At 43.0% G+C, this 72,089-nt stretch overlaps 2 protein-coding genes across 3 annotated transcripts in view; both read right to left on the bottom strand.

The window, feature by feature from the left end:
* The window catches only part of IRF4 (interferon regulatory factor 4), a 13,403-nt gene extending 5,491 nt beyond the window's left edge, over positions 1-7,912 (bottom strand). Inside the window, exons 1-7 of one of the 2 annotated variants that reach the window (XM_030445588.1) lie at positions 7,849-7,912; positions 6,004-6,305; positions 5,323-5,509; positions 4,482-4,570; positions 3,791-3,932; positions 2,050-2,157; positions 555-908 (exon numbers count right to left, since the gene is read on the bottom strand). In XM_030445588.1, coding sequence (XP_030301448.1) covers positions 555-908; positions 2,050-2,157; positions 3,791-3,932; positions 4,482-4,570; positions 5,323-5,509; positions 6,004-6,207 — 1,084 coding nt within the window. In that variant the 5' untranslated portion in view covers positions 6,208-6,305; positions 7,849-7,912. The remainder of the gene's footprint in view (positions 1-554; positions 909-2,049; positions 2,158-3,790; positions 3,933-4,481; positions 4,571-5,322; positions 5,510-6,003; positions 6,306-7,848) is intronic. The other variant, XM_030445589.1, reaches the window with a different exon arrangement.
* A 20,101-nt stretch (positions 7,913-28,013) lies between these two features.
* On the bottom strand, positions 28,014-70,802 carry DUSP22 (dual specificity phosphatase 22). The gene is made up of 7 exons (XM_030444892.1): positions 70,539-70,802; positions 64,128-64,161; positions 56,003-56,085; positions 41,514-41,563; positions 36,095-36,169; positions 34,551-34,722; positions 28,014-31,744 (listed from the first exon to the last, which is right to left on the bottom strand). The coding sequence occupies exons 1-7, from the start codon at positions 70,557-70,559 to the stop codon at positions 31,559-31,561; spliced, it is 621 nt and encodes a 206-aa protein (XP_030300752.1). The 5' UTR covers positions 70,560-70,802; the 3' UTR covers positions 28,014-31,558.
* Between the last annotated feature and the right edge of the window lie 1,287 nt (positions 70,803-72,089).

Here is a 72,089-nt window from a genome sequence, read left to right as displayed (position 1 = left end):
TAATGCACCTCCTGGCTTAGAGCAACCTGTAAACTCCTTACAAAATCCTTTTTGACCCCCAAATATCTTTTAAATACTGGAACAGAATTGCTACTGAAGGCTTGCTATTGAAATCCATGCTAATATTGGTATACTCTGAGCAAGATCTCAGGCTTGTTCTGGGTCAGGCAGACCAGAGACCTTCCCAGGACTTACACCAGCAGACTCAAGATCAGGATCTGCTTTCCTCTGTCACCTAATACATGGAAAACCTGTTTTGTTAGATTCATCCTTACACTTCTTAAAGAGATGTGGGGCTTGGGGTGCCGGCAGCCAAGCATCGGTTCACTCTTGCTGGCTTGTACAGGGGCACTGAATGTGCACAGAGAGCAGAATTTGACAGGGTTATTCAGGAGTCAACTACACCTTGACTGCACTTGCCCAGAGGAAGAAGTGAAAAATAATTCTTACTGCAACTTGTAAGGTAGCACGAAAAGAGTGCTTCCTTTAAGCGGATGTGGAGCGTGACTGGGTGACATCTCTGGAAACAGTATCAAAGCCATAGTGGGAATTACCTGCTAAAAACTGCTGAGTATCAAAGAGCTTGCACGTTTGGTCCCTCTCCAGCTTGTTGGGTCTGCCACTACAGTGTGCCAGAGGCCCATCCCAGTAGATCCTGCTCTGGCAAAGTCTCTTGGCATAGAGCCCATCAGGTGCCATCCGCAGTATTACTCCTCGTTCCAGGTGGCTCAGTAGTTTTTCTATGTTCTTCCTCTGGCCATTATCCTCTGGATAAGGGAAGATAACTTGCTCCAGGCTGCTGACCTCGTAACTTTGGCCGTGGGATATTGTACAGCCTTCAGGACTAGAAGTTGTCACCTCCTTTACCAGTATTTCACGGTAATATAAGCAGATATGGAGACGACAATCTACAAGCAGGAAAACAAAAACCAAAACAAAACAAAAAGCCAAATCATGTGATGCATTAATATAGGTGTTTTATGTTTCAAAGCTGTACTCAGGCCAAGAGGAAACTTTGTATGAGATTTTTGAGCCTGGTGGTCACTCATCACCCAGAAGATAGGCCCTCATTAGCAAAAAGCATCTAAAAATAAATAGTAAAACTTTTGGGGAAAGGTAGCATTAATGGTCTCTCATTAGGTTGGAAATAAGGTCCCCAAACTTCACGTTTCCATTTAAAAGGAAAAGTCTGCACACAAAAACTTGCTATCACATTTTCCAAGTTCATGTCAGAATTAAACCCACTGGCTCAGTACATGTCCTCAAATTTAATCAGGAAGTGGCTGTGTTTGTCCCCAGATTCGTCTAAAAGAGGCTTCTGCACAGGAGACCTGCAAAGTTGCACTCAGATGCCTGAAGAGAAGGGACTGCTGGCTCCAGCTCCAACAGGGCTGTATCTGAAACCCTCAGCTTTAATTTCCAATGGCCATTCAGTCAACTTGGCTGAACCTTAAGAATTCACATAGCACTGAATATATATAGATCTATATATATAAATATAAGCATGTGTAAATAACATGTTTACATGTATGTACACAAACACACACACACATATATAACTACAGACTGATTCAAGAGAACAACTCCACTCAAGAAACATGCCCAGCACCACACTAGGGATTTATCCCTTCTTTCTGTGAAAAGCACATTTCCACACCTTTTCCCAGACTTATTCAGAAGTATCACCCAGCATTTGGAAGTTTGCAAACCTGGCTGAAACAACTTTCCTTTTCTTTCCCAAATGCCTTTTTTTCACCAGGAAAAATGAAGCATAGCAAAGCCAGACAGTATAAGCAGGAGCACAGCAAGGTATCCACGTAACACCAGCTTTTGTGGGGGCTCCTCACAAAAGAAACACTTGAGTGAAATCACTAACAACCCAAAAAATTTTCAACCCCCCCCAGGGAAGGCCTGATTTGGCAGCTCACTGAAGCAACCCAGCATTAAAAAAGCACTTTCATTAACTTTAACCACCCCCATCCCTTGAAGCTGGGGGAGAAGTCAGAAGTGGGAGTCTCCTGTCAAAACCCGAGGGGTTACAGACCTTACCTGACAGGGCGAGGGCTTCACCAGACCTTATGCTTGGCTCAATCGGGATACCAGGAGCCTGGGACTCAGGAGGGGCACATGCATAAAAGGTTCCTGTCACCTGACAACCTGTTTTCATAAATAAAAGTTAGTGACAGCTGCCTAAATCCTAAAAGAAGAAAAGTTCAGGCAGAGATCACAGCAATGAAAGATTTTCTGGGCCCCACCAGAAACTCTCTTCCCCCCTTCTTCCTAAAGAAGTCTTATTTTCAATTTTTTTCCAGGCATGCCAGCTCTCCCAGTCTCTGCCAACGTTACTTGGACTGTATTTTTATTTGGGTCTTCATAAAATTCTCCCTTAGCATTTCAATACTCCCCCTAGTACTTTTTATTTACCTACTGTGTTTGATTATGGAAATAAATTATGTTTTAACCTAAATTATAGTGCTGCTAAAAGTTGACTGCATAAAAGAATCCACCTCATGTAAGGAATTTTACTACAGGTATAACAACAAAGCTGGAATTAACGCTGTTTAAAACCCAGGTAAAGAAAATTGTGCAGTAGAAGATTATTAGGGTTTTATTACCAGGACTACTGTTCCAAGAGATGGCCATCAGTAAACGGATTATAACAGGGGCAATTGACATTTTCCTGTTTCCTAACGTCAGTGAAAGTCTCTGGGGGGGTGATGCAAGTGACTTGCAGACACGCACATGCCACCTTCCCCAAAGGCAGAACCCACCACAACCAGCAGCTGGAGTGATACAGATACAAAACACCCCTATCTCTTGGAGAAGTCTTGCTACCTTGATTTTTCACTAGCAAACAGATCAATTAAAAGCAAAGGATTCTGCCTAGTAATTCCAATACACCACCAGCAGAAGTTGCAGAGTTCAGAGCATTTTTTAGCAGGCCCAAAGAGACAGAAGTTTGTCTGCACCAAAACCTTTAGCAAACTGTCCTCTGAAAACGCAGCATCTTCTCTAAAATGCTTTTTCTTGTTTCTCATCTTTTCCTGCCCTTCTGATTCAGCTGCTTATCCTCACAAAGCAAAAGCTCCATCCTCAGGTGAGTTACCCTGCAAGGTCTACAGCACACAATCGTTCTCTTTATCCCCCTCAGGCTACAGCACTGCCAATTTTCACAATTCAGGGTTCTTCCTAAGGATGCAGAGCCATAATTGTATGAGACTCTGGTACTGTGAGACCTTTGGGGAAGGGAATGCCTCTTTATTCCCTTTCTTCTGTACCAGCCCCAAGAGAGATTCAATCCATGACATCTTGTCCCACTGCCACAGCACTAAAATCTAGTATTAATTTCAGCTTTCCTCTCAGGGAAATGCCATTCTAATCCACAAGGCTTGAGGGAAAACCTCACTGATGTGTGCCTCCAAAGGTCCAAAATCAGAAAGCAAAGCTAAAGAATACATGTTTCCTGCTGAGGGATTTTTTCTGGGGGGAAGGGGTTGGCTGCCTTCTTAATTGCTCAGGGTTTTCGAGACAGCTGAGAACTTTTAGGGGCTGACTTGTATCAACTTAGAGGACTGCATAGCCCAAACACCACACGCATAGTGTCAGCAAAAGCAAGAGCCAGGACAAAGGCTCTTACTGTGTGGCCTCAGGGCTCTCTATGGAGGCAGCCCAGCACTCCTCTCTGGCCACTTCTTTTACTTCCAGTGAAAGCCCCAAATAAGAAACCTGAAATCTGCGGTCCCCCTAGGTGACTAACCTCAGCAAGAAACCCTAAATGGATGCATCTTACCATTTTCACAGCCAGGCCCCTGCCAGTGATGACTGCGAGCTGCAAAGGGGACACTGGCACACTGGTACGGGATGTCGGGATGCGGCTGTTCCGGAGCAAACTCCCTCCAGTTCCGTTCATGAGGCACCATGTAGTTTGGTACCTATTTGATTTAACAAAATAGTCTTTCACTAGGCAGCCGACAAAACTAATTCTAGATGTTGCGTCAGCTTTCACATTTCAGTTCCTTGATTTTCACTGCCAAAGCCCATGGAGGTCTAAGCATTGCCCAGACTACATGAATGGCACATCAGCACCACCACCAATGAGGCTTTCAAATGAATTTCTCACCACTGGGTGTTAATAATGAGAAGGGTGGAATAACAAAAGACAGTCAAAGCTTTGCTGGGAAGTGTCTGCTGGGAAGAGCTAGGCTTCAGTGGGTGTTTATATTCTGGTGCTCACATCAACAGAACAGCAGCTCACTAATATCTAGCGCTCAACAGCACAGAGCTGTTACTCAAGGAAAAACAACACCAAGAGAAATCAACTGTGGCCTAATATGACATTAGAAAAGTTTCCTCTTGATTTATCAGTTTTCATAATGAAGTTTCTTGAAAAGAGAGACACATCAGCAAAGACAGGCATAGCACATAGCACAGAAACAATGCTGCTCAATGCATCAAGCAAAATGTATTAACTACTGTCATACCTGGGATGGTAGTGAATTGTAAGGAGACGTTAGTGCAAAGTGATGGTTCACCACTAATGGTTGTTCCTCCATACTGATCTGTTTTGCACCTGTGTTCACCAAAGGGATGATAATAAATGCTGTCAAGCACATCCTAAGGAAATTCGAAATTGGCACATCGAAGACAAATCTGTACAACCTGCCTTTGAACAAGCATAGGACTAAAAGGCTCTCTAGTGCCAGTTTGGGACAGTATTCTCAGCCCTCCCTGAAGGCAACTCCAGGAGGCAGCCCATCCTGCTGGGCTCCCCAGTGCCCCAGGCAAAAGCACAACCCAGCTGTACCCACTGTGCCATGACCCACTCCCTGGACCCAGACAACCCTTTACCTGCTGTAAGCCCTGCCTTATTCCCAGCTGTTCCCACCTCAGCAGTTACCTTCTGTCTAGCTCAAAACATTTCTGTTCTTTCCTGTATTCAAAACATAGATCCAGTGAGAATTTTTTTTTCATTTAGTTTTGTTTTGCTTTGTTTTATTTTTTGCCTCTTCCTCTAGCCACTTGCTTGGCTCTCACTACATTGGCAAGAAGGAGGCTCCAGCTAGAAGAGCAATTCCTCCAGAGATGTACAGGGTGCCTGACTGTATCTTCTGCAAGGTCTCCCTTTCAATGCTGTGACTCAAACACCAGCAGTCCTCCCATAGGAGCAGCCTCTAAAGTCAGTGGAACAAGCTGCACTTGAGCCCTGTGTTTTTACTCCTTAAAAGACTGCATGGCCATTACAGAAAAGCACACTTCAGTCCTCATATGGTTACAATGAGACATATTCACACCCAGTTACATGGGGAATTTGAGAAGCTTTACCTTTTTTAGCACCTTCTGGCACTATTCTGTACACTTTATAGGGATCTGAGATGTCCAGCTGGCTTCTCTCCACCAGTTCTTCAAAGTCATTGCTCTTGTTCAGAGCACACCTTAATCTTGTCTTCCAGGTAGGGGGATCTGGTTTATCAATGCCCTCTCTGAACTTTCCTTTAAAAAGAGCCCAGGCCTGGAAACATTTCAGATAATCAAAAGAACAAAACAAAAAAAAAAGAAAAAAGAAAAAAGAAAAAAAGAATCAGCTACAAGGGATGAGTCCACAATGCTTGAAACAGCACATGTGCTATTTGTACTTCTATGTGAGTTCACTTCCTACAGTTTTAGGTTGAGAAAAAAGCAGCATAGTAAGGTAGGAAAAAAAGACACAAGGGAGAAAATTATCCAAGACAAATGTGGAAATAGATTGTACTGCAGTCTCACAGGCATTCAGCTTCACACAGAGAGGTGAGGAAGGGCAGGCAGTCTCATCCCACAAACACAGGGGACACTGTGGCACAACCAGGGCCACCAGGCAAGCAGCTGGTGGCCATGAGCACCCATCAGAGCCAGCCTGCAGAGGCAGGTGGCAAGTATGGAATGATGAGGGGCCACCACCGCAGAGCCTCCAGACACCCGTCTTGCTCCAAGAGTGTCCCACGTCCCAGACCCCAGGCTGAGTCCTACCTTGAAGAGGGCAGCATCCTCCTCACGGTTGTAGTCCTGCTTGCCAGCATGCTTCCAGGGGATACGGAAGATGCTCTTCTCATCATTCTCCCACACCAGCCCCGGGTACTTGCCACTGTCTATCTGGTCGATCAGCCACTGCCGGAGTTTCCCGTTGCCGCAGCTCACTGAGCTCATCCCGCACTCGCCCGACTCCAAGTTCATGCCACTCGCCTCGGGGGTCAGGTGGGGGATTTTTAGGGGTGCTTCACCAAGCCCACCTCTCCACACACACGTGCAACCACCAGCTCTCTGGGGGAGGGCTGCGGAAGAAGGAGGGAGGGACAGGAGAGGGAGGAGAGGAAAACCTGTAGGTCAGGCGTTGGATGAAGTCCCCACGTAGAGCCCCACCAGCAGTCCCCGGTGACACATGCATCACACGAAACGGCAGCTACGGGGTGCAGGGGGGCCCTGGGGAGCCTGGGAAACACGGTACAGAGCCTCAGGAAACCAGGCACAGCCCCCCACAGCCCTCCCCAGGCACCACTTGTGCTGCAGACTTCGACAGACTTCCCCCTTGTCCTGACTCTGTTTTGCATGAGCATACATGGGTTGGTGACTTTTTCGTTGCGACTTAAGGTACAAACCCTGTCCTTCTCAGAGTTCAACCCCATTTTCACTTTTTAACCAAAAAAAACAAAGGAAAAAATTGCATAAAAATGTCTCTGCATTTGACAGCGGGCATATGCAATGTTAGACACATGCACAAAATTTAGAGGGCTTCACACATACTGGTGATCTATAGAGTATCTCACTATAACACCAAAACAGTCTTCACAAGCTCACTTAAGCAAGATGTGCTTGAACACGAGGTCCTACGCAAACCTCCAACTGCTCCCAACATGCATATATATATATATATATATATATTAACATTCGGATCTATACATTCCAAAAATGTAAAAGTGGAAAGACACCAACCTACAAAGCCTGACAGGAGGGACATGGGAGCTTGCAGCCAGACCCACAGAGCCCTGGCTACACACAGAGGTGCAGCTTTGAAGTGATGGGTACCAGCTGCAAAGGTCCCTACATGAGGGCACTGACACCAGTTACGGGCAGCTGGCACCAGGTTTGCCTCCCTGGGCTGAAAAAGTGCTTGAATGCCCCAAAGTTCAGTTTGGTGATTTGTTTGGTTGTTTCCCCCCCTCACACCACCACTAGATCCAATTAAAAAGTGATTCCTCACCCACAGCTTTACCCTCTAGACACAGGGAGACCTTCAGAGATCCTTGTCAGACAGGTGCACATTACTGGGGGTAGATAGGCACCCCCTACACACCCCTCCTCGGGCTACAGCATCCTCCCCGCATACCAAACCCGTTCCCTCAGCTTCTCAGCCGGGGCCGCGGGTGTCCCCCTGGACGGTGCAAAGACCCCCAGATTGTCCTTTCCCCTCCTTAGTCAGAGCATGAAGTGAATCCCATCCCCACCCCTTCCCGCGACCCTCCCCAGGGCAGCGAAACCGGACGGTGCGCGCTTTCACCACGGGAACAGTTAATGCGGCGAGTGTAATTTTTTTCGTTCTAAATTAAGGGAGGGAAAATTAAACCATTAAAAAAATAAATAATAAAAAAAAAAAGCCAAACGGCTCACTCAAGTGCCGGCAGCACCAGGAAAAGCTCAGACGGGAGGAAACCGAGGTGCCCGCACTGCCCACCTCAGACTCCCCCCCCTGCCCGTCGGGTCCCGCCGCGGGGCAGCTCTGCCCGGGTGGGCGAGCGGAGCACTGTAGCGGCCGGCGGGCTAGGGGGATGCTTGGTGGGGCTGGAAGAGGGCTGGGAGGGCTCTGCTGCCGCCGCTTACCTCTGTCACGGCGCTGAGAGCGGGCTGACACCGCCGGCTGCCGGGGATGCCGCTAAGACGGGGCACACTGCCACTGGGCCGACAGCACCGGAAAGTTTCTTTATATGATGGAGGGCGTCCTGTCCGGGCGGGGGGGGAGAGGCGGGTCCCGGCCCGGAGGTGGAGCCGGCGGAGGGGAGCAGGGACTTTGCGAGCTGGAAAACATCTGAGGCAGTGACACATCCCCATTGCTGGTAAACACGCCCCGCGGGGCGCAGGGGGGGGTGGGAGGGTGTGCAGCCCGGCGCCCTCTCTGCGTTCGCGGTGGGTTGTGTTTTTTTTTTTTAAATCTATGCAGACACATAATACAGAAATAGGATGGGGAAACTCCTACCTATGATAGCCAGGCGGCTTTTACTGTAAAAGATCCAGCTAGCTACACCCACTAGAAACGTGTTAGACGGCGCCGGCCGGGCCCCCGGGCGGCTCGGGGAGATAGCGGGGGCATCCGCCCACCCACCCACCCACGCCGCGCCCGCGGCCAGTACCCCCTGCCCGCACCCCCCTGCGACCCAACACGGTTTTGTCCGGGCATCCGAGCTGGGATCGCGAAGAGGAATGAGAAACTATTCCTCCGAGGCGAGGGCGAGACGGAGGTTTTGGGGCTCGGGCTGTTCCCCGGCGAGGCTGCTCCGTACTTTGCAGCCCATAAGGTGTGAAATGGGGGACGAGGTGAGGAGGCAGCAGCAGCGCAGGGCCCCGCAGACAGCTAGCCCCGACGGGGCGGCAGCAGCCGGAGCCGGGGTTACCCGGCAGCTCCGGACCAGGGGCGGCTCCCGCCCCGCTGGGCGCAGGGAATGATTCCCCGGGAAGGAAGCGCTTTAAACACCGGGCACCGGAGCCGGGGCTGGGTGGTGGGACCTCATGCGCTCGCCTGTTTGAGGAGCCCCCTGCACTAAAGTGGTAAGAGCAGTAGGGATGAAGGAGCGAGGTCTGGGCTTGCACGAAAGACTTTCTTACCGCCTTTCGGGTTTCAAAGACGTGTTTCATGCCACGACGCTTTCTTGTTGTTCTGTTTCAACGTCTCCAGCACACATCCACATCCTTTCTGCTGTAACGTATCAGATAAAAAACAAAAAAAAAGCCAAAAAACAGCCATCGCGCCCTGTGCTGGCAGGCAGCGGGTGCGCTGGGTACACGCAGAGTTTAGGGTATTAACTGCAAATCTTGACCGCCATCTTCTGAAATTTATATGTAATTATCGCCACGTTTTGAAGGAGAATGGTGAAGTGCAGGCATTTTTAGATGGCAGGTTTATAACACACCATTCATCCTCTAAAAAAAGAATTGGCAGCACCCATCTGAAATCTTTTCAGTCATGAATTGAAGCACCACCTTCAGAATGTTAAAATGCATCTTTGAGATTGAAGGTGACTGCCACCATAAATCAAGACAAGCAACCACAGCTTTACCAAGAGACATCTGAAAGGCTTTCAAAAAATCCAGTTTTGATTCCAAGGGGCAAGAGCATGTACCACTCAGGGGACCAACTGTGACTTCATTAAGTGTATAAAAAAAAATCTAAATGTCTCACTGTAAAATGAACACTTCTAATGTCTTCTCTCTTTCGCAGCTTTTAAGACAACTTCTGGGGCTCTGGAAAGCATGCAGATTGATCTGCATTGTAGCAAACCCTTCAGGGGGAAAAAATCTAATCTTTCTCATGCTGGAGAATATTTGGAAAAAAATAGTTGTCCTTGTTCAAAGAAGTTCATGTGTAGCTAGAGAGGTAAGTTATGCATTCAGAAATCTTTAAAAGAAGACCAAATCAATCATAAAAAACCCAGACAGTACGTATGTGGGAAGTTATTTGGCCGGGTAGCTGGTTGCTGTCTTTGTGCCGTAAAAACTCTATTAGAAAACTATCTCCTAAATTTTAGAGGGAATGCTTAAAGCCAGAACCCTACATGCACATTGGTTCTTTGCAAATAAGTCTTCTCATGACAAAGACATGGTAATCTCAGTAGCTTTGTAAACTGTGTTACTCATGGTTTCTGGATGTCAGGCAAAGATGGCAAAAAAAATTCAGGACCACCGTTTTGGTCTGTAAAGTAGAAAACTGATCAATTACACAGCTGCAGTGTCTGCATTTCATGCTGCAGCAGAGTGTAGATAAACTTTTGTTGGGTGTTTTTTTGCATATGTGAAGAGACGATTCCTCCCTAACCCACCTTGCTGGTGATCTGAACACTTAAAGCATCTCAAGCCTGTGAGAGAAAAAAAATCTTTTCTCTAAGTCATTTCCATTGTGAGAGCCTGACCCTTCAAACCTTACCCACAAGCCCCACCTGCCTTCATGGAAGTTTTCTGTGTCAGTGACCAAATCGAAGTCCTCTTGTAAAAATGCTCTTGCTGCTGTTTAACCACGGCAGTCACTGCTGGGCCCCCTGGTTTTCACACTCTGAAGGTCACACTGACTAAAGGCATGCCAGGAAAAGTGACTGTTTCTTCTCAACAGTTGCTTGCAAGCCCTCAGCGCCTAGAAAGCTGGCTTCTGCTTTCACCAGACCCTTCTCAAGTCCCAGCTGACTCACCTGGGAATTGCACCCAAGGCAGAAAATCAGAGGGAGGTGCCAGGCCAGACCAGTTGCTGGGGGCTCTCTGAAATGGGTCTCCACAGGAAGGTGCAATGCTGAGACAAAGGGCACGTACATTAAACCCTCTTGCACCCAGGAGTCTTCTTTCCTTCAAGAAGAGTGCCCTTTTTCTCCTGGATGCAGAGGCTTTCCAGTCTTCCTAAAATCCACTGGGTGAGCCCTGTCTCTAAGTCAGAGAGACCTGCCAGAAACATGCTAGAGGCAATATATCTGGCAGCAGAAGCCCTCTGAGAATTGCTGATTGTTCAGGGGCTCTCCCCACGCTGGAGACAGCGAAATCCCCTCAGGCACACATGCAGGGGGAGTTCCTCCTCCTCCGTGCAGAGGAAGAAGGGGACCAAGGGGCTCCCAACTCCCTTGCACTGCTCCCACCTAAGGGTGGGAGGGATGCCCTGGTTGCACTGGCCGTGGCTCTGGTGGGAACATGGTTGTGAGAGCAGGTTGTGGTGGACAGTAAAGATCTGGACCCCCATGCACTTGCTGCAGGCCAGAGCTGACCCGCTGGTGAGCAGGAGTGATGCAGCCAAGCAAGCTCCTTCAGCTCTCCTCTGGGTGAAGGTCCTGACCAGGGTTTTTAGGAATCCAGGAAAACTCGTGCTGAAGCCCTTGACATCAGCAAATGCACTTCCAGAAGTGAACTAAGCCCCTAAAAGTGGTTTTGAAAAGCCCACTGTTGCCACCCCCAAAATCCCTAGTTGTGAATGCCTGAGAGGTGATGCCCTCCGCTGGGCAGCAGCACAGCTCAGACCTCAAGAAGTAACACCAATAAAGCCTTGCAACCCCATGCTTCAGCCAACAGCTCTGGGGCACAGATCTGAGTTCACAAGTCACTTTTGCTGCAGAAACACCTTTGTGGGTGGCATCAATTGCACTATGGAAATAGGGGGAAGGTTCCCAATTACTTTGATTTACTCCAGCAAAGCACCTGCTCTACAGGCAATCTAGCACCTGTCACAACAGACCATTTTCAGCAACCTCTGTTGTGGTAATTTTGGGTGTCATGAGTGCTCCCTTCTCATTTTGGGAGGGTATTTGCTGTTCCTGCATTTAAAATAGCGACCCCAGAAACAGTATTAGTCTATCATGTACCTTCCATATTACTAATTGCACAGTCATTTTAAACTGCTGTAAATAAAGCAAACCAGTGAGTATGGCTGTGTCTTTTAAGCAGAAAAGTCTTAAGGTCCAGTTGTGGTTGTTTGGGTGGATTTGGTGAACATTTTGTTTTCTTTTCATGTACTTCCCCTCTACTTTGTAGCCAAGAATATTTCAAACCACCTTTTGTAAGGCTGTTTTCATGCTTCTGTACATCAGAATGTGCCTGGTATTAAAACAGACTTTCACCACGTGGCCTAACACATGCAATATCCTGCAGCTTTCCTTTCAAGAGAAAAAAAGGACATGTGCATCCAACCAATATGGCACATAAGCAGCAAGGAGCCCTTCCTTGGTGCTCAGTCACCAGCCCAGGAGGTTAGAAACCCTTGGTTGACATCTTCATCCCTGCAAACCAACAGCAAAATTTTTATGGTCTTACCACTCCATGGGGCCTCCTGGTTGAGCAGCAGGCTTCTTGAGCAGCTACAATTTGGCTGATGGTGGTTTTTTTATAAAACAGGCACTGGAGGGCTGTGTTGCTGTAACTGGGGGGAAAATTACTTCAGCAGTGTAAGCATTGCTGCCCCACCCACACCTGCCAGGTGTGCCCCTGCTGCCCCATCAGCCACCTGAAGGGTAAGGTCGTGCTCTCAAAGGTCATACTGCCAGAAGTGAAAGCTCCACAGAAAGCAATGCCTTTTGCTGGATGCTGGAGAATGTGTTGATGATAACCTAACCAATATATTTGCATCTAATGGCACATCTAAGCATTCATTTGCTTTTTCTGGAAATCAGAAGTATTTCCATGCTCTCTTCCCCCCTCCTCCCCCTTCTTTTCCTTTCCATATGTTTCATGTTTCAGGGAATCTGGTCATTCTTGGATCATGATTAACCCCCTTCACCCTGATAACATTTCTATTTTCCCTCGGGCCATGCTGAATTGCTGAGCTAGGATCTAGAGAGGTACAACCAAACAGCCCTTTCCTGACATGGTTGTGATGATTTCCAGTCCTTCCCACGCTGGCTGGAGAAGGAGATACAAGCAGAGTGTATCTAATGGACAGATTTGTGAAATGAGGAATACCTCATGTCCAGGTTTATGGACTATTTTCTTCAGTATGCTGAATATGTGTGAAAAGCCGTATGACTTGGAAATAACCATTCAAAGATTGTGTATCTTTGAGGAGGAAAGCTGCTGGAGGGCATCTGACACATATTTGTTTCTACTGCAGGTATAAGAGGTAATTACTAAATACCACTGCCATCCAGTGAAAATGCCAAGTGCCCTGAGAGAATGCAGGTAAGGAATGAATGAGTGGTAAAGAAGGGATTTTCCTATGGGAAGCTAGAGGCATAAAGAGGAGTGCTGAAGGACGTGATTTGGGTGCTGCTCCAGTGCCCAAACTGCTTGTTGTAGGCCATCTGGAACCACAGAGCATGAACATTTCTAGGCTAAAACTAATGGGAGAAATGGGCTTTACACTTGAGGTGCTCTAGATGCTTAATTTTGTAAGGGAGAAAACCCCTGGATTTTGTGTGTCTGCACACACTCATTGTGCGGGATGCTGGTAACAGTTCCAGTTTTGCTAAAAAGTCTTTTAAAAGCTCTCTCTGCACTCCTTGAAAAACTATAAGGCAACTCTGGATCAACAGAAGCTCAAGCAAGACAAGGTGAAATTTCATGAAACTTCAGAACAACTCTGCTGTACTGTTTTTGCTGGACACAAGAACTTGATGATTCCATTAAGCTGAGAAAATAACAATATGTGAGCAATTAGTGTTGTGAATCAAATCATCAACATTACAAATAAAAAGAAATTTTTTTCTGAATGAGCAAGGAATTGAACTTACTGTTTGCCGAGGTGGGATCTGAAATGTAGCAGCTCACACCAGAGCAGCATCCTTTTCCATTCTGCTTCCATATAGTGTTGTCCCTCCTCCCTGCCTCCCCAAAACAGTTCCACCTATGCTAGTTCAGCCACTTTAATAAGCCAGAAGCAGTTATTTATCTAAAAAAAAATCTGAAAAACTTGGAAAAAAATTAAACAGAAGGGAAAAAACCTTGTAAGTAGTTTTCAAATAAAAAATAATGAAAATGTTGTTGCCATCACTTAACACAGTGAATTTCTGAAAATTTGTAACAGAAATATAAATGTATTTGCTAAGAATATGCTCACTTTGTCTTGAAATAGTGTGTTTGATTCATCAGCAATCATTGCATATTTATTGTTTACTGTCATGGTCTGAGCAGCTGATGTGTTGAAAACCTTCACCTCTCTTACAGCTCTTCAACCCCTCTTGGGTTCAGGTGAGGGAGGGAGCCATCTCCTTGAGGAGATGAGCATCACACTGACCATCTCTCCAGTGAGAATGGTCCCTCACCTGGTGTGACCATTTCTGTTCTTTAGGATATGTTGTGTTAAATAATAATAAGTACCAGTATCTCCAGAAAGCTTTGGAGAGAGAACCTGTCCTGAGGAAGCCAGGGAAGGGTTCTGGCCCTTAAGAGAAAAACATAAAGCTGAAAATGATGCATTGCTGCAAGAATTTAAAATACACAACTAAGGAAAAAGCTTCAACCATGGAGAGCTGATTGAGACAAAAGCCAAATCTTTTTCTTGACTACTTCTGAAAAAGAATAGAGAACTTTTTCTTTTTTAGAAAAAAAAAAATTTTAATTTGTTCAGTTTTTGTATGAAAACTCAAAACCTTATATGCACAGTGTTTCACAGAACAGAAAAAAAAAAAAAAAAAGGAAAAAAATATTTTTAATTCTGTTCCCAAAGATTTAAGAACTTACCCTAGGCAGAATATTTTATCAACTTTTATTTTGGTGCTTTCTGATTTGCTTGATTTTAAGTGCAAAAATATTGCTCTTCTGATATATTTTTTTGTTTACTGATCTCCAGTAAACAAATCAGCCAGCTCTGCCTCATGTTCTGGTGCTGGCCAGAAGGTGCTGAGCACAACCTCTCCCCTACCTCAAGTAATTTGAGACTCACAGCCCTGCAGGGCAGCTGTGGAGAACTGCCTGGCACTGATGGGACAGAGGTAAGGAAACTGTGGCCCTTTGCCAGCCATCTGGGGCACAGTGTGGCTGCATGTCTTCTGCTCCCTGAAGTAACATGTCAGTCATTTTCACACAACATTTTGTTTTCTAAATCCAAAGCATAGGAATGCCTTTCTTTTTAGTCATATCCAACCTTCTTTGTGGGGAGTTGCAAGATGGGGTGGAAAGAGGGTTAGATTTCAGACTATTAACCCTCCTGGCCAAATTTCCTTAGGCATGTTCTGTCCTCAGGGCACTGCCCATTGATACAGTTTACATACTGCATTTGACTGAACATGAGCATTGCTGACAAAATCCTTTATTGCATCTTGATCACAGAAGTGAAATCAAGCTGGGCATGATGCCTCACTGGCATGGAGAAACAGGACAACTCGAAAAGGTGGTACCCAATCCAAATACGATTTATTACAGTCAAGAACAAGGGGAAGGCTGAATTCATGCCCTTGGGAAAAAAAAAACCTTTTTGGAGTGCATTTCCAGACTGCACGACATGCAGGGAAAGGGCCGGGACAGCTGTTGGGTGGGGGTGGGGCAAAAATTTAGATGAGGGGGCTGCCAGCTAGGTGTATGGGCTGGGCTGGGACTCTCTGGGATTGCTCCCTTGAGTCCTTTCCTCTGGCAAGGAAGAAGCAAATTTCCAGGGCTCTGGGGAGCACTGACTGGCACTGGTTGATTCCTGGCACATTTTGGCCTGCTGAAGGGTCTGTTGCTGGATGTCAACCAAACTATTGGACTTCCCATCATGTTGTGAGAGCCCCATACCCAGGGGGAGTCTGCAAATGTGACAATTTTTGCTGCAACTTCTTTCAAACCATCATAATATAAGAATTGTGCTTAGGTCCATTTGTATCAAAGTTCAAACCCACATAATTTCCTGGGTTCAAAAGATCAACTTGGTTTTGTCTATTTTGGGGCTGAGATTCCACTTCAAAGAAAATGAGCTGCAAGGACCCCAGTTAAATCAGTAAATGACTTGGAGAGGGAAGCAATTAGGATGATACAAGAAGAAAAATCACTGAAAATTAAACCCTGTACATAAAAATCCACAAGGTCTATACATTGCATGAATTGCACATTCTGCTCCCTCTGGCTAGTACAATTTTATGTTAAATACAAGACTATCTGGGTTTTCTGTCCTTTAGAATTGGAGCATCTCTGTGAAAAACAAAACAGGAATTTCAATGATAGCACAAAGAACTCAGAAAGGATGAAGCTTTGGGAAGGTTCACAAAAACTATAGATGTGGCTGCCACAGAGATTTCCTTCCTTTAAAGAAATGGGGAGCCTCTGCTCTTGTCTGTGGTCATTGTAGGGTGGAAATTATTGGTGGCACATACATCCTTTTGGGAGGAGATGATTTAGAGACCTGTATGATTTCAAATATGTTGTGGTTTCATCCTTTCTCGATTAGTGAGGGTAAATCCTCAGCCTGGACTTACTGAGCAGATGGGCATGAGATGTAAATGGCTGTGAGAAGGAGGTGGTGGCGATGGTCTAGCAGCTTGTTACCTTCTTTTTGATAGACAAAAGAAGAACTCTCAGTTCCAAAAGAAAAATATTCAGTGAGTAAGGAGGGCTGTAATCTAAATTATTTAAAGAAAAAAAAAATCCACTTCTTAATTGCTCTCCCTTAGTCAGCAACACAAATAGCTCACCTGTTTTTTTCCTGTTGAGGAGAGACCTGACTTGTCATTCACAGAAGCCCAATGCAAGTTTGGCTGTGATCTAGAGGGAGCACATGGAAGCCCTAAATGAATGTGCAGTGGTATTTCACTTTGAAAAAAAAAGCGAGTCAGCCCTATTAGATGTGCAGAGGAATGATTTAAAAAGAAACAAGTCTTTGTAAACAAGGATTTCGGTGGAGAGCAAGAGTGGGGGATAACAAGTACGTCCAGTCAGAATTTCCCCTGCTATCAATGATCAGCCTAGCACATACATAAATCAGTGAATGCTTTCTGAAAGCTTTCAGAATCATGGAACACCTTCATTAGCTGCATGGCCAAATGCATCCAAAAGTTGCTCTGCAGCATGGTGACAGATGAACCACTGGATTCTCCCCAACATCAGCTCCAGAGCTTGGACTGTGGGGCAGCACAATCTCCTCAACAGACCAGCTGCTGTAGGCAAGGTGCAAGCTCTTGCAAGGGAAATTCATCTTTCTGTAGTCCTGTGACAACTGGGACATTTGTGTTACAGTCCTCCTTGTCAGGGGCCTTTATTTATAAATGCAAGGGAATGGAAGGAAGTGTGGAGACTGCCTGACACTACAAAGTTTTAATAAATTGCTCAAGAGTAATTTATCCCTTCTGGGATGTCAGTAGCTTTCTGCCTAGAGAATCTCTGGCATGTGTTTTCCGTACCATGGAGCAGGGTGGAAGGGGCAGCATAACCAGGCTTCTCCTCCTCACTGATGCTTGATCCCCAAGCATGGGACCAGGTGGAACAAGGAGGTTGAATCGGGGCTTCCCAGGGTTCACCTTGGGTTGCAGAAACTTGCAGAAACTGGCCACATGTAGACCTGAAAGGGAAGAGGTGAAAGCTGGAGACACAGGTTCTCTCCAAATAGTAGGCTACCAAGGGGCTGGTGAGGGGCAAACCTTCTCCCCCACGGCCAGTAAAGCCTTGCAGAGGGAGGCTCAGGGATGCTTCCCCTTCAGTGGAAAACCCAGCAGCACTGTGCTTCTAAAGCCTTATTTCCAAAGATGCTGAGAGTATACCACAATCTGCAAAGGGCAAGCAAACACCTGGGTGATGAAGTTTAAAATCACTAAATGTAAGGGAAAATGCACAAGAGCTGAAATGTTGCCACAGGGCAGAAGGAAACTTCACAACATTGTGGCCATTCCAGAAAAAAAGAGACTTGGCTGCTTTCTGCTTTTGGAAATGTCTCTCCATATAGTGAACATGTGAAACTCTAGTACCAAAATGTTATTACATCTCCTCTTACCTTTCTCCACTCCAGATCACAGCAGCTTTGGGCATTAGCATTTAAGGGAGGGCAGTGACAACTGTAGTACTGCTATCGGTGATGGCCTTGTCAGGAGAATAATGTTTAGGACACAGTGAAGTTTTGGGAGAAGAAAATCTTACACCAAGTGCTAATCTGAATAGTTGCTGGTGGAGAGAACTGGAAATGCCCTGCACAAGTAAGAGCTTCTGTGCATATTCAGGAGGTTTCCTATGGGCAGTGTTTGATGTTACCCTAGCTTGCTTTACAGTGGCTGTAGCAAAGCTCTGACCTCTCAGGGGAGATTTGCAGAAAGAGGGAGAGAGATTTTCAGTGGCAACAAGGTGCTACTTTCCTTTAGTAACATGGGAGAAAGACCCCCTTTAAAATACAGTATCCAGCTTGCTTTAACTTTGTCCCAGGAAAATTCTGAATAATCTCTGAATTTTGCCTGATGGTTGATGTTGGCCCATGCAACCTGCTGAGGAGTTACCAGCTGCAGCAGCTGTTGACAGCTGGTTAGTGCAATGGCCTATTGCATTAACTTTTGTACCAGGTTGCTCTTTTCTAATGGGGAAAAAAAAATTAAAAAAAAAAAAAGACATCTCTGCATGCATGGCTACCTTTGGTTAGCATGAACAGGAAGGATACTCTGAAAGATGACTTACTAGCATGGGAGAATGCTCCCCTTTTGAAGCAAAATAGAGTTTTTCACCTTGTCAGTGATGAAAGCTTAGCTATGCACACTTCTACTGAAGGTGCTGCATGCTAGAAAACACAAAGAAATTCCCTCACCCACTTAGCATTACTCATTTTGTGACATCATTTTTTTTTCTTTTTACTGTAGATTGGGTCAACAAATACAGCACCTTCTGAAAAACCTGTCTGTTGTGCATAGCAAATGCAATTCTGACCATGACTGAGCAGGAAGGAACCACAGGCTACTGGTTGGAGCAAGAGGCTGGCGTGGGGAACTGGTTCTTGATTTTCCTGCAGCACCTTTGGCCCATCACTGGGCAGCTCATCCCTTCCTATTATTACCTCTGGATATTCATACCTGCCAGACTTACAAAGCCTCCAAAATCCCCCTTGCAGTTTTCCCCAGATCTTATTGCTTAAGAATCACACAGATCACTGGCAATGGCTGCTCTAAAGAATGTGTTATCAAACCTGCTAGGGATTTTAAAGTGCTTTTCTTTCACAGACATTTTGTCCTTGCAGATGAGTAAATTTATTTGTGATAGTCCAATGATCCAAGAACAAAAATCCTGTTTTACCTCTGCATTACTACAACAGTCTTTCCTCCGTGCTGGTGCTGCAGCTGCCTGCCTTGAGAAGGAGGCAGGGGGAAGGGGGAAGAAGGAAAAAAATGGCCATTTGGTGGCCTTAAACTGCTAAGTCAAAGCACAGAAAGTCAGATCCTTCTGCCACTGAGCTCAGGAGGAGTTTCTCCACTGGCTTCACTGCGGGCACAGTGTCTGGGCCAGGAGCTGCCTGTTGCAGGCAGACAGACAGTCCTGGTTCTGCCAATGCAATGGGCTGCCTGCTGCTACACTGCCTCAGCAGCTGTGACTTATGAGGTTTCCCTCCCCAGCTGCAAGGCAATGACTTTTTAAAAGACTTTTTGAAAAGGACAGACAGAAGCTTTTAAAGGGACGTGGACAGAATTCCCTGCTGGCACAGCACTTCTTCAGTAAGGGTAAATGCTCCCTATAAAATGGCACATGTACTGGGGCTCCTGAGGCAGCTCTAGGGTGAGGACTTTACTGGCACAGTTACATCCCAGCCTCCACAGCACTGACAGCATGATATGACTAACAGAAGCTCCAAGACAGAGTTTCAGCGTTGTTCCCTATCCACCTAAACTCCAGCCTGAGTCTTCAACCAATATCCATTTGTTGTGTAGTGTGTCTCAGTATGTTAGCGAGAGCAACACCTAGATATTCCAGTAATCCTATGCTTGGGATGGGTATGTTTCCACCTCTGACATTCAGATAAAATCCTCTATACTAAGGACTGGGTGAGTTTCAAGTACTGGTGCTTAATTTTTTAAAAGGATCATGCTATATTGTTGGAGGAGCATCAGTACAAGCTGTCCTTATTAGGAAGAAAAATAAATGCCTGACAGGGACAGGGCATTCAAGAACATCATTATTGCTGCCCAAGGCTCATTTGGGAATCCATGTTAAAAGGGCTGCTCAAAGCTCTGCTGGGGAGGATTCTTTCTTCTTCCCTCAAAGGACCCCTTGAACCACGTTCCCATAATTTTGACCCAGACCAGAGGTTGAAAGGATCATTTTGGGAGCTCCCAATCTATAAATTTACATTTTATAATATTAACTCACATTTCCAGAGCACAGAGACCATTCAAGGAAGGCCAATCAGGCAGAACAGGGTTGTTCCAGCATGGAGAAGTAATACAGAGTGGCACAGAAGTAGTCACCTCCATTTTATGAATGCACAAAGCAGCTAAGGTGTGCTTACAACAAGCAAGGTGCCTCCAGTGCCTCGGGATGAGGATAACTGTTGGGGACACTAAACAGCACACAAAAAGGAATAATTTTATACCTACTAAACTCAGAAAAATTACTTAACTTGGTGCAAACTTAGTTTCATCAAGGTCCTCACAGCTTATGGGAGCACAGGTTGTCCACCTACAACATCATTTTCCAGCTGCATTTTTGGCTTCCTTTCACCCTTCCATGGAGGCAAGGTTTCAAAATACAAAATACGAGTACAAAGAGTAGAAAGCTGGGAATAAATTCCCACTGCTCTGGAGAACATCAGATGTCAGCCTAGTCACACGCAGCCTAAGTCTTCAAGTCCTAAATCTCTGTGGGTACATTCATGCTCTCTCCTCATATTCCCACTTCTCACTAGAAGTATCACCACGGTGCCTCTATGAGCAGTTCACTAGCAGCCAGTTTGCCTATACACTCTGGACTAAAACCAGCAATTTCGTTAACCAGTGCATTTTCATTATTAGGGTTTTTTCAGTGCATTGAGATACAGTAGTCAGTGTCATTCTTGGACATGAGTTCCTTTCATCTTTCTGTTTACACACAATATTAGCCATCTTTTCTGCCCTCCCAGAGAATTGAGAACAAAAACTTAATTCTACCTCACTGTATCTTTCTCAGAAAACTTAAGCAGTTCCTGGAAGTCCCTCCAAATGTTCCTTCCTACTCCCACAGGTGCCGCTATTCGCTGTAGAGCTTTTTCCTGGTGATAAAAATGCAGGAAACCAACAGACCAAAATCAAAGCCTTGCTTGGCTTTCCTCTAAAAAAACATCCTTATGCTTTTCTCTGACCTTCAGTGACCCAGGCCACTACAAACCCTGTTAAGAGCAGGTTATCTGTTGTGACTGTTCACCCTTTGGCTCTTAACTACCCTGCACTGTGACTGTCCAACACACCAACAGCGACAGAAACTGAGAATCCATCATGCAAAGCTACAGAAAACTGCAGGAAAAAGAGAAATTATGAAAACCTGAAGTCATACAATGACTGCAAGCTTTTTTTTTTTTTTAACACTACATTTTATATGTTACTTGTCACATTGGGCATCTGCCTAAGTCAAACAACCGTCATGTTTATTGCTCAAGCCATCAGATGAGAGGAAGATTTTAAACACACCACCTTGCTGGAAGTTCTTTTGAAGCATTAAGATTAGGCTGTACACCATCAATAGTCTTCTTTTAATAAGTAAATTATCCATCTCTAGAATGTAATCTTCCTAAAATCTTCTCACACCTATTATTGACAGGTGAAAGGGAAGGTATAACAGAGGCTTTCCTTTTTCTGACTGCTACGACTTCCCTCTGGGAATGACTTTGCCTCTGCAGGGCCAAATTAAAAAAAAAAAAAAAAAAATCACCCCTGAAATGCAAAGCTCACATTTTCCTAAAGCTGCAACAACACGAAATAAACCAAGAATACTGAATGGTGGCTGAAAAAGCAAAACTGCCCAAAGCACCACAGGCTTTTGAAAATGTGCATTGAAGGCTTATTGTGGGATTGCACTTGATGTTTAAAGCTTTCCCTCCAGGTCTTTGGGATAATCCTCTCCCAAACAGAACATCTGCAACATTATCCATGCACAATCAGCTCCCAGTTGCCTGGGGCACAGCTTTCCAGTTCACCAGTGAACCGCACCATGGGGCTGAGCTCAGCTGAGCCTGAGCTGGGCAGTGTCAGGAGCTTAGCCCTGGCTTGGCTCCCTGCATTCAGACCTAGCTGTGCCCAAGCTCTCTGAAGAAGGTCTCTGAAGATCTCTGGGAAGGCAGGATGTGCTGTGTGCCAAAACAGAGAGGCATCTGGGATGCAGAGGCAGGCAGTCCTTGATACTGCACAGGTTTTACTCTAGATGATATAGACAGGACCCTGTTTACCATTTCCCAGGAGAAGAGGGACTTTACATGCAGCTTCATTGTAAAGTATTTCCTTCAGGCACTATGGTTCTATTGAAATGGGGTTTCTAGTGCCTCATCCCATCCCTTCTCAAACAAATGTGCTCCTTAACTGCAATCTAGCTTACAAAAGCTCCTGCTTACAACAATCACAACTGCTTGAAGTTTAAAACACACACTGCCCATTTGCCCTCCATCTCCCCCTAGCAGGCACACAGGTGGAAACTCTCTTGCTCAGAGGTTCATGGGACTGCATGAAACATGAAATTAGAACACAGCTTCTTTGAAACAACTACTGATGCCTTTCTTCTGCTGCCCACAAAGCATTCTTGTAAGCAAAGCCACAAAAAAAGGAGGTATTTTTAAATGAGCCCTGTGGATTGATTCACTGATTACTGTCTCTTCCTCCCCATTATTGTTTCCCATCAGGGCTGCCAAACGCCTCTCCAAGCACTCAAGCCCCATTCTCCTGACTCTTACCTCTGCTATTTCCGCAGCGCTGGCCCTCACATTGGTTATTTTCAGCTGGGTAAATAATTTATTAGCTTCTAGCCACCCTGATATATGTGCTTCAAATTAAAAATGGATAAAACAGCTTAGCTTTGCCAAAAAAAAAGAGTTCTGCAACCATCTAGGCCTAGAGGGACTAAAAAAGTTCAAGTCACTCAGCTTAGCCCTGGAGGCAACCAGAGAGAGATGCAGGAGGCCGTGACCAGCAACAGGAAGACAGGGGATTCTCCAGTATGCAGTTTGAATCTGTTCTAGTTTAAAATTAAAGGGAGTTTTCCTCTTTTAAAGAGGTGCCCACAGCAGGCACTGCAATTTTCCCAACCTTGCTTGAAATTCAATGTGTTTCAAGGCACTGAAGCTCCCAAATCACTCAAACTGAGGAATGAAGGGTCAGTCCCCATGGACTAACCTTTCCAGAAATAACCTCAGAAGTGGTGCTGACTGCATTCACACCAGTGAAATGCAGTCAGAGAAAAACAGCTAAGTCAAGGGGGAGTCCCTCCCTCTGCTGCCTGGAGTTTCCAAGCTGTCTTTGGAAATTAATCAAATTCAAGTCTTCCATGAAATAGCCAAAATGTAGCAGCAGCAGCTTGGCCAAGGAGCCACTAATTTTTCTTCGCCTCCAGTTCTTATCTGCCAGGAAGAGCTTTTATTAGATGTATTCTCCATATGCACTTTCTGGAATAAGCGCCTAGGGAAAAATCAGGACATCACTTTTTTTTCTGTCATCATAGCCATATATCCAAAGTATAAGAAACAGCAGAGATTCCCTTTCATATTTTTCTTTTTTGGCCTGGAGATTTTTCTTTTCCTGGAGTGCACTGAATGTATCTCAGCACATGTATCACCAGCTGTTATCTTTGGGTATTCCAATGCTTTATTTTTTTCCATATGCTATTCCTCCTCTACCTGCTCCCCTCATCACTCATGACAAAGACACTTTACACATTCCTACCATTTCATTTTTACCTGAGATTTTACACTCAGGAGCTGCACCTGTGGGATGAATTTTGTCTAGAGCAGTCACAGAAAGAGTTGCTCTGGACCTATCCTGCTTCACTCCATCATTTTCCACCCAGAAACAGTAACATCTACATTTTATGTAACTCATGTTGAAATACAGCAAGTGGGACCTGCAGAATCAGACCTTAATTTTCCCCCATCCCATCAACCAGCATCCTGCCCAGCACAGCACTTCCTATGCAGGTAGGACCAAGATACTGAGAATAATTAAGAAGCCACCATAGCTCCTTACCCTGCTTCAGAATCTCTCTGTTACATAGTTTAACAGCCCTTAATGTTAAACGATTAACTATTAAAAGAAGGCAGACACCTCATTTAGTAATGAGGTGCCAACTGATGCAGTGCTTTTCATAAGGGACTTCACAGAGCTGCACCAAGAAAAGTCCTAACATTTCTTCCCCATTTCTTTGGCAAAAGAAAGCAAACAAGAGCTGAAGCAACTTGCCCAGTCACACAGGAGGTTGTGGCAGACTTGGGCACAGAATCCCAAATGCTTCTCAGTCCAGCATTTTATGGATTGATCCCAGGTGGCTGACTCCCTAATGCCTTCTTAATAAACCACGAGACTTTTGCGTCAAAAAGGACTACTGAACTTCCTAGCCTATCTTACTGAATCACAGGTGCTCTCAACCCCTCCTATGCCATCTTGGAAATTCATGCATGTATCAAGGATCTGTGAAGGGAGAAAGAAAGGCCCAGCTAAAACTCTGCAATATCTCACAAAGATATAACATTTCCTCCGGTGCAGTCTGCTCAATGTAAGATGGCAACTCCACAGAAATGAAGGTGAACTCTAAGCATGGCAGAAACCCCTCGGTCACTTGAAAATTTGATTGAGGAAGAGAAGTATTTAAGATCCTGCCAGTGACAGGAAAGTCCAGCGTGCACTTGCAGTGCATTACTCCATTACTCTAATATATGTGAAAAGCTTCCCATTTCTCCCCAAAACTTATTACTGGTTGTTAACTTCAGAGTCATACAGCCTTACCCATCTGAGAAATGATGTCTGGGTACTTGTACAGCCTCTGAGATCTGCAGAAATGCAAATGGTTCTCAGCCTTCTGAAATAGAAGAGAGATTTTTTTTCCAGGGTAAAAGCCCAAGCAGTTCATTTGAATGCAAAAGGCACCTTCCACATCTTGCCAATGGGCCCGGACTGCACATTTCTGCAAAAATGAGGTTTTACTTAGAGGACACAAGCTGTTGCATGACATACTCTGCCTTACAGAAGAATGAAGATCTTTATCAGGTGCAAACCATATTATTAAGTAAATAAGCAACCCAAGAACAGAAGAATCTCATGTCTAAAATCTGAACTTGACCAAAGCCTGCATAGCACTTTTTTTTTCTTTTCTTTTCTTGTTCTATTGAGACATTTCATCAATCACAGAAGTAGTTTTACAGAGAAAGTTACATACTGTAGACTTATTTCCAAATACTTCCAAAATGGAATCCTTGAGAAAATACACAATGAGCATGCATAAACACAGCCACAGTTCTGACATCTTCAACACATACTTTCTCTAAACACAGGGCAGACTTTTTTCCTGCTTACCTTTTCCTTCTTACAGGCTTTCAAGAAAGTACTGTTTGCCTTAAAAAAGAATAATAATAAGTCAAGCAAAATACTATTTGTAATCAATAACATGCATAGGATGCTGGGCCACAATGAAAGTTAAATATCCCTTTTCAATTTTAAAAATGTCAGGTTCAACACTGTCATGGATCAGTGTTACTTTTCAAAAATATCCAGCTGTCCAGGAGCCAGACTGCCACAGAAGATGACAACATCCATAAAAGACATGGCAGGTTTGGCAAGCAACCACCACCACCATAACAGGACAGTTGCACACACAGCTGAATTGTATTTGTTAATACTATTAATTAAATATAAAACCTTATAACATAAGCTTTTGTTATTGATACACATTTACAGGAAATTGTTTGCAAACCACACATTGGCACTCATTTATCCTGACTCAAGAACTGTGAGATAAATATAAGTTATTATAAGAAAATAATAATCACACACACAAAAAAAGGAAAGGTGGGGGAGGAAGGGAAGAGATTCAAGAAATTGTAACAAAAATCTCATCCTCTGTATCTGACAAATGAAATAAAAACTCATTTGCTTTTGGAGAAATAAGGGGAATCAGACTTTCAAACAGTCTATTTGTAAATGCATCTGCCCAGATCTAAAGCTGTGGTTTCATAATGTTTGTGTGAATAGATCACCAAAAGACCAAACAAAAGCACTTTACACTTCAAGTGTTGCTTCTGATCTATCTATTCATAGTTCAATGAATAAGAGCACTAACCTGCACATTCATAATGGCCTCAAATAAAAAGGAAACAGGGTGCAGGTCTAGCTGAGAATCCCATATGTTGAGAGTGCTTGCAAACAAATTTTATTCCCAGTTTAATGTGTTCAGCACACATGAGCAGAATCAAGTCTCCTGCAAGGGGTGAGGAGCTATGAAGTAGTTCAATGGCAAAAAAGTACCTCCTGCTCACACTTCATTTGGTACCTGCTCCCAATCAAAACTACATGGAAAGTACAGGAAGTCATCTTGCTACTCACGAACTACTCACTGTTGGTAGACATCAGTTTGCATAATTCACTGGAGCAAAGCACACATTCAAACATGGATGAAAAAGAATTTTTCTTCTGGGTGAGGGCAGGATAGTAATATGGCACAGCAGTTAAACATGGCAATAAAATAATTAAACACATGGGAGCTGGGGCCCATGGGAAGCAGGAGCCACATTTAAAGCTCTGCTGAGAATGAAGTGTGGAAATAGCTGTTTCTGTTGCATGGCTTTTGTCTCCAGGGGTTTCTACAGGAACATTGCACAGTGCAAGATCATCTTCCTTATGCTAGTATCTTTTAGAGACCATCATCATTGTCCCTCCACCATTACAACCTCCTTAAGAAGGCAGAAGGACTCTGATAATTTGTTGGCAAAGCCCAGACTCCTTATCAGGTTATGAGCCCAACTAAGGACATGGGGGTTTGCCTCCAGTTCCCTCACTCTATTATTGCATAGTGGGGCAGAACTACATGAATCAAATGAGAACTGCCACTTTCTAGAACTCACAAGAGTTACACATAACATCAAACAAGGTGAGATATGAAGTTGGGAACAGTATGGCATCACAGCTGTAGCACCATTTTTACATGTGATTTGAATAAAAATGGCCCATGGAAGGGTGCTAAGTGGTCAAAAGGAAGACAGAGCAGCTGTGCATTTTTAAATTTGGAAACTGCTGCTTTCCTCTGGGGGCAGGGGGAAGCCTCCTCTAAAACTTAGGAAGTTTTCTTAAATTAAAAAGGGATTATATTTTTAACATGCTTTGTCTCATTAATGCTATAGCACATATATGCTGCAGGTAACAGGAGAAAGAAAGGAATTACTAATTGAAGCTTCACATAGAAGGCTGCACTGAATTTGAAGTCTTTTCATAGAAAAATAGGGAAGGGACTGAAACATATTGATAAAATGAGAGCCATCCCACTTACACTGAATATTGCATCATATAAGGTGCATCTAACACACTAACTTTATTTTGGTGGAGGATATTATTAGTTGAATCCTTGATGACCCTTAGGAAACTTGCACACATTTGCAGTAGTCTGTAAACTAACAACAGCTGGGAGGAGCAGGAGAAGGTAAAAAGAAAAGACCCAGAATTCATTGAGCCTGTGCATCTAACTTTGCCCTCATGATGAGGAAGAGAATCCCACTGGAAGGATATGGTTCAGCCTTCAGCAGCAGCTAAAGTGGCCATAAGATCTGGCTACTTAGGCATGACTGGTTATTATTTTCCTGTTGGGGAGGGGGTGTTGAGTTTGAGGTGGTTTTATTTTTGATTGCTCAAATGCCCAGAATTACCCTCTCAGCAGAAGTACATGTCAAACCAGAAATTCTGGTGTTATCTATGGGAATATAAGTGGGGCTTTTCCCCCTCTTTCCTATAAAAACTCTTAATTTCTGCCCTCTCCCCTCCCACTCCCCCCCTGGAAAAATCATCATCTGTCTCTTACATCAGCTTCTTCTGACAAACCACTATGGAGAGCCTTGAGTCTTGACAGTCTGTAAACCATTTCAGTTCTACAGTTAATTAAGCCTTAAACCAATTTCCTATGGAAAAGAAAGTATTTGAAGAGAATAACAAATCTGGACTGACCACATACTCTGCTGCAATGACAGGCCAGCAATAAGGAGGAGAGCAACATGTAACATCCTCTTCTGGGAGTACTATCAAGAGATGCTTGTGCTGCAGATTCTTGAACTCACCTGGAAGAACATGGTGAAGAGAGGAGAAGTCTCAAGAAGTCTGGCTGCTGGGGAATAAAGTAATGTAAATACCAAAAAGAATTTGTCTTTTACTCCTATTGTACCTGCAGGGATAAACAGTGAGTAGAAACTATGCAGAGACTATATTTATTTCAAGAAATACACAAGAAGATCAGGTGTTAACATTTACTTTTATTTATAAAAAAACTGTAGAACATATTAAATACAAACATTTGGAAAAAGCAATCAAGGCTTCGCTAAGATGCCCAGGAAGAGGAAGACAGAGAATCAAGAAGCTTACCATGTTTAGAGTTTTTAAACTAGCTGAAGTAATTACTATAATTTTCCACTGACTTCTTTATAGGCAGTGGCAATCATAGCAACCAGCATTATTACTGTCCTTTTTAAAAAACAGAGATACGATTTGCCATATCTTCCCACTCAAAAATGTAAGGAAGCAACTCTTTCCAGCTTAAAAATCAGGGTAATAAATACTAATGCATTTACCCATTACCTACATTGTATAACACTAAACATCTGCTTATAATTACACATGGATATCGAGTTTAGCCAAATCAAATCGATTGTATATTTTAAATCTGGATATCCAGTAAGGTGTTACAAACTTTATGTTTTCCAGTGAACATCAAAATGAGGACAGTGTTATGAAGTACAGAAACAAAATAACTGAATGTATCATCTACAATATGAATGCCAACTACTAAGAGGAGGACTGGGATCTGGTCATGTTCCAGATAGCTGGGAAGTCCTACAAATTGCCTCTAGAAGGCTGGTTGGAAGACAAATCATGTCATGTTCTCAGTCTGTGTTAGCTCCTCTCCCATTCTAAAAGGCCAAAGGTGGGATCTGTAGCTAACCTCTTTTCTGCACCTTGGGGTAATAAATGAGTAAACTATCATCCTGCTCTCTATGTTGGACAAACCAGATCTGAGTTTTCTTACACTGCCATTGTTTTTTACCACTCTAAAACAACAGTGTATAGTAGAAAGAGACCACTAAACAAGATGTAGAAGAGACTACAGAAAGTACCTCTTCTGACTTTTAAAGAGAGAAGTATTTCCACTTGCTGATAATACGGCAGCCCCTCTGTCTTCCTGATTTACCCTGTTATCTGCTTTCAAGCTGCAGTATAATGCTTATTAATGCAGCTATATGGCCTTAAAGCCAAAGTCAGTTCTAAACAAATCCTATTTGCAGGACTGACTCTTTGGGAATAGCCAAACTACAAAAAAATCCAGTACAGAATAATCTTGGACACACGCACGTTAACAGACGTCTCCCATTCTGTCTTCTATTTCTCAGAACAAAGGAATTGCCAACTTACCAGCACTCAAAGGGTTACAACTGAAAGGACAGGAGTGCCAGAAGTGTTCTGGCATACCTGGAGTGATGGGAATCAGCTCCAGGATGGACTGACTGGATACCTGCAACAGCACAGGTGGGACAAGCTGCACATGCCCTGTTATGAGTAGAGGGTTGAAGAACTGGATCAGCATCCTGAATGTGTGGCAGACCCTGTTACTGGGGAAAGGGTTTTCCAGTTACCACATCCACATCAGCACATCCCCCTGCCAAGGAGGGCAATGCTGTGCTGGAATTCCTAAAGAGCCAATTAGTTGCAGATCAACACCTTCAAGAAGGGCTAAATGCTTCTCCTAACATGCAAACACAGAGAAGTTGGATGGTTATACCAAACAAGTAGTGGTTCATTTAGCTACAAGTTTGAAAACAAAGTCAGTTCCAGCACCTTCCCCAAATCCAGCAGCATCCCTTACTTCAACACAGACATGATTACCTCGCTGTGTTCAGTACATTTAAAGCACTTAGTGCAATGACACCCTGATGCAGACTTAGACTCAGATGAAGTAGTCAGGCCAGTTTCATCCCATTCCCTTTTATAATTTTTGGCAATTATTGATATACTAGATCCACATTTCACAAGCCAAACTATACATTTTTTGAAGATACTTAACAACAGATATTTAACAGCCAGAGTTTCCTTGCTGCCAAAAAGCCTTGTTCCAATCCAGGGAATTCACTGCCACCAAAAGCAAGCAGGAAATCACATGAAAAGGAATCTTGTGAAGGGATGGAAGAGTACTAAAATAATCAAAAGACACAACAGTCTATTTAATATGCTGACTGCTTGTCAACCAGTGCTCAGCTTTTAGCATGATTTATATCACGCTTAAGCAAACTGGAGGTTGGTTTTGTTGTTGTTTGTTATGTATCCTGGCTGTTTGGAAGGCATTTTTCATTTATTGCAATCTTCACAAGAAACCTCTTCACAAGGCCTTCCATCCTCTGAGTCAAAGACAAGAAATCAGAGTCTCTGCACTGGTGCCACCCCCCATGACACCATCAAAAATGGGGACATAAGTTACACTTAGAGTAGACTTGAGTCAGGCAATGGCTCCATTCCAGAAACACACCATGTTACCAAGAGCAGAGCATGGCCCCTAGTTTTAACCTAGTTCAAAATATATTTTACAAATGCATTCCTACAAACCTGATCACAGCAAAATATGTAGTGGCTTTTAAAGTGGCAGAAGGCTGAAACGATTCAGTTTTTTAAAAGGTGAGAAATGTGGGCAATCCTGAAAGAACACAATAAACTTCTCAGACATTTGTGAAATATACGTGCACACACGCTCTCCTTTGCACACACACACACACATCCAACTTGCTTCACTCAGTTTCAGATTAAGATTACACAAGGCAATTTTCAAGGTTGCATTTACAACCACAATGACAAGAACAGCATTTGAGGTAGCTGAAGTCAAAGAGCAAACCACAGCACAAGCAAAGAAGGAGGTGCTTGCACTCACACCGAGCCCACTCTTTGGAGACATCGTGTGCGCAGGGCGTGTGTTGAAGAGGCACGTGTTCCATGGGGAATGAAGTTCAGTGGCACTGGAGACCTGATAAAACTATTCTCCAGAGAAGCCTATGTTGGGAGACCAGATGCACAACCAAGGGACCACGGCTTAAAATCACTGCACATCAGCTGAGCTGCGGTCACAGTCTCGGTGCTCTCAGTCTGTGGCAGTTCTGGCGACAGCTCTGTCTCACGTGCACTGAACCAAGTAAAACTGTGGCAGCTGAAATTATTACTCAGTGCTGTCTGTCCAACTTCTCTCCTAGATGCTACTGTTGGTAGAAGGGTACCTTCCTCCCTTGCTTCAGCTTAAAGCTCAGCATTAAAGTTCAATCCTACCCCCCCAACAGGAGCACCAAAGACAGACACCTGAGTTCCCTCCTTCAGGTACAAAACCATCTTAGCCACACTAAAAAACAGTGCAAAGATGTCAAACTGCCACAGCTTGAATCACCAGACTTCATCTCTCAGAGCCCTTTGCTAGCCTACAATGAAAGGAGTTGAGCTAACCTCACAGCAAATGCTAGGCAATGTGGGCATAAAGGGATAATAGCTGTGACTGGCTGATAGACTGGCACAGCCACAGGAACTGGACCATGTCTCTGGGCACACAGAGAGCATGATCCTGCCCAACTTTTAATAAAACTGTGTCAAACACACTCATACACACACACGCACGCACACGCAGAATGTAGTATTTTCATCAAGAAGCTTTCTAAAAATCAACTGTTTGCATGACTACTACTGAGCATCTTGAAGATGGGATGGAAATTATGGCAAGGTGTTTTTCAAAGGTTGAAAAGATCAACCTTCTATGATTAGGTCTCTGTTGTGTAGTTGCTGTACGAGAGGGATGGCACAGATGAGAAGTTGTTATTCCACTGTCTTCCCCCAGTATTCTGATGCAATTCCGCCTGCTCTTTATATTTACTCAGAAGATTTTTGGCTTCTTGCAGATCCTGAGAAGAGTTTTCACCATATTCTTCTTTCAGCCACTGCCTGAACTGCAGAAATTGAAAATACATATGTTATTGTTTGATCATTTTGTATGAGACTAATGCAGAAATTATACTAATCTAAAACACAAGCAATTTAAAGAAAAACACTCCAAATACTGCATGTCCTTCAAGAGCAGCACAGAATACACAGATACAGGAACACACACGTGAAATCACCAAGATCCTTTACACCCTCTAAAATGAGACACCATCATAACAGCTTGGCTGACTGGAGTGATACAGAATAAGTAACACCCACTGGACATGAACATCCAGGACTTAAAAGCACCTTCCTCCTGTTGCATATACAAACAACAGGGTGAATTAGCATATGATCAGCCAACCAACTGGCCCAGGTCACAACAGGCTGCAAGAAGGTTGAAGATCACAAACTGAACCACTCACGTGTTGTGGTTTTTTTTTTTTTTTAATCCTGAGCCCACAAGCACAAGCAGTAAAAAATGTACTGTAGCTATCTGGAATGATACCTTCTGTGAAGAAAAAGTCCAGGAACTTAAAAGCTACAGAATAGGACACTATATGTTAGTGACATGAATGACCTCACGGTACATGGTTACAGATGTAGCAAGTCCAGTTGAAGGTCGGTCCAGCTCTGTATCCTCATATGAGAGTAACCAGATGTAAATGACAAGGAATGAATCAGGAAATGGCAGGGCAATAATGCTGGGACGTTTTCCCCAGTAATTTCCTCAGCTTCTAGTGATTTTCAGCTCAGGTGCTTTCCGAGTACAAGGCATTATCTTTGTGATTGATAGCAACAAATTATTTTTTTTCTATCATGGGATCACTGTTTGAATCCACACATTTTTACCACAAAATATCTGAATGCCAATAAGCTCCATAAGTACGTATTGTATAAACCCCCCTCCTTTTCCTTGATTTGAATCTGCTACTTGATAGCTCCATCTCACACTACAGGGAAGAGTGGAAATCACACCTGCTTGCTTTTTCTATTACACTCAACTTAATAGATCCTATCCCATCCTCTTCTGTTATTTCTTAGCCAGCCAGCAAATTTGAGTCCACCTAAGTAATTCCTGACAATCTTGTTGCTCTCTGTAGAAGCAGCAAGTAGACACCAACCTTAACTGTTCTGTCCCAGCGGGGATAATATGAATTTTTCAAGCCTTAACTTTCAAATCTTTGTTCTCCTTGGAGCTCAAGGAGAACAAAATAAAGGACATTGGGAGACAAAACCTCAACATAGCTTCTCGTTCCCATTCCTAGAATATCATAAGGTCCAGAGTCAAATCTGAAGCCTCAGGCTACCATGCAGAAGTTTGGAACTAGTGCAAACCATGTTGTGACCTTAGTGACTAAAACCCTTCCTAAGAACAAGATCAAAAGGACCCCATTCCAGAAACCTACAGGATACCCCCCTGCAGTGGCACAGCAAAACACTCATATTGCTGATATCTGAAAAAAGTTCACACCCTTGGCAGGTGGCATTATTCCCCTGACATCAGGTGTGTAAACAGACACCTGCTAAGGATGTGGTTGCTGTTGAGAGACAGTAGGAAACTACAGCCCAGCCAGTGACTACAGGTGGATATTTCTTTTTGCAACCTCCTGCCTCCCCCTCAGTGAAAAAAGGCAGAAGGTGCCATCCATGGTGAATGAAAAAAAAGAGACGTTACTGTCTTTATCAGGCTATTTGCATATAGCCTTAATTGTCATTGCTGCTAGCCCAGACCAATTAGAGTAGAAATGACTGTAAGGGAGGAAGGAGACAAGTCTGGGAAGTCCCCCTCTGACTTTTGTCTCTTGAAAATCAGTTACTCCACCATTTACATCAGTTCCAAACGATCCAGGAAATGTTCAGTTAAATATTAAAAAAACAAAAATATTTACAGTTGCAAATTGCACTGTGCAAAACAAATGCATATTTCTTAACTGAGCTTTCTGCAGCAGAATGAGAGAGATAGAATTAAAAAAACAAACCAACATCCTTTGCCTCACAAATTTTGCTTTCCAATTTTGGTTTGCTTCTGTTGCTGCTGATTTTTTAATAAGCACAAAGAGAGAATAGCAATATGCTGAGCAATGGAAAACAGAAGGGACAGCCAGAGTAGGCTGTTAACATAAGTGGAAGTAATTGGCAACCCACAGGGAGCAGGTCTTTTGCGTGGGATGGTTCTTTTTAGGGGAAAGAAACTATTTTCTGTTTCACAAAAAAAACTTTGCATTCTTACTGTTCCCTCAATTCTCCTAGTCCTACAAAGCCTTCAAAGGCTAAGAATAAAAAGGGTCAGATTTGAGACTGTTCTACACATCAGAAAATTTATTAAGTCTCAGCCACCGAAGGAGGAAGGGAACATGACACAAGTCATCATGAGAACCTAATTGAAGTCCTGGATAGAGAAATTTCTGATTATTACTTCTTTCCTGCTTACTATTCCAAATAAACATCTTAGGGGGAAACCCACTATTTTTATGTATCTGGTACTTAGAGGTGGGTCTTTCTGCTGCATTCTGAGCAACTTGCTTTTTAGTTTTCCCACATCTAAAACACTCTTGTATTGTGTCTTAGCACCCAGAAACCAATCAGTGGGTTGAGACCACAACTGGGCAGGAGGCTTCTCCAGATGTTGTGCTTTGTCTCTTCTCCCGCCCAGCATTCCTTGATACCTTCAGTTCTATTCACACCTTCCCAGTGGAGAAGGCAAGACCAAGAAGTCACGCCCTCAAAGAAAGAACAAACAGTCAGATAAACCACCCAGACCCCAAAATAATGAGCATGATCTGAGACTTGAGTTGTGTTTTACTGCTCATTTGCCTGTACTTCATTTACCTGGTGTACATCATGTTTTTCAAAGTCCTGTAGCTGCCTCTGGAAGCCCATGTTAGGATTGGCACAGGATCTGGCTGCACGGACAACAGACAGTGCATCTTCCCAACCAAAGTCTGTGATGGTCATGATGTAGGCAACTACCAGTGTTACACTCCTGGAGACACCTGCAAGGCTGCATGGAAAAGGAGGTGCAATAAATTGAAGTAGGGCTGTACTCCATCTGTCACAGTTGAAAACATCATTTCCCAACAGGAGACTGCTGTGTTGCTTGCCACCAGGAAGAACTATTACAATATTTGAGTTAAAAGATTTTAGTGCTGCTTCCTCAATTGCATCAGAACAAATCCATCATAAGGTCAAGAAAGTTCTGAGTGGCTACTGAGAAGGGAAAGGAAGAACTATTAAGTCTTCACAAAACCAGAGGACAGTGCACATGTTCTAAGTTAGATCGGGTTTTTAATAAGTCAGAAGTAAGTCACCCACTTTCTTTTGCTTATATAGATCAGAGCAGTGAAGTAAGACTGTTCCCTCTCCACCATGAATAAAGGCTTCAATTTTATGTTTTGTCTTGTTTTTTTCTCTTCCTGCTACCCCTGCACTGAAACACTGGGAAAAAGTAACAATAATTTGCTATTACTGGTGTGACAGCACTGAATAAAAACCTCCCAACTATTACTATTGTGAGTATAAAGCACGTGTTTGAGACAATTGCACCAGACTCTTTTACTTGTCATTTTGAGAACATTTTAGGCCTTTGAAATGCTTCACAAATTTAGATATATGGGTTTTTTTAAACCCTGACAGAATTCAGACAAATTATCCCTGTTTTAAATGCATGGAGACTGACCAAATTACTTGTACACAGTCCTATCATAACTTAATAGCAAACTGAGGATTTATGCTCAGGGTCTGTATACAAGTCCAGTGTTCACATCATGAGATGACTCTGATTCCAGACTCAGATATGTCAATTGGACAAAAACTGCAGGGACTACAACCAATAGCAGAGACCAAGAAAAAACACAGCCTTGGATTTCCTTTTCTGTTCTGTTCTCTGCAGTTGCAAGAGCACCTCTCCAGAGTCCTGCTATTAACAAATGCAACACTTGAATGATTCAGCAGTTTAAAGAAAAAAGAGGAAAAAATAAATTTCTGTTCAAAGGAATTTTTTTAACAACTCTCATGACACCAAACCACCCAATTTAGAAACCAATCATTCAAATTATGGAAATCACATCTAGAAATACAGTGATTAATATAATGGGAAATAAATAATATGTCTTTAGCCAATGCATTTGCAGTGAAATCATTCCTACAAAAATGTTTGATAAGAAGAGAAGGTGAAGAATTTCTTGGGCTCATTCTATCTCCAGGCAGTGCCCACCCCAGTGACTCAAAATTTATTCTTCAAATAAAGGGGGCATTTCAGTCCAAAAGGATTTTGCTATAAAACAGACAGAACCACTAACATTATTAAAATGGTAAACATCCAAATCAAGGTAGAGAAACCCTTTCAAAGCTTTTTTAGCAACTGGTATACATACCAATGAACTAGGCAGCCTTCACCTGTAAGTCGGCACTCATGGATAAATTTGATGCTCTCTCTGAAATGTCTTGCCCTGAAAACAGAAACAGAAGAGGGATGAAGAAAGTGCTCTATTTAGTAAAATCGCTACTTACAAAGAGAAAAATGTATTCGAAAGCTCACTTAATACTGTTTCTAGACTTTAGAACTGAATACAGGTCTTACAAGGTAAAGCCAGTGTCTGTCACTAAAATGCAAATCTCACTGGCATAGTTATTCTACACTCTTCTTGAAGAAGAAACTGGTATCTTAGGCACTACAGTGTGATAAACATTAACAGACCCTTCATTCTGATGACTGTCAAGTTAGTGCTTCATTTGTGTTCTATTCCTTTTTAAACCAGTATCTTGGCCATGCATATGCTCAGATGTCAGATAAAACTCAGCACAACCATGTCAACAGTTCTCAAGGTATAATGCCCTCACAAAAAAAGCACAAAAAGGCATCATCCACTGCCTACTGCCAGAACTTATGCTTAACTTTGACTTTAGCTCCTTTTTCAACCCATGTACTGGGAAGCATTGACGTGGCAAGACCTTGGGAACATGGAATCTCTCAAGAGACCTTTTGTTTTGCTGTGAAAGAAATCACAGTTCAAGCCCTGACTTCTTCATTTCCTTCCAGTTTCCCCACCTCAGACTGTCCTTATTAAGGGCATCAGTCAACCTCTTCCTAAAGCCTACCTTTTTAAAAGCAGTGGAGGGGAAAACTTGAAGTTTACAAACATTAAGGCTTCTACTCTCATTATCCTTTCCGCATGCCTCTTAATTTTAAGTGGGGTAAGTCTGAAGGGAAGTAACTGGCCAGATTTCATCATCTAAGTAAATCTGCAGCACTGCCTCTTTGCATCCCAGTCCCAAGGGGCTTATTCTACCTCTGCCTTGCAGACTGAAAAGCCTTTGGGCTGCCTGCAATTTGTTGCAGGTGCAAGCAGCACCTCTTAGTTCAACAGGGAAGGAATTCACTGTGGCCTTTGTATGTTACTGCTATTTAAGCCTGCAAGCAGCAGCAGTGTATGCAACCCACTGAGAAAGAGCTTCTTCAGGGGCAGTCAGTACCAGTCTTATTGGCAAAGACAAACCTGAAAATACCCTGGGCTAAACACCCATGAGACACAATGTCCTGTGCTCAAGATGTTTCCCCTCTCAGGGTGAATATTATACCACAAGGGTGAAAGAAAAAAACCAAAACCTCAGCTCAGCACCAGCAGCCACACAAAAATCAGGAATACCCACATAAAAGGAAGCTTCCCTTCCTGCCCAACAGTGCAGGTGCTGATACTATAAACACTCAAGATACAGAGGAGGGCAGTGACACAACAGAATGGCAGTGCTCATGGAAACTGCAAAGGAAATGATGGTTAAGGTGAAATACCTAAAGTACTCCTTCTCCAAGGCAGTTCTTGCATCACTAGATATAATAAGAGAAGAAGAAGACTTGAGTGACTTATTTGGAAAATCTCATGTCACTATGCAACCTCAAGCTTCAGGATGGCATTTAATCACAGGATTTTATATTTCTTCAGAAACCAATCAAGTATGTGGGATAAGTGAAGAAAAGGGACAAAGCCTTACAAACACATTTCTACTCAGACTATCACTATCTCCAAAACTTTTTCACTGACTGAGTTCTAAAAAATCATGGCATTCGGTTCTGCCTGGAGGATGTGAGTAGCTTCACATAAATGAACTCAGAAGACAAATGAGATGTTGGGCTGTGTGCACAAGAGGTGTTGCTATTGAACAATGAAGAAGCACTTATCTGAGACTGAATGGATCAGCCAGATGAAATCTAGTTGAGTCAGACTGCTAACATCCCAACCTCATACACTCATCTTTCCTCTTTCTAGAAAACCAGGCCAGTGCGGCTCCAAGCGAATTCACTTCAATCAAAAATTAAAAACACATTTTAGTTAAAACAGCTCAATGCTTTGGCTTGAAAGGGATCTGCAAGTGAACGTAACACCTTTGTAAGGTATTAAATATAGCTAGCAGCGAACTCAATCCACTCAGTTTTATTTGCCTTTCCTTACTGCTGACACTTAGTCTGCTGAAACAATGCTAAGTGTAGCCAAGTGTAAGTGTTTACAGGCATTCATTAAAATGAGATGAGAAATAGCCAAGCTTAGCATTAGTACTGCTCTGTAGAACCTTGGCCCCTCCTCATCTTGAGAGAAAAGGAGAAATTAATTCCTCTACAACTCTATGGTATCAGGGTCTCCACTGGCTCCAACAGACAGTTGCCCAAACTAATTTTCAAAGTTCTGGTACAAATTATATTTATCCAAAAAATAAGACTGAGGACCAGTTAGCTGTGTGGCAAGTGCCAGACACAAAGAAGACTGGCAAGTCTAACCACAAAACAGTTGATTACCATCTGTGACAGGAAAGCCCTTGACAAATGTGTTGATTTGCAGGCTATTTATTGGACTTCTAGTTCTAGACAATTTCTTACATGCTATCTGACTTCACATCTCCCAGATTAAAGCTGGGTCCTGAACTGCATCATCTTCACAGTGGGAAAACACCACAGGAAGAACCAGTACAGTGTCCCTACCATTTGTTTTAAAAGTTATCTAAACTTATGCATTAGCAAGCTGATTAATGCAAAACTAGGTTAAGGGCAGAGTTATGATTCACTTGTTGCTAGTCAGACTTCTACTAATATTATAAAGGTTAAAAAAGAAGAATTGATATCAGATAGAAAGAAGTATCTTGATGTTCCTTTCCTTCAGCAATGTAAATACAACAAAGATTCACCTACATTTCTTAACAGGTTTTCTGGTTTCTGTATTATCACCACTAACAGCCTGACTGTTGGAGGTTCATTCCTTAGAAACACATAGTCTAAGAGAAGCAGCTGGAACAGGGCAGGAAGGGAAGATTTTACTTCTACAGAATTAACATTTTAGCAACAGGTTCTATAGGAGATGACATTTCTGGAGAATTCAGTGGTCCAAGGTAAAATTCTCACAGTCCAGGGATAACACTCGTTTACCATCTAGGAAGCACCTTGTGTCTCAAAAGCAACTGCTTGATTCCTGTGCTTAGGACAGGAAGAACACAAGAGTAGAAGCAAGCTTTAGTGAACACCCACATGTTGACAGGGGAATCCCTGCTGTATTTCCCTGGCAATTCATTCCTCTGAGAAAGGAAGCTCCACTAAATGAGCTTACTAAAAGTAAATTTGAATTACACACATGAGAAAAAAAAAGTTTCCTTCTCTAAAACTGAGCTAAACTGAATAAAGAGCTCACAGCCCCAAAATTCTGTGGGAATTTTGGACCTTACCAACTTGCCACCAGCTGCGAAGTAGCAGCAAAGCTCCTGACAAAGCTGCTGTTGGGAGAGACAGAGAAGGCAGCAGTATGTACCTCAGTTGTGCCTGTCAACTATTCCTAAGAAAACACAAGGACCTGCAATGCAGAATGCTGCTTTTACAGCACCAGAATTCTCATCCTCTTTTGAAAGACAGAGAGAGATAAAGATGATGTAGAGGAAGCAATTCCCTTTCCTATTCCCCAGCTATGCCTCCCTCTGCAGAAGGCACAGGCTGTACTGCCAACTGCTCCTTGATAACACTGTGCCAAATCCTCACAGACTGAACAGGGACATCTCCCTCTTGCTTTCAAAAGACTGTAAAAAAAGCAAGCATTATTTGCAAGCATCATAATTTGATTCTAATTGAGGATCTGGACTATATAAAGCAAAAAAGAAAAATCAGTTACTCATCAAGTTTTATTTTAAGTGATAAAATGTATCAGTATTACAAGTAATGACAGTTGCTTTTAACAATGTGATACCAAAGGAAGTATTTTAGATGCTTACAGCATAACAGAAACAAAACACATGCAAATATTTATCTTCTTATAGAAGCTTTAAGAATTTTGGTACTGTGCCAGACAGCTCAAGGGCTGGAGGTGTTTTTTCAGTGTAACTCCTTGATATATTTAACTGTGAGGGAGTGGCTGAACTGTAGATTGATTAACATTCATCATAAATGCCATCCTTCCTCTTTACATTCCCAATAGATAAAGATCTCTATTAACAAAGGAAGCAGACTTGCAGAATATTTACAGAAATGCTAGAGATCTTACAGTACCAACAATTAATATGACAACATGTCAAAGTTTGCCTCTAATATCTTTTTTTCCTTTCCCAAAGGGATTTTTTTTACATTTATTTTTATTTTAACTACTAAGGTCATAAAAGGTGCCCATGACAAAGTCAGTCAGCTGTCTGCTTTCTGATTACCAATTTATCTTGAAATTTAGGGCTTTGGGGCATTTTTGTTGTGGGTTGGGGTGGTGATAGGGTGTGTGCGGTGTGCTTTTTTTCCCCTTCCCCTGAAAATCACAACAGAAATGTAGAATGAAAAGGCAAATCACCACACATCAAATGCCACACTGGAATCCTTCTAGGGTATGAAAAACACGTACTCTAAAAATATCCCCCGAAAGCATGAGCCAGAATATTGCTGTGATGTGAAAGAAAAGCAGTGCTGCATTTCCTTCTGTACCTACCAGGCCTCTTTCAACTACTTGTTTCTCTACAACACTTGGTAGCAGGATGTGGCTGAAACCCCCCTTACCTCTCCCCAGCATAAACAATGAGCTCTAGAAGAAAGAGTTGGTCACCATCCAAGTTCTCTTACAAAACCTGTTTTGATTTTTCTTTGGAATCAAGACTTGCTATGCTCAGTGGCTCAAGATACTAAACCAAAAGGCAAGTCAATTAGAGTTCGATGAATGTTAGAGGAGATGAGAAAGAGTGAGGCTGAGGCACCCCAGTTTCAGTACATATATCCTCAAGGCAAGAGTCACCACAGAGCAGAAATTCCCCACCATGCCAGCCCACTGCTCAGAGCAGCAGGGACTCCTAAGGCAAGTTCAAGAAGTCCAGGGCAGCCAGTTGCAGAGGTAGTTTGCACACTGGGACTTTATCTTGAAGGCCCACTGTAAGGAATGTATTTCAACCCCTGAAGTAACAGGCTGCATACCTCTTTCCAATATTTTCATTTTGTTAATGTCTGGAGACAACGCCAACAGAAAACAGCAGCCAAGCAAATGGATTTACAAAAATAGTGGCTAGAATAAGCTGAAAAAAACTAGGAGTAGGCCCACTGAAGAACTCCTGAAGTTTAAGGCTACAAATTAAACGTGATTATGTAGTGACTGCCCTAAAAATTCTTACAAAAAGCAGGGTCTGAATCAAAGTGGCTAGAATAAAGTGTTACCATGTTTTCTTAGCAGATTAAACCCCACATTTGTGTAATCCTTGTGAGAGATCAGATTCAGATCTTTCAGCTCACTGTAAAACAGGCATCACGGTACTGAGGAATTTCTGGGGGTTTGCGATTTATTTTTAAAGCAAACTTACAAGTTCTGTGAGGGTGAGTCAGCAGCAGGAATGCAGAGATACTTCACTCCCTGTGTAAAGAAGGAAAAAGGAATGAGAAGAAAATATCCAAGTGGAATACATTTATCTACCACCATTCAAGTCCTGCTCTAGACTGATGCAGCTTTACAGACTCTGAAGAAGGCACACTGTTAGTCAGACAAGCAGAGATCATCTCTACGCAGCCAAATTTTAAAACTGTTTTCACATCTGCTTTGATGCTATGACACCAGCACATAGCATAGTCATTCTTATCCCAAAGCCTAATAGCAAACTTTTTAAAATAGAGCATCTTGACTAAAAATGTCTCTTTTTCAAAATCTCATTTTTCTTACATTTCTAGCAAAACAAAGATGCATCTTCTCCCACACTTCTTTTTTCCACGAACAGATGCTACAACCTAAAAGCATCTGTGAGAAGCAGTTGATCCCATTGATCCCATTGATCCCAGTTTTTATCCCATTCAATCGTTTTTCTTTACCTTGCTGATAAATCAAGCAAAACCCATTTCAGAGATGAAACATGTTCCTGGTATGTGGGCTGGCTTTTATTTTTGGGAAAATTCAAGGACAATTGCAAAACTTGTACTTTTCTTAGTTAGCCTCACACAAAGTTAGCCTCACTTTCTCAGTCAGGTAGTATAAATTACAAGATTAGGGAAGTTAGATAACAATTTCTGATGCATTAAAAATGTTACTAGGTATATTTAAAACAACACTATACACTACTGCTTTGCATTGGCAACGCTCACTTTAACTGTCATTTTATTTTCAAAGCTTTTTGTCCTATGACTGTTAATAAAAAGAAACTTCTGAAAGCGTATTTAAGTAACTTCTCAAATAGGACTTCCAAGAATAGAGGCTGCAGCTCAGACAGAAAAAGTACATTGTTCATAGGGAGCCTTGCAACTTATCTCAGATGCAGTTATGAATTTTTCAGATGTACTTATAAAGATAATGATTCACACCAAAAGGTCTACCATAAAATGTGCCTTAGCTTATCTTTCTGTAACAATGCAAAGCCCTGTCATAACCCTGCACGTTCAACAACACACATGAAAAGTCACACATTTATTTGTAAGAGATCCTTTGCCAGCAAGGTGAAAGGCAGTATGTGTCCACAAAACACTTAATTTGCAAACTGGGATGGGGGTTGAAAATGTCATTGCTCAGCTCCAGAGGCTGCCTGAGACAGCATCTTCTCCAGCACCTCCTTTGCTTTGGTGACTCAGAAACTTCTCTTTAATTTCTCCTGTGTGCACCATGTTACCTCGCTTGCCATCATCTTACACCAAAAGGGAATCCCTTTTATAAAAGGTCCTGACCCTTGGCACCCTAAAATACCACTGTGCAAGATGCATGGACTTCACCACTATGACAGAAAGGATGTGGTGATACCTCATAGCAATCTCTTCACCACCACTTACACGTGGCACCAGCCATTTTCTCAGACCACTTGCAGCCACTGTCTTCCCCACAGCCAGACAGATTTGAGGACCTGCCCTGTCACCACCGTGCTTTTCCAGACTTCTTCACTCTGACAGGTCACCCCCAGCATGCCACAACCAGAGGAGAGCTGCTTCTGACTATGGTCATCTGGTTCAGGGAAGGCACAGTCAGAGCAGGGAAGTCTCAGCAGACAGTGCCAAGCATGGAGATGGAGACATGGCAGTGTCTGATGATGGAAAATGTACCATCAGGACAACACCAAGCCAGTGGCATTTTGCATGAAAGCAGCATAGAAAAATGCAGCTGAGGGGAGAGAGAGAATGAAGTCAGGTTGCAAACCAAAGCAGCTTGCTGCTGGAGGCAACAGCATTGACAAGTATTAGTCCCTCTTGCCTTGTATCAGGAAAAGGGATGCCTGCTGTGGGAAGCCAGGCTGGCTATACAACCATAAGCTGATCCACAACAGCTTGCACAGATATATTAATTTGGAAAGACATAGCAGTAGTATATATATTGATAGGCTGTGGAGCCAAGGATGAGAATTATATTGTGACAGATTAGTTACGATAAGTATCTTGTATGACGCATCTGAGAGGTTTATCTTGAACACTAGTATCACTTCAAGTGACTCACTCCAGTAGAATGAGGGCCTGTGATCTGAAAGTAAATTTACATGCTATTCTTTCCTCCACACCTCTAGACAACTCCATGCCACTAATTCTGCACCACCAAGGGAAAAGAACAGGAAAAAAATTGAAGGCAGGAGATGAGCTAACTCTGAAGCGCAGTACATGCCAGAAGGTTCACTCCTCCAGCATGCACTGACACCAGCTGTTCCACAGATTTTAGAAGCTATGGCACATGCAGAGTGCTCTTCACAGGCTGAGTGCGGAGGGGTTTTCAGATTGTGTTCACTTTAAAAGCAGAAGTAGCACCAGCACAACCTTTAGGACCCACAATGTTCTTTTTTTTGTCATGGCTGGCTAGTTCCCACTACCACAAGCAAGCATGAAACTCGCCTATGAAAGACCACACACGTTACTGAATGGCTCATCCAGAGCCTGATCCTGGAGGTCTTCACCACTTAAAACTCCCAGTGAAGCCCACAGCACACTTTTCACTGTTGTGATCACAAATGCTCAGCAACAGCTATTAGCTTTATTAATACAGCTTCTCAGACAGGAGATCCCTAAAGTTACTGGAATTTGGTACTGTGACCAATGCATGTCACTCGTATGGTGCTTTTGGAAGGCTGTGGTGATGGACTCCTCCCTGTGAGGAAATAATCACACACTCAACTCAGAAATAGTTAGAGGTGGGATCTCACAAGTACTGTGCAGGTGACCTAATCTGAATCCCACAAAAATCAACAGTGAAACTCTCAGTGACTTCGACTTAAACAGTTTGGTCAGATTTGGTAACTCCTGAGGATCCCACCCTACCATCAAGTTTTGCTTCTCTTGGTTGATATAACAACCATAATAATAGGTTCAAACATCTTGCATCAAAATCGAATACCTGAAATACAATAACATGAAACTGTATGGGGAAAGTATTCATAAATGCAACTCCAAAGGAACTGCTGTGTAGATGTGGAAATCAACATCTGTTGATTGCTGGAATTAGTTTTTCGGTGCTTATGCTGGATAGATTTTCTTTTTTAAACATTGGCAATGGAAAGATACTAATCACTGAACTCTGTTCTCCATGACTGTTCAGAAGAAAACTCAGCTACACAGAATCACGTTTCTGTTTGTGCCAAAGACTATTAAGACTATTAACCTTCCTCTGCACATACCCTGCAGATAACATCTAAGAATAGTCCCAACAGGATCTTTCAAAGCAGAACAGCTTATGCCAAACAAACAAGTAAATACCTACAACATTTTAGACAGGGTACTAAGCATGCAAGAAAGATAGACACATCACTATTTTATTACCTAGCAGTTTGTTTGCCCTTCAGAAACCTCAAAGCAAGTAAATGTAAGAAGGTAACAGTCACTGAAACAGCAACTAAACCAGAGTAGGTTAAATCAAGAGCCTTTTCAAGAGTCAAGCAGACCAGCTCCTGGTGAATATTTCAACAAATGCTGAATCAGTACCTACCCTGCAGTTTCATTAAATAAACTTGAATATGGTTGCAGATGCAGTATCCAAAGTTGAACCAAAACTGCATATTCATAATGATGGGAAGACAGATACAGATTTTATGTCAACCATATCGAAGTCTTTATTTTATTAATTCATTTTTTAAAATGAACTCTTTCTTACTCCCTAGGAGTGACAGTTATCTAAGAATTCTTCAGTGGATGAAGGACAAGAACAATTTAAAACAGGTATTTCACCAATTCATCTACAGATGCACAGAATAGCTACTTGTCCCAAAACACAGTATTTGTTCAAAGCAAAGAAAAAGGCTTGCAATTAGAAACCTGATGAAAAGAGAAATAGTTTTTTAAATACTACACGAAATAATACACCCACTTTATTTATTGAATACTGCTGCTAATATTTTTTTATTCAAACATTTTTTCAGATGACAGCTGTGTCAGTCATGTCTTATCTCTCCAAACAAGTTTTCTTCCCAGACTACCCACTTTTTTTAAAAAAAAGCAATCCCACCTTTTTGCTAAACAGAAGTTCTGAATGTTCTCAGGTAATGAAACATGCAATACATATGGAATGCATTCAAAATCAAGCTCTGAAGTCAATAAGATGCTGAACGCAGCTTTCTTCTGCTCATCTCGACTCACTACTACTTTCTACTTGTTACTTCTAAAACATTGCTCACTTTCCTTTCTCCATCACCTTCACCATCAAACAGCCCTACCCTCCAACACACACACTTCTCCAAACCTACTCCTTACTCAAATGATGATCCTAACTGATGCCTTCCCCAGATAAAACCAGTACTCCCATATCTCTTGCTGTATTTAACCTGTCAAGATTACCCCCCTAGAATCCAGTAAAATAAAACATAATTTACTTTTCTGTTTTCTGTTTCAGCAGAGTAACCACCAAAACTAGATTTCTGCTCCCTTAGGCCCTGAAACTAAATGCTACAGTTAAACCGATACAGTGAGAGCGAACAAAACTAGAGCAAGTATTCTGATTTCAAGATTGTCAAAGTTGAAACAAGCGAGAGTTAAGAAATATTGCTAAAATTCACTGTTATTTGACAAACAAAAAAAACCATTTGCACGATTTCAACACATTCTGTAACTGTCAGTTCTGCTGCAGTGAGTAGTGAAGTGTCAAAACCAAAAATGTTTAGGCACACACACATAGGTATGGAGGCTTTACTGGTTATTAACAGAATTGGAGTCATTTCCAAATCTCTAATTATTTTAAAGATCAATCTACTAATATTGGAAACTCACATCTGGAAGTCAGGAAGACTATTGAACTAGAGCTCTGTAATACCACTAGCTTTTAAATAAGCTAATTAAATCTTCGTTAGTAAATCCAGTATTTCATGTAGCGCTCAGGAAACATAACAGTCCAGTTCAAGGAACACTGTTTCTATTCTACTTATCTATTATTTATTTTAAAAACTCCAGTTTCATTTTAACTAAACTTGTAAAAATTGGTATTTGGGTTTTTTTTAGTAGAATACATAGAATTTTACAGTAGGAAAATGACACATCTACAAGTGCTGCATATCAGATAATGGGTCAGTGACTGAGAATAGGATCTCTAAAGAGCACATACAAAGTTCATTGTTCAATACCAAGAATAATTTCAACTCCCAAATAGGCTAAGGTGCTAAAAGTACTGTGAGACAAATGAGCACCTATATGGATGTTTGCTCCTTTGTAATGATCAAAGACATTCTGAAGTCATCGAGAATGATGCTCAGATTTATTACTCCCTAAATCACATTAAATGCAGCTTATCCCGGAAAGAAAAACTGTCCAGTGAATTTTATATAAAACTGAGTACTCAAGCAAAATAGCATGCATAAGAGTAAGACAAAGGACTAAAAACGCTACTCATTTTTTCATTTAGTTTAGTGGATTTTCCAAGTAATGTTTTTTTACAGATATTCTCAGAACCTTGTCCCCACCACTACGCTATATATATTTCTCAGTGTCTAGTCAGGACTGGAAACATGAATCCAGAACTTAAGATGTTAAAAGGCAAGAAGAGAGGGCAAAGAACCTAAAATGACAACATTTCTAAAGCCAGGCAGTGGGGGGAAGGGGTTGTAAAAAAAAAAAAAAAAATTCAGAAAGAGCAGGGCTGTATTTTTGGGCAGTAAACCTCTATTTAAATTTATGTAAAGATACTATCAACGACTTCCAAGAAATTTTTTTTAGAACCTAAACCCCTAAACTTAAATTTGTGAACACAGATGCAAATAGAAAACCTCCAGCACCTGGCAAGTTCTTTCAGGTTAGTCAAAAACCCTGTGTTAATTTGAGTCGTCACATCAACAGATGAGGGCAGGATGACTTATTTTTGTTTAGGGGCATTTCAGCAAAAAAGCTCAAGTGGAGAACTGCCAGCACGAAGCTCCTTCAAGCCAAGCCAACAAGAGTTTATCAAGGGTTTTGTCCAATAATGCACCACACTGAACCTGCTAAACTGAAAACCATTTGGCCGTTTGTTTGTCCTTTCAGTTACTTTCTGTAGCAATCACCACTGGTGCTGATTTCATTAATGACTCATAGAAAATACATTTGTGTTTCAGAAAAAAAAAAAACCAAAAAACCTACTAATTGACTTTAGTGAACAGAGTCAGGTTTGTTTCTAAAAAATACTATAAATGAAATTGAAATTACATGAAAAAGATCAACAACAAAGTGGTAAGCTCCTTCAACAGAATTTATATTATCTTGAATAATACTATAGTTTTTACAAGTCATGGTTTTGTTAGGAAGTAGTCTCAGTGACACTTTTCAGAAGCATTAATGCTGGAACATTCCAAGCACATATATAAAGTGTCCTGTTAAAGCGTGCCTTCCCCATGTCTCTATCACCCCTTTCTAAAAAGATAAAAGAGGAATGTTGAAGAGTTAGGGATTCTACTTGCACAGAGAGCTGCACATGCTATTCCTAATTCTAACACTTAATTACAATTCTAATCTGGCTCCCCTAATGGAATGCTGAGTACAAGTAAACCCTAGTGGGTTAATCCTAAATTGTGGTTTATCTCCTTTAGGACACACCAAGAATATCTGAAGGGCTGTATCAGCTGAGAGGAAGGACCCTGTTAGTTTGCCTTGATTAGGTGATATATTCAAACCCCCAGGCAAGTCAGGGCACCTCTAACATCAGAGTAAAACTTATCACCCTTGATCCCTAACCCTCAAAGGGGGTTTCTGAGTACTGCAGTCAAACATAACCCACCTGCCTCTCTCTTTCATGGAATGATGGAATGTGACCTCTACACCCCTGGAATATACTCAAATTATATGTGTGACACTCTGTGATCACCTCTGCACAGAGCCAATCAGAGCATTTGATATTATAATCAATGCTGTATCCAAGCAATGAGAAACACAAGACATTTACTGATCTAAACATCCCTCGTGCAAACAGCCTGACATTGAAAGCTTTGGAGGATCCTCTCCTCCCTGCCACCTGGCACTATGGGAACATCCTTCCCCTGACACAGCTAGCGAGTGCTGAGCAATTCAAACACTGAACTAACTCACTGCATCACCACAGCATCTCCCGCCAAGCATAGCTCATGATGAAGGCCTGGTCTGACACACTTTAAAAGCTGCTTTGTGACAGCCTCTCAGAGGCTTCTCAGCAGGCTACCAATGTAATTTTGAAAAATTAGGCAGAGCTCCCCAACTTCACGAGCACAGCCAATGCCAGACAGGGCATTACTTCAAACTGCAGAGAATCTTCTGGTGCCGCTACACCTGAAAGAAAAATGGTAGCTATTTTGCTCAGAACGGTCTTCTGAAACATCTCATGAGATGTTTCACCCTTAACATGAAAAGGCAGTGAAACATTGCAGAAGAAAGTTGAGTTTTTATTAGAAGTGTTTGTAAACTTCCTCTTGACAGTTGCACAAAGGCAGCTTTCAACACTGATGAAATAAGACCATAGCACTATACATACAAATGTAAGTCTGACTTAACTAAATTGTTAATTAGCAGAGCTGATCTTTATACAACAGCAGTGATCTGGTGATATGATATTAGAAACCCTGATTTTGAAGGCTGTCTTGTCATTTCCCTCTCTAATAGTTTCTATGAGTCTTTGGGCTGGATACCAAAGAAAGCAGAGCTCGTGCAGAGAACATGTTGCTAAACCATATTCAGAAGGGACTTCTCTCATAATGTCATTAAAAGCAAAGTTGTTCATATATGAATGGCCTCCTACAGGTCAAAGCCTCTGTATGCTACCCAATGTTGTAATGTGGTTTTAACAGACTGGTGGGTCTCACTGTGAGCTCCCTATGTCCAGAACTAGCACATCCTTTTCTTTTTAAAAAAAAAAAATAGGGCTGACTGGTTTCCCAGTATTTCCCTATTTAGTTATTTTGTGTTAAGCAGAGATATGCTTTCTGGACTGGTGCCTGTGTGAGGATATATCTTTAGCTCACAGAACCAAAGAAAGCACTATGTCAGCTTTCAGAACTTAAGACAGTTATCAGCTGGGGGACCTGGGGGTACAGCACAGCAATTCCTTCTTCTGTTTTAGCACAGGCTAATCCTTGTTATACATGAATACAAAAAATTCAGTCCGTCCAGAATGGGCAACCATGGAAGAAAGAAAAAAGTTTCTAGAATCTGGTGCTGGAAAGAATCAGAAAACTAAAAGGATATTATGATCTCTCGCTTCAAAACTTCACTAAAAGCTTGCTAATAGCAGATACGATGGGTTTCTATAACAAAACCAAAATAGTTGAAAAAATACTATTCATAAACTATGCTAAGCAGATCACTTGCATTGTGCCAGAGCTGCACATAATAATAAATTATATACTATTATATTAATTATTAGAGAATATAACAGTTTTCCTTTCGTAAAAAAACTGCACATGTAGAGTCTAAAGATCTTTTGTAAATGTGCAAGTCACTTCCAGCTAAAACCAGATTAAGATTTAAAACGTTCAGACAGACTTGAAAAATATGGAACGAAATTCAGATCTTGATGGAAGCTGATATGAATGCATTATCTACACCAGGTCTGCAGGCTATGCCCATTTGATATTAGAAACATTTCTCAGTTTTGATAGGTATCCAGTCATTTAGCTCTTCACTTTCCTCCTAACGTCTGGATTTATAAGCTAGTGATACACTTTTATTTTTGATTCATTAACTTGGTCCAGTACTTCCTCTTGTGATTTCCCTAGCTGCAATTTTTTCCATCCTTAACACCTTACAGAAAAGGTGTATCACAGCATTCAGCAGTGATAAAACTGGTGCAGAGGAGCTCCTGAGTAGCATCCTTATTTTTCTACAATTTCTATTCCTCAGACTTACTGGTTCTGTTCCAGTTAGAATCTTTGTGTTACCTGCATTGTGGTAATACATTTGACTGTTAACTCAGGAACATTTTTAATTGTGATCTTCCCTTTCAGTTCAGCTTCCTATATATTGAGTATTTGAAGACTTATTTTTACACCTTAATTAAATTTTTTAAATTTGCAAGGAAAAAAATTATTTTTCATAAGATGGCCTTGACTGTGATTTTTTTTTTAATTATTAAAGAAATAGTTCATTTAAGTTGTGCTGGCTGCACAAGTTAACAGACATCAATCATCTCTTCTCTACCTCCCCCCACCCCTCCCACAAAACAGGGGGGTAGATAGTCACCCACTTTATAGCCATCCATTCAGGAGAAAGGGGAGAAAAACACACTGCTCTGGAGCTAATATGTGCCAGATTAACACCATATTATTTATGACATCAGGAAGCAAAGAAAAAAACCCCTAACCTGTCCTCTGCAGGTACTCTGGGTAACTATGCAGAATGAGGGGGAACTACTAGCTACAAAGCTAGTATTTTAAGTTAAAGAAGATCAAATTTTCAATGAGTAGGATCAAATAAATACTTTTTAGCAACCAGAAAACATTATTGCAATATTTTAAAAATTCCATACACTGCTTTAACATCACTCATTGTTTGGTGAAAAAATACCACAAGCAGCAATACTTAAAACAGAATCACCTCTGCTATGCAAGTATTACAGGGACACAGACTGGCTGCTCACATGAAATGGAGATGCCTGAAACAGCTGTGAAAGATGTTTGAGCAGAGAGAGATGACAATACCATCCAATCAAAAAAATCAGTTATGTTTTGTTGGGTTTTCATTTACTTATACTTCATCCAAATTACTTGAACTGTAATTGAAACCACCACATATACTGATATATTCTTTCCTCATCTGAAAAAATGACACAGTAAAAATAAAACAAGTATTCTGCAGCAATAGAAAACAAAGTAAGAAGAGACAAGACATGCATACAGAAGCAGTACACACACAAAAACCTATCAATACACTTTGTCATAAAGTTTTTGTGGCAGAGGACAGTACAGGAGTGCCCAGGTAACCTGCTGTTGATTTAAGATGTACATCACTGTGATCATTATGATGTCTCCATGATAAGTGCAGCACACAGAGCTTCCTGTGACACAACAGGGGTCAGGCTGACAATGATAATCCTATAAATAAATTCACTCCAAAGAACTCCACAAGCACAGGCATCTGGTAATGGGATTCAGGTATTTACTAGATCAAACCTCTGTTGCAGGTCAAAAGCAACAATCAGACTACTAGTAGCTGGCAATGGTATGTTGGCCCATTGAAAGAAGCCATACACATCCTGATAGATGGACATCCACAACAGTTACCACAACTGGCAGCACCTCAAAGCATCTCGGATCTATCAGGAATGTGAAATGCTCTGGCTGTAAAGGGCAAAGCTCAAAAAGCTCTGTAACCCAGCCTGTCCTGAATCAACTTCCAAAGAAAAACTGAGCATGCAGGAAAATCCCCTGTTGCCTCTGGCAGGGTATTCCAACAGTTGCTTACCTTCAAGAGAAAAAGTTTTGCTTCCAGTCTGAGTCTATGTGATATCATTTGTCAGCCATATGTATCATGCTGTTCTATGAGGTGGGTCCTCCATATGAGGACCTGGGGAATGTTCATCCATCCCCACCTCTCCCTGCAGATAATACCTCTCTGTGACAGGGCCAGAGTGACTGTCTGAACAAAACTTCTAGCACCCCTTCCTCCCTCAGGATTCAAGCTGTACTCCTCCCTGCACTACACACAGTAGCCTTCTCAAGCTTGTCCAGGTCCCTCTGAACAGCATGCTGTCCTTCAGGCATGTCAACTGCACCACTCAGCTTGGCATCATCTGCAAGCTGGTCTGCACTGATGATGCACTTGATTCCTCTGTCTATGTCACTGGTGAAGATCAATAATACAATGAAGATCCCAGTATGGAGCCCTGAGGTAACTTGTCTCCATATGGACACTGAGACATTGATCACTACCCTCTGGATGTGACCATCCAACCTACTCCAAACAGTCCTGCCAAATCCATCTCTCCAATTTAGAGAGAAGAATGTCACGGGGGAGTATGTCGAAGTCTTTACAGAACTACAGAGAGCTGACAACCTGCTGGATAGATCCAGCAGGTCACTGCCAGATACAGTATTATTTAAAGCACACTCTGAGATATGTTTCTCCATCTGCCTTTTGGTATCTCTCAAATTCGAAACAGAAATTTTTAAACCTGAACTTGCTGAGAAATAGATTAGAAAGCAGGTGGCAAGAAACTTAATTATTCTCCTCTGTATACGGCTTATGTGTGGATTTATAAAACATCTGTGAGTGACTGTTGCATGGGCAGCCATCCAAAGTGCTCTGGAGGAGCCAACTTGATTCACGAAGGCTGCTGCCTCTGTGCCTCTGCAGGAACACACACGGTGTTGCTGGACATCACTCTTACTCAGGAGGTGACTTCTGTGCATCTGAAATAACAAACCTTGTTCCACACAGCATGCAGTGCTTTCTCTTGGACAGGCTACCAGTTACTTGTAGTTTGGTTTTTTTTTTGTGATGGGGTTATGAACCTGCATTTTTAAACTACAAAATGCTTATTACCTAAATGGTTAGGATCCTGTAGAGCAATGGTGTATTTCAATGGAACAATATCCTCTGGATGCTCTTTAAGCATAAATTAATTTCAGGATTGTTTTTATTCAAGGACAAATTTCCTTGAAACAGTTTATTAAAAAAAGAACTAAGGGGCAATATGGCAAGACAGTTCAGGACAAATCTGGCAAATTCTTTCCCATCTAAATCACTCAAAGATTTATAGAGCAATTCTGTGTCTTGTATTTAATGCAGGCTGCCAATGTCTAAGGGTATAAAGTGTTTTGGAATACAACTGATTCTTATACTTATTTTTTCCAGTTATTCCAATATGCAGGAACTTCCCAAGGTCAAACTTTGATTGTGAGCCACCAATAAATCAGACACTCATGAGGATTTATAAATGATCATTGAAATCAAGTCTGAAACCAAATTTCAGTAAGAAAGCATTCTTCTTCCAATACCTTGTGTTAAATTCTTCGATTGTTTTCTAATTGATTAACAACTTAAGAGGAACTAAGCAGCATATATGTATATGATGTATAAAATGCAGAGGAAAGCACACTTTTTAAATAGTGCTGTATTTTAAGCAATCAAGTAAAAATTATCTGTAACATATGAGGGGCAATGCAATAAGTTACTCCAGTGGAAAATAATTTTGCAGTCTGTAGCAAGTCTGTAGTTGGTGTTCACCACATACTCTGATGTTTACTTTAACTTCTTGAGTATTGCATTCTTAGGGACAACAAAGCTAGATCAGTAGTTTTCACTCTCTACCCACCCCTCTAGGTGCTTTATCAGAAATACTATTGCATCAAAGCAGTCATTACTGAAACTTCAAAATCTGGCAGGCAAGATACGGGTAATTTGTGATCTCTGGGAGCTAGTGTATGCATCCATATTTATTTGTTCCACAGAGAGACAAAAAAGGCCAAACCTTCTTTGGTAATGTTACTACAACACTACTGCGTTTTCCATGTCTAAAAACACCTTCCACAGCATGCACAAAAAGCGTTAAGTATTTGCAGCTTTTCCTCTTGGTTGACTAGGAAATACTTGAGATAAAATATTGTTAGCAGAAGATGACCGTAACCACCACAGTGCAAGGAAAGGGAAAGCACTCCCATTTGACTTCAGTGGACTTAAGATCAGACCCTGCGCACAATGTGGATATGCAAGCTGTAACAAACCTATCTACAGCCTGGCAAAGATGTAAATAACAAAGTTAATAATACAAAGAAAACAGATGTTTTCTAGGCTCTTGTTCCTAAACAGAAGCATCTAGTTGCCAACAACCAGCACAGTAAGACTATGAATGGCAAAGTAATTGCTCAGCTCCTAAACAAATGAAATTTTAAATCCTTCCACTACTTTAAAAACTGAGAAGTTAATAGTTGTTTTCCAGAACAGCACATAAGGGAGTATATTGCATGCTGAGAAAATAGAAGGCATGGTTGCAGAAACATTTCATTTAGAAGCAGGGATGAACAAATCAAGTCCATCCTCAACCTGCCCCTACTTGTTCCAATGCCACAGTAACTTCTGGGACACTAGTGTGAACCAGTTTGGGAACAGACAAATATAATTCTTCCTGTCTTTTGTGGGAGTGACTAGAAAAAGAAATGGTGACTTGTATATATTTAATCCTCAAAAGCTCCCAGGATGTACCTACCATGCAACTTCACAGAGGAGATGTACTACAACAAGCAAGGTGGCAGCACGCGGGCTGCCTAAACTACCAACATCACAAGAAACACTGGCCTGAGGCTGTACTTGATCTGTGCCATAATTAGTCTTCCTACTTTTCTAATAATGCTAATAAAATAAAACAGTACTCATTTTAGAGAACAGCACTCTAGAGGACATACTACACCTACCTTACTCAGGACAATTTTTCACCTCTTCTACTAAGAGCACACTTGAAATTCAGTGTTTCAGTCTTAACAAGCATCAGGTACAATAGAAGCCAAATGAACAGTCAGCTGCTAAAGCTCTGCTTCAGCACACTTTAAGTTCAAGGTCAACCCTGAATTCACCAGTAACTTGATTGTAGTTTCAATCATGACATACTAAGGACACCTTTTGTTCAGCTCACCTATGGATTTGCCTGAGAGAGATGGAAATTCTGTAGTTTAAGGACTGAATTCTCAAGAGACTAAGAAAGACTAAAAAGCAGAGGTTCCCAGCAGCACCCAAGGGTAACAGCAGCAATTGGCTTACCCACTATTTTGCTGTATTACATGAAAAGTGGAATGCAGGGAAGGAACAAGCAAACTTAAGGGGACAACAGTTCCCAACATAAATAAAATAGCAGGATTTCAAGGTGTAGCAAAACTCAAACTCTTCTCCTTCCAAGGTAAACTGGCTTGAAGAAGAGAGAACAACAGTCCAATACAGGAGACCTGCAGCCTAGTCCCAAATTTTTCATGTCAAATCTTTCATGTGACCTACAGGTGCTTTCCTACATTAGATGCATTATATGAGGAAGCACAGGTTGTTCCTGCACCCCAAGCCTAAATAAGGCTTTTTTACACAGAAAAGGACTGCAAACATTTTACACAACCATCTGCTGTAAAGATTCAACAATGAGCCTAAGTAACAAAGGAGGGTTGGTAGTGGGGAAGGAACAGAAATAATGTTGTTTATGTGATGCTTGAACCCCACACAGGACAAAACTTACCTTTAAGGATAAATTAACAACACAATCCCACTATTTTGTTACATTGACTGACACTGTAATTGCCTCTTTGTCAGTTCAGATTTCTTGTTGCTATTACAGGAGTAACAGCAAAATACATGATGGAATCCCAAAACCACAGCTGTTAAAACATTTCCACAAGAAAATCAGTTTCAAAACTTGGAATTGTACAGAACAAGAAATTAACCCAAAGATGACTATAGCCATCATCTGCAAAATAAGGATTTACCAGAGAGACCCCTCACCTCTTACCTCGAGCATAGGGCGGGCACTGTCATGGATTGAAAGAATGTGTGTGATGTTATTCTTACTCAATTGCTCTACATCTCGGGCATCTGTGATAAAGGGAAAAAAAGTTAGAGAATTTCTTTAATCTCTTGAAATAGCCCACTCCCCATTCCACCGTGCACACTGAAAATCACTTATCATTAGTACAAATACATTTGAAGCTTCATAGAGAAAAAACCCCAACATGCAGCTGTTCTAGAACACCATCACCAAAGAGGTAACAGGAAGGCCCATTCTAACTCCAAAACAAATTATACACTATATAAAGAACAAGCTTAAGCGACTCAGGAATGTGTTCTTAAGTCAGAAGTTTCATGTATTTTGCATCTGAAATGTAAGTCTGTGTATGCCTACCTGCAGGTGATGGCCATCTGACCAAGCAGTCAGAGCTGTACAAGAAATAGTTTATCTCCTCTTTATCCACAAGTCCCCTTCAGGAGATATGTTTTCACTTGGGTGACAGACCTCACGATATCCAGGTCTGAGAAGTGAAGCCAACTGTATAACTTGAATTGAAATACTAAGGGGCAAGCCAAAATGGTAGCTAGATTCTTACCTTTCTGTGGACCAGCAGGGAAAAATGTGCATTTAGGCAATATATACAATAATTTTAAGTTCGAAGAGAAACTGAGATGATAAACTTATCAATTATACTAAAAAGCAAAAAGGTATAGCAAGGAAACGCAGTTGTGAAAAGGTGGTTCCAAAACCTGTAACCAAAGGGTTTCAAACATTCAAAACTGGAAAGCAAACTGGAGTGACTGAAAATTCAGTGCTAGACAGTGTGAAAGCATTGGTTTGTTTCTATGAGAAAGGAGGCAAAGCAGTTTACCTGTAATCAGTGAGCAACTTTCCCCTTATTACACCATTAGTATGCCAGAAAACTACCTCAAAGAATCACTAATGCAGATAGAACTTATTTTGTGTCCATTTACTTTTGACCTTTTCACTTGAGAATGGCACAGCACACCATGGCAACTACAGCGGTGGTTTTGTGATGTGAACACCTGCCTTCCAAATCTGCCCATACAATCTGTTCATATTAGCCTGGCTGCACACACAAAACAAGAGCACTGACCACAAAGGTTTCAAACCGGCTCTCTCTAGGTACAAAAATAACAATAGCATCACCTGTCCATTCTTTATATATGTGCAAGAGTTCAATTAGCATCTCTTGCTTCATCTTATTTCACTTGACTACAAAATTTCAATGCCTTTTCTACATCACAAAGACAAACTGGACTTTTAATTATGCTGCCCCATAGACAAGATCCACATCAGCACAGTAACAGGCAATAAAATTTAAACCTAATCCAATTATGAAAGCTTCTCTAAGGCAAATAAAATGGAGAGAAGGGTCAGAACTGCATTGATTTCACTTGCTATTGGACAAGCCTGCACAATCAACACAGATGCCTAACCTTTCAGGAAAGAACACAATGTCTGGCTGAAATAGAGCTAAGTTCTAGATTCACAGAACAATTAAAAATTTCTTTAAAATCTCAAGCATTTTGAAGAAGAAAAGAAAATGTTTGCCAGGAAAATTCTTCTAATACCCTGACCTTCAGATTTTTTTAATAAGATAATAAATTTATAGAACAGTCTTGATTCCTCAGCAAACACCAAAGCAGGCAAGGCTTTGGAGGCCCAGAAGCCAATCTAAAATCATTCATTGTTCTGTTCTCCCAAAGGCAAAGGGCAGATGTCAGGTCCTGCTGTCTGGAACTCCCAGTGTCAATGCAAACCAGGCTACATGAGACCCCAACTTCTGCTCATCAGTATGACCCACATGCTAAGAATAGGCTTGGCACACAAGGCAAAAAGCTGGGAAATGGCTATCCCAGACCTGTATCCCAGGGTAACCAGCAAGTTCTCTATGAATTTAGGAAATGACCATTCGTATCACAAAAGCAGAGGAGAAAAAGCTTCCCAGCTGAAGACTGTATTACTTGGATCTAAACTCTGAACAGTCTTCAAAGTGGAAATTCCCCAGGTTCCCCTGGCACCTGCCTAAGTTTCTGCAGATACTACAGACAAAGCTATTTAAACAGCAATACAAATGATATCCTGTCACTCAGTCTCATACTATAAATTACAAAAATAAATTAAGGGGTTGTGTAAATGACCATAAAAGCCAAGAAAAAACACCATTATCAAGCAGTTCTTACTTCTTTTGCTGTAGCACAGTGCTGTACAATCACATTGCAGGCTTACTTTTAAAAACCAGTACAAACACTCCGTTTCCAAAATTGAAGATAGAAGAAAGCTCTTTCTTTTCTTCCTGCTCTGGCAAGGGATTTGGACTGAATGATCTTCACAAAGTCCCTTCCAACCTCTGACATTCTTGCGACTCTGTGAAAGACTCCATCTTGTTATCCCTAAAGGATCCCTAAAAACTGGTATTATTCTTCACAGTATGTTACCTAATATTCTATTTCATACAGTAAAATGTTTCTCATTTGATGTGGCCTTCTGAGTAAACCTTTATGAAACTCTCACCTCACACAACACAGCACACTGGGGAAAGTCTTCCTCTTTCCCCATATTTAGCTCATTTTCCCCTCAGTGTCATTCTATGACTCCTAGCTTAACTCATGAGCAAAAGAGCTGCTAACGCTTTCTTCCAAAAGCATAAATGGCAAAGTCATCAAAATGGGGAATCTGGGGGGAGTGAGGGACATGCATAATTTGTTTCCCTGCATCTGTGGGAAGCCTTACTGTGTGGCTGAGGAGCAAATCACCTACCATATTGTGCTTCCATCCCCTCTATACCAAAAGACAGGCAATACTGCTCCAGCCACCCTGATTAAGACACATCAGTGACTCCAATAGAAGGGCAATGAAGTCTAAATGTACACTCAATCATTCTCTCTTACTTTTGTATTTTAGTACCTCCAAAGAGATGCAAGGTGAGGAATAAAAATTTCTCCCTTTATAAATTTAGACAGGAAGAAACAGCTGTAGAATCTTTTTCTAAGTTTTTTTTTTCTAACAACAAAATACAAAAGCATCCTGCCAGGAAGGGGGGAAAAAAAAAAAAAAAAAGGCATTACAGAGGTAGGGGTCTAATCTGCAGCCCTTAACTGCAATTCACTTGTGGATACAGAAGATTAAATGTCTCCACAAAGTGAGGTTATTTTATTTTAGTTTTTGTTACCTGTTTCCTCACATTAGACAGCTATCTCAAACTAAAGACATTCTCGCTTCTTCCTTCTCCAGAGCCTATATTTCTGTGTTGTTGTGACTCTGAAAAGACAGACATGTTCCTATAACACAGTAAGCTACTAAGCTTTTGTAAAAATTCTAGGGTATTTACACAAAAACAAAGGCAAGTGCTTAAAGAAGGCAAGTTAGCTATCCACCAGAATGGTTTCCCAACAGGAGAGCTTTTTTTGAGTTCAGTGATTTGTACATACAGAAACACACATGCAGAGAAACTAAGCACACCAACAGAAACTCCACATATCCTGTCTCCACTTCACACTATCTTCGAATACACATGTTGTTTCAGCCTCTCAGAAGGACTTTTTCAGGGAGTAAGAAAAGTTGGGAAAAGGGTCTGGTACTCTATTTAATGAAAGTACCCATAAAATGTCTTCCTTCTCCCATTTTCAGTACCTGAACTAAAGCTTAAAAAAAAAAAAATTAAGCTCCTGGTAACAGGAATTAATTGGATTTAGACATCACTTGCTGCACACTGGCTTTTCATGATGGGAAGGGCAGAAACTTTCCCAAGATTCTCCAGCTCATCCACAGCAACACTGGACTCCCTGGGGGGGGAAACTAAACCACGTATTGTGGCTTTCCCTTTCAAATAAAAAACCCCCAAATATTCCATTGGAAAAACTTGAATCTTACAAATTCAATTACATGGAAGGAACCTTCCACTCTTTAATATTCAAGGTAGAAACACTCTTGAGTGTCTGGTGCTTGCTACTGCTACACCTTTCAGTTTGGAACCAAACAAGCATCCATTTTGAGCCTCCTCTCAAAGAAGTGGTTTTTTTTTCTATTTCACAGAATCATTCTGGTCAGAAAAGACCTTTAAGATCATTGAGTCCAACCATAACCTATCTCTACCAACCATTAACCTAACTCTACCAAATCCAGTGCTTAAACCATGTTCCTAAGCACCACATTGGTATATCTGTTAAACACCAGGGATGTTGATTCAACCACCTCCCTGAGCAGTCTAGACCATTATTTATTTACTGTTCCTGAGAAGTTTCCTCTAATATCCAATCTAAACCTCACAGGCACAATTTGAGGTCATTTTCTCATCCTGTTGCTTGTTTCTAGGAAGAAGAGACATCCTCCTTACAGGAAGTTGTAGAGAGTGACAAGATCTCTCCTCAGCTTCCTTTCTTACCAGACTGAACAACCCCAGTTCCCTCAGATGCTCCTCATAAGACTTGATTTGTGCAAAGAAACAGGCTAAAAAAGCCCTGTGTCAAGGAACAAGCACTATTTTCATAATAAGCACAGATGCCTTTCAGGAGACATCACTTTTCCAGTGCAGAAGAGAAGTAGGCCTGCAGTCCACAACAAATTATTTGTCCTTGAGAGGATTAAATTTCATCTGTAAGGTACAAATGGAACAACCCAAAATTTCCCCCCAAATTAGAGGTGGGAAGAACTAATTTAATCTTTCTCTTCCTCATTTTTCTCTCTTATCCCCTCACTCTCTATTTGCAAAGAATAACTCATTAACTTACTGAAGAAGCCTGAGAGCTCTGCTTCCTTCTGGGCTTTCAGATCAAACTCAGTATTGGTACTTTGTGTAGACATCCTGTTGGTTCTTCTTGAATTTTTCTGCCCTCTAGCTGTGTAATCCAGATACACTCTCTCAGGAACATACCACTGTTTCAATGTGCTATTAATGAGCTGAATCATGCTCACAGATCTTATGACAAGCACTTAAGCACATGCTGAGAACCTGCTTTTCCAGAAAAGTTTTCCTGGGATGTGCTCAAGTCTCGTGGACTTAGGGGAATTTCAGCATGCAGTGCTTTCTAAAATCAGGACTACATACAACTTTCTACCCTAATGTGGTTACAAAAACCCCTCTCTTAAAGGTTTGTGCAACAGCATTAAACCAGAAGCAGCAACCTCAGCACCCACTTCCACAACATACTTATTTCATGTTTTCCTTGGGACTCAGTGTATTTCCCAATCAAATACAAAGAAGTTTCTGCTTCCAATGTCACGGACCCTTTTTAGGTTGATTAAGCCTAAAGACAGTAAGAAACCGTACACATAAAGTAGAAACATTAATGAATATTCAATAATAATTCCCCAGTTGGAACAATTGCTGAATGTCTTCTCTTGACAGCATCCCTCCAGGACTACAGTGTTCAGCATCCTGCTTTCACTCTGCAGGAAGGCACCCACCCAGAATAATCTCTGCCTCTTCCCAGCCTGACAGTTCCCAGAGCTCCACCATGCAGCAGGCATACAGGAGTATTTAAACCTAAACTATGGCCACCCGGCCTGTCCAGGCACCCTGAGGAGTCACTGGAGGGAGGAGGGGAGGCTATCCATCCTCCAGAGGGCAGATCAGAGCAACCCAAGAGATTCCCCTGACTCATCTCCTGGAGAAGCTCCCTCCTCTCTACCCCCTGCACACAGACCCAGAGGGTGCCACGATTCCTCAGCCCTGGGTCCAGGTGTGCTACACCATGCCAGGAACTCTGAATTACTCCTTATTGACCAGATGCAAGTTTATTCAATTCAAGCCATCACTCTGAGGCTGAAGAAACAGGACACTGCTCAAAAATGCATTACAGCAGGTAATTTTGTAAACCTAGACATTTCAGCTGCCCAAAATCAAATACTTAACCAATCCCAACTGCATATGCTGCTGAGTATTTCTCAGATCCCCTCTTCTATGGCAGTATCAAGCTCATGAGTCACTTTTGAAAAAGTGCCACAAATCTGAACATACCCCGAGAAACATGATAATCAAACTCCTCCAGAAAAGTACACTGGTGATTAACCAACAGCCTGTACTAAGTGGGCTGACTTCACTGCACAAAAAGCTGATTGCAATTGCTCTTCAGCAGAAAGGATGCTGAAGGGCAGGGGATGCTGAAAAGATACAACTATAGAAATTAGCTTTTGTAATTGTAACACCAGTCTTTTCTCTTCCTCTCCAGGTAAGATAGCTGATTTGAGGTTGTAACAACATATACGCATGATGGTACAACGTAATGATTAAATGCAGTGTGAGCAAAGGTCAGAGCACATACATAAGTGAACAGTTTAATCAATTAAAAAAAATATTCCAAGCACAAACACTGAGATAAAGCCAATCCATTCCTTACTCTTTTTCAGAGATGCAGCGAAGCACTTCAAGCCTCAGCTTTGTTTTTCAGCTGAACTCCCAGAAACACTGCCCACCTCACACCACTTCACATGAACACAGAACTGACTCGATCCACCATTTTCAGAACACCGGCAAGGCACACAGCTGTGTGGCCAGAGCGGCACAAGCAAGAGGGTCACAGGCCCTGGCACTGATGCTGACCCTCCTCAGCTGGTCAAAATGTTCATCAGCTGAAAACCGAATGGCACCAGCTTGAGTTTTGCTCCCCTGGCAGACTGTCAGGGCTTACACAGCAGAACAGCCACAGGGACAGATGAAGGAAGGACCTTGTTCCCTGGGCCCATCCCACCCACCCTTACAGACAGCTTGGAACCTAAAGGATTCCACTATCAAACATCCTCCCCATCCTGCCTCTCTCCTAAACAACTTGACAGGAAATGAAAGAAAAAAAAAAAACCAAAAAAACAACCAGAAAACAAGAAGAGGAAGCACCATGGCTGTGACTAAGTTAGTTTTGTCACTGGCCCACGCAATTGCCTGTCCAAAGTGTTTTCAAAATTATCCTCTTCTCCTTATTTTTTTTTCCCTGAATTTGTTCTTTTTTTTTTTTGGTTTTTTTGTTACCTGCTTCCACCAGCAAGAACTCATCTTCAATGTCTCACTTTCCTTACTATGGCATGATTAACTCCCTCTCACATACTACCCACTGTATTTGTGTTTGCTTCCCTTTGTGGCAAAAGGCAGCTTTTAACTTAACATGTCCCTCCGTGCTGCCTCTCAAGGTGACTGGCTCCAGGGGTAGCAAGCACTGGACCAACACAGCTTAGCAGGTCCAGAGGCAGGTAACTTGGGCAAAACCCACCAAACTCACAGGTTTCAGGATTTGAGGAGGAGTGAGGATGCAAGGGTAGATATGGGAGAGAGAAAGGAGGTGCAGCGAATTCTAAATCCAATGCAGATGTTGTTCAATCTTAACAGACCTGCTGTGGTATCAGACCAGGAAAGACAGGATATCACAGTATCCCCTGAGAGTCCTTCTTTGCTGGTGTACACAAGAGTAGGAAATACAGGGTATATATGTATCAAAATGATGGTATAGGCACAACTGGTTTACTTCTGAGTAGGGACAGTCAGATGGAACTGCTGTTAACAGAGTGCTTTGAGACTAGGTCATTTATTTGGATGTCGACATAAAATTTCCTGTGCTGTCTAAATATGGTTCTGTCTTTCTGTACATGAAAAGTAAACCTCATGCAAAAAGGAAAAAAACCCAGAGAATCTTACATCTGCAACACAGACAGCACAAGCATCAGTGGTCAGACAGACCTATCTACAGACATCAGTCTGCAAGCACTGATAACAGAACTCCTTAGACATTGTTAGAAATAACCAAAATAATGAAAGCAATGAGCAGGAGGCATACTAATCCTATACTTATAAGGAGGGCTTGAAATAAGCTTTACAAAGAATCTGCCTGGCTTACAAGGCTGCCTGCCAAGCACAGGAATTGTTTAAGGCAGGCCAGTGTTTAGGAATTCCAGCTGAAGCATGCTCTGAGGAGATGTCATTCATTTTTCTTTTTGAAGTACTTGCAGCACATGACACAGATGAGAAAGCAAACAACTTCTTTGAGTGCTACCAGGTGAATCCAGAAATGAAGCAAGGTGGGTTAAAGAAGCTGCTGAGATGTCAGAGAATTCCACAGGCCTGCTAAACAACACCCTAAGACCGTAATCCTAGAAATAATGATAAAAATAATCTTACCTTTAAAGTTGCCAATGAACAAGCCAGGAAGAATCTGTGAGAAAGAAATATAGTATCAAATATAGATATCTTGTGGTAAGACAATTTGACAAAATTCAATTTGCATACAGGATGGAACATACTACTTCAGAAGACTATTGTCAAATGCAATCTGAAAAGCACTAACAACATTTTATGCCTCTTTGCAACCTTTTCAAGCTACACAGCTCTAGGTACACCGCACTTCAAGAGCATTTGCTGACAGCCAGCATTGTTAATCATGCAGACTCTCACATAATGGAGGCTCTCCAAGGACAGCAAAAGTGGTTTACAAACATGAAGTGGGCCTCAAAGCACACCCCTGCCCAAGCAGCATAGGAGTTACCATATAACTAATGATGAAACTTGATATAGAAGGGTGATTTGCCTAAAGCTGCTAAGCAAGCTGGATGAAATACTGCAAAATTACATCCTTCAAGTTTTTTTTTCCTGTGCAATTCAGGAATTGCAGCATTGTGGGGCTCACAGATAAAGGAAATCACTGCAAACAAGTTATTTATTCACATTGAGAGAGAACTCATGCAAGTCCTCCAGTTGCGTGTTTCTCTCCCAGATCTACCCGCTCACCCAACACCCGCGGATGGCTGCTCAGGTCTCAGTTACAGGACTTCCTTTAACTGGGGAGTTTCAAGGTCAGCCTGAGGGCCATCCCATGCAGACTGAGGACACGTGCTCACATGCACCCACCCACAGCCGGCTGACACCTACCCCCCCCCCCTTCCACCTTCTCATTACCCTCTCAACTTGGTAAAAGCAGTAGGGACATGAAAGAAAAAACAAGCCCAGGCACACTGAACACGCATCATCTGGCAAAGAACTTTGCTCTCTGCCCCACATCCTTTGAAGAGACAAGAACCGTAGTGGTGAAACCGTGCAATCCACTTTTCCCCAGTGCATGCAGAGCATACCACCAATACAGATATGTCAGCACAGACTTCCTAAAGCCTGTGCTAAAGCCTTAGCAACCCCCAACAGCAGCAACACTCTCTGGGGCACAGCTATTTAAAGGGAAAACTCCACCCATTTCGCGCCGTCCCGCAGCCGCGAAGTTCCGAAGTCATGAAGCTTTTCATCGGGGATTATCGCCCAGCCCCCGGCTCAGGGCAGCCGTCCTGCTGAAAGCCGACCCAGCTTACCAGGCAAAAGTCAGCAGGCTGACAGAAGGGCCTGCAAAATACCTTCTGATCTGCCTTGGCTTCAGGGCTTTCATCAGATGAAAACCCTCATGTTCGCTGTAATTTATCTAGCCTTAAAAAAAAAAAAAAAAAAAAAAGCCAGAGGCACTTCTCACACTCCCTTGCAGCTTTGCTTTGCAAACATTTCTCCCTCTGAGCTTTACTGGGTGATCCTCCTGCTTGTCACAGCAGCCGTAACCACGGGGCTCAATCTGCAACCAACAAATCATAGCATAGAATCATAGAATTAGCCGGGTTGGAAGGGACCTCAGAGATCATCTAGTCCCCTTGACCCCCGGAGCAGTTGCTAACCATGGCACTGAGTGCCACATCCAGTCTTTTTTTAAATGTCTCCAGGGACGAGAATCTACACCTCTCCGGGCAGTCCATTCCATAGCCTAATCACCCTCTCCGTGAAGAAATTCTTTCTAATATCTAACCTAAACCTCCCTGGCACAACTTAAGACTGTGTCTCTTGTCTTGTTGAAGGTCGTCTGTGAAAAGAGTCCAGTTCCCACTCGCTACAGCCTCCTTTCAGGTAGTTGTAGACAGCAATGAGGTCTCCCCTGAGCCTCCCTCTTCAGGCTGAACAGCCCCAGCTCTCAGCCTCTCCTCATAGGCCTGTGCTCGAGTCCCTTCACCAGCCTGGTTGCCCTCTTTGGACCTGTTCCAGGACCTCTACATCTACATTTGGGACCCTTGCTGTACCCTGAACTGCTTACAGATTAAGGGCTGCCTGACAACACCAGCTAACAAGAAAGCAGTCCTCTAGTCTGGTACAAACAGGGACCTTTAAGTTTTGCACAGACACGCTCAGCAGCTTTCTCCCCTTCCCTCTTTATTTGTAGACTTTGCTGACAAAGACAGCAAAATTAGTGGGGTAGTTTCCTGTGTCAGGGTATCAATTAGGAAAAAGAACCCTGACAACATTCTGCCCTGCCCTTCTACATGCACAAGACTGAAGGTTTCACAGACTGATCGATTATTTTAGGCACACTTGATGACTCTGCAAAAAGTGCAGCTCAGAGGCCACCATTCCAGGCTAGGAGTCAGAAGGCAGTAGCTGTTCCAGAGAGCAGAGAACCTAAGAGTCATTGCTGAGGGTCAAATTCTGCAAACAGAAAACATACTCTGAAGCAAAAAGGAGTTATGAACAAATTTCACCAACCAGATCATCCCAGCAGCCTCTCTCAACTTAATCTTTAAAATAAAATAAAAAAAAAGGAAAAGGCGTTTCTGATATTTTTAAATAGCTGTTTGGTATTTCCTATCTGCTGCACAAATCTCAAATCACACCACCACTACTGCAGACTACAGAAATGTAGACTCCAGGATATTATTTCTGCATCAAGTATGTGCTCTCAAGAGAGGATGGAAGCTTAAATTCTGCTCGCTGTCATTAAGGTTAGACATGATAAATTAAAGATACCAAGAAACACTAGGGGACTGCAAAAATGAGGCTCCTTAGATTGCTGTTGGCAAATGAGGAAAAATCCAGAAGCTTGTGCATCACAAAGCAATGCTGTACACGAAGTAGGAAATTAGGACAGCGTGCAACCAAGGACAGATGTTACCCTTGTTGTCCCACTCATTCTAGAAGCAAGAAACATTACTATGGGTGAAAGCTACCTGGAAAGAAGTGAATCTTCATGCAGTGCTGACTAATACTTCAGCACCAGCCTATGGCTGGGAACTTTCAGCTGTGTCATCTCACACTGCCTTCAGCAACTGCAACTCCAGGACATGCAAAATGAAGGCTGATGGCTGCTAGGGGCATGTGAGAGAGGACGGGTGGGAATCAGAAGAGAAGAAAAATAATGTGGTTGTTTTCCTCAACTTTTCAACCACTGCATTATGAATAAAAACAGTAGCCGCTTTGTAATCATCCGAAACATTAAGAAAACGAGCACCGACTAAGTAACAGATGTAGAAGAATGCACAACCAAGCAACGGGGGCACCAAGGCCCCTCTTCATTCACACCTCACATGAGATCAGCTCATGCTCTCCACCTTCCACACAGGCAGGGCCCTGGACTGGAAAATAGCTGCTCCAGTTGCTCATGTCTCTGAAACACAACTCTCTGCAACAGGGCTTGAAGGGCTATTTTGCTGCTGTTTATAATCAGGCATCTAGCTGCTTGCCTGACACTGTTTCTAGATGCCCTAGTACTGATGGGCACTCCACTGAAGTTTATCAGGCTTTCTGCAGCCAGCCAAGCACTACAGAAGCCCATGAGCCCACCTTGTCCAGCGGTACAGGAGAGCAGCACGGGTCAGGGAGAGAAGGGATTTACTGCTGACATGAACTGGCGCAGCTTCACTGGCTTCCAGAGAGCAGGCTGCATCAGCTCTAACTGATCCACACTGATTTGTATTTCTTATGAATCAACTACTTCCAACAGGGCTTATCTGCCCTTTTGTAGAGATAAACCGCTTCAGAAGAGTCTGCATGAATAACAGGCAGTTAACCGTACAGGAGGAACAGCATCTAAAATCCAGGAAAAACTCTACGCTAAAGTGTACCTTGTTCACAGATAATCAAATCCTAAGTACTACAATCTCTTGTCACCATCTCAGCTGCTAGACTTCAGCTTCTGGAAAACATCTTTGTCATTTTCAATCACAGACTTCAACTTGAACTTTGAATACAACTCAAAGATAAACATTAAGCATGAAGACAGGTCAGGCCATACAGACAATTTCTAAAGTCAGACACCATTACTCATCCTGTACTTAAAATAAGACGTAAAAAAAAAAAGAACACTAAAATTAATAGTAGCTAAATCAATACACATTCACTAGCCAATTCTCGTTCTCTGAACAGAATATGAACCAATGCTTTCAGTTTAATTTGGGAAAGTTAGGAGGCTTGGGTGGGTTGAAAGAAAAAAAACTAAGAACAGCCAATTTTAGAGAGAAAACAAGTAATGAAAGACAAACACACCTAAAAGAATGACAGGCCTCCAGCCCTTGGTCAGCCCAAACAGCCACATAAAATCAGGTGCAATTGTATATCAATACCATGTGACAGGAGGACCATCCACTGAAAAAAGCTCAGCATCCAAGAGCAACCACAGCAGCTATAGCTGGAGCTTTTCCTTACCATATGCATTACAGGTCACCACTAATCCTCTTCCCCTGGCATGGGTACAAGAAGATTCCCTAAATGAAATAATCCACCACTGGATAAGCTGCTTTTCTCCTACCATCTGCATATAGTTCTACCACAAAAACCACACTTCAGTTGGAATCTAAGGCAATTTGCATTGATAGACTGGACTGAGTCAAACAAATATGCCCCTCAACCTTGGTGTTGATGACTCCACAGCTCCCCATGCCCCTCTGACAATCACTGACTCACAAGATCAAAAGGAACAGATGATCCAGAAACACATTCTGGAGGGGGCAAGGACCAGACTTACATGCAGGGACCCCTACAAAAATAACCCCTGATAGCCAGTACACAACATGGTTGTAACCTCCTTAAAGGAGCCAGCTCCTCCAAAACTTCTCAACATTTAATCAAAAAAATTGAAGTAGTGCATTGCTTGTCTCAAAAGCACCTGATGGTACATGTCAGGGCAATACTTAGAATAATTAAAACGTCCACATCACCCGAGTCACAGATTGCCAATTCCTGCCTATACATTACCACAGCAAGATAAAATGCAGACAAACAGTGCTAAGCTTCAAAGGGCTGAGAACTGTCCCTTTTATTTCCTTCCTAGAGTGCAACTTTAGCTTCCCATATCCTGTCACTCTAAATGTTTGATAATTTCAAACAGGCCCAGAAAAATACTAGAAAATATACTAGAAAATACCAGAAAACATACTAGAAGTCTGAAAGAAGTGTCTCCAGATGTGCTTCTTCCTAACTGGATACTCCTAGAAGGTACTGCTGAGGACTGGCTACATATCACAATATTACACCGGACTTGGAAACAAAAAGGGACAGAAGGACCAAGGGAGGTTCTACCTCCTACCTGCTAACTTCAATTGGACTAACCAGCCAGATCCTTCCCTGCCTAAAGTTTCTATTTCCTATCTATAGGATAAAAAGCTTCACCTCCCAGGTGCCATGCCATGCGTTTTGGACGTTCACCAATCTGACTTGCAGAGGCAAGGAGGTCAGACATGGGCAACTAGTAAGCAGCTATTTCTAGCTCTTGTCCTCCACTTTGTTGCTCTGTGAGGCCACGCTCACAGCAAAGCTTTCTCCCAGAGCAGGATGTTAGACAGAGATGACTCAACTTCTGTTCCTCATAGTAAGACATATATAAAAGCCCAATTACCACCACACTTTCAAACCTGGCTTTAAAGCAGAGGTGGAGATTTTAAGAAAATCACAGTTGCTCCTTGATAACCACCATGACATGCCAGGGGAATGGCGATTACAACAAGCCCCCACTGCCAAAACGCCAACACCCTTTGCATAACAGATCCATCTTCCTTCCTTGCTGCAACCCCCACCGGGACCAGGCGCTTTCCGTCCCACCAGCACCGGGGGCTGCCCTCCAACACCAGCCCGCCTTCGCCGCCTGCTCCGCGCACCCGGGGCGGGCAGACCCTCGAGAGGGTGCGGACCGGCGTCCGCAATCCCGTTAGCGGAAAGGGGGAGGCAAGGGATGGGGAAGTTAAACGATAAGCTCCAGCGCTCGCTGGCCTCGCCGGGCTGATAGCAAGACGCTGCAGGTCCTGCCGCAAGTCAGGGAGGTGCCGGCTCTGCCCAAGCCGGCCCCAGGACAGGGGTCCCGGGAGAGAAGGGAGCTGACTGAAACACAGCGCTGGGGGGCAGGGCGGCCACTGACGACCGATGGGGGCTGCCTGAGCCGGGAGGGGAAGCCCGAGCGAGCATCACCGAAACCGGGGTCCCCCTCCTGCCCGCCCGCTCCTCCCTGCCCGCGCTGCGGCTGCAAAGGAGGCGCGCCCCGAGAGAGGGAGCGGCAAAGACACGGTCTCCTTCCTTCCCTCCACACCCTTTCCCCGGGGCGGGGGACCCCCAAAGTTGACGTGAAAGCCTCTCCCACCCGGCCTTTGGTTTTTTGGGGGTTTGTTGTTTGTTTTTTTAAGAGGGCGCCCGCCGCCCAGGAGCCAGACAAAGGAGGGGGCGCCGCGGCAGGGACCACCACCCCCAGCCACCGCTGCCCTCGCCCGCGGACATGCACCCACGCGTAGTAACAAGGACGAGCGGCGTTACCTTGTTCATCCCATTCCCCATGGCTTAAGCGACCCGCACGCCAGCACCGCGGGAGAAGCCGTTGGCTGCCGGCGGGGGGTCGGCGTGCATGGGACAGTGCTTGTTCGGGGGATGACTGGGGACCAGCTAATTGTTAATTACGGATGGGCCGCGGCTTGCCGTTGTTGGGAAGGGTGAGGCGCATCTCCAGCGCCCTGACGGCTCGGAGGCGGGTTTCCGCTCGGCCACCCCCGGGAACGACGATCCGCGGGGCCACACCACCAGGAACTGCCTCCCGCCGCCGCCCCCATGCGGTTAAAGCCCGGCGCACCGGCCGCGGGACGCTGTGGGGCTTGTAGTCCGCGCCGCCCAGCCGCCCCGTCGCTGCCCGACCGCTCGAACTACATCTCCCAGCGACCCCCGCGCCACCGACCTGCCCCACCTGTAGCAGCCGCCGGCACCGAGCGGGCGCCCGACGCGGCCCGGCCTCGCCCCATTCCTAAAGGGATGAGTAAGCGCCGCCGGCGGCCGAAGGGTCGGGATCGGGATCGGGATCGTCCCCGCAGAGCCGGGCTTCGGCTGCCCCGCAGCCATTGGCCGCTGGCGGTGCGCTCGGGAGGTCAGGGCGATGTCACTCAGTGCCGGAGCGGGCAGGTGGTGCCCGCCGGGCTCTGCAGGACTGAAACCGGGTTTGGTTCGGTCTCAAAGGGGCCATGTCGGTCGCAGTGGTCTGTCTGGCGGGGACCACCACGGCTGCCGCTGCAGCCTCCCGCTCCCTCGCCAGCATGTCCCTCGCCAGGCCTCGGGCCAAGGGGAAGCTTTTGGCGGCGGGCGTGAGGCCCGGGGTGCAGGGGGAGCTGAGCCGGGCTCTGCCTCCTGTCACCGACCGGCTGCTGACCTGGTCTCCTGGTTTCTGATCCCAGCCGCACTGCAGGCACAGGACACGGAGGATATTCGTGTCTTTGAGTGAGATGAACAAAGGGCAGAAAGCAAATAGCTTGACGCAGACATCACAGAATGAGGCTGGCTGGGGTGGGAAGGGACCTGTGGATGCCTTCTGCTCTAACCCCACATCCCTGGCAGGGGAAGATGCTTATTGCAGAGCCCTAGCAGGTGTGGCTTAAAAGCTGTGCTCGGTCCTTCTAAACCCATGCTTTTTCTCCCTAATGCACAGTGTGCCATGATACAGCCATATCATGCTAGCTACAGAGATGTGCTTTTTGGGCAGGGTGGTGATGAGGGGCTGGTGGTTAGTGAAGGAATTTTGCTCCAAAGAGTTAACACAATAGGGAGTGCAGGCAAGGACTTAAAGGATACACACTGTTTAAATACTTGGGGACAGGACGTTGCTACATAAGATCTCACCCCATTAACCAGCCTACCAGCACATCCAAAAGAGTGAAATCCTTCATGGCTCAAATACAGCGATGAGGAGTGCTGCTCTGTGGCCATCTGTGTGATTCCCTGTGCAGGGCTACATGCATTTGTCTGAAATGTGTATAAAAATTCATCGAGATTCTTAACATATCCCACTGTAGACTACTGCGTCTTCACCCTCAACAGCTGTCATTA

Source organism: Calypte anna, chromosome 2 (genome assembly GCF_003957555.1).
Source record: "Calypte anna isolate BGI_N300 chromosome 2, bCalAnn1_v1.p, whole genome shotgun sequence".
NCBI classification, from domain to species: domain Eukaryota; kingdom Metazoa; phylum Chordata; class Aves; order Apodiformes; family Trochilidae; genus Calypte; species Calypte anna.
Note: the sequence above shows the minus strand (reverse complement) of the source record. Positions and strands in the feature narration are given on the sequence as shown.

Excerpts from the sequence above, each read along its gene's own strand:
- DUSP22 (XM_030444892.1), bottom strand. The coding sequence starts at position 70,559 with ATGGGGAATGGGATGAACAAG. Across the intron at positions 34,723-36,094 it reads GAAGGCTGCCTAGTTCATTG|CCTTGCAGGTGTCTCCAGGA; the intron begins GTATGTATACCA and ends TTTTCCATGCAG. Across the intron at positions 31,745-34,550 it reads AAAAACATGATGTACACCAG|TTCAGGCAGTGGCTGAAAGA; the intron begins GTAAATGAAGTA and ends CAATTTCTGCAG.